At 43.6% G+C, this 51,331-nt stretch overlaps 1 protein-coding gene across 1 annotated transcript; it reads right to left on the bottom strand.

Annotated features, from left to right (window-relative positions):
* Window positions 1-12,443: 12,443 nt before the first annotated feature.
* LRRC55 (leucine rich repeat containing 55) lies at window positions 12,444-17,983 on the bottom strand. The gene is made up of 2 exons (XM_044682311.1): window positions 17,281-17,983; window positions 12,444-12,679 (listed from the first exon to the last, which is right to left on the bottom strand). The coding sequence occupies exons 1-2, from the start codon at window positions 17,981-17,983 to the stop codon at window positions 12,444-12,446; spliced, it is 939 nt and encodes a 312-aa protein (XP_044538246.1).
* Window positions 17,984-51,331: the final 33,348 nt, after the last annotated feature.

Raw genomic sequence — 51,331 nt, 5'->3', positions numbered from 1 at the left:
TTTTTTTTTTAAACCCTTAACTTCTGTGTATTGGCTCCTTGGTGGAAGAGTGGTAAGGGTGGGCAATGGGGGTCAAGTGACTTGCCCAGGGTCACACAGCTGGGAAGTGTCTGAGGCCAGTTTTGAACCTAGGACCTCTTGTCTCTAGGCCTGACTCTCAATCCATTGAGCTACCCAGCTGCCCCTGGATGTACTTTCTAATTGAACTTTTTGTTGGACTGGGGCCAGGACCCAGGAAGGAGACAGCAGCAATCTGCTCAATGGAGTTCCCAAGGGGCTTCCATAAGGGGGATTTGCCCCATACTGGCTGGGTGGTGACACTCACCTTAGATGAAAAGAGAGCCCATTTGTCACAAGAGTATTTTCTTCCTTTTTTTTTTCCAGGGGGGGGTGGGAGGAAGGATGGGAGAGGAAATAAATGGTTGTAATTGAAAAAATAGAAGTTAAGATAAAAAGCCCTAAATAAATCATTTCCTCTTTCCCCCTTGGGACTGGAATTGGTGGGTTGCTCTATGAGCCAGCCCAGAGGCTGGCTGATCCTAAATTTTCCCTCCCGGGTGGACTTGAATGGCCTTGGCTAGAAGCCTCTCTAGAGCATCCTGCTTCTAACTTTCCCCAAGGCTGTTTTCTCACTCTTTTGGACCTGGAGGAGAAAAACAGGAAGTGTCATTAGGAGAGAGAGCCCACAGAGTTAGCAAAAAAGCCTGCTAATTCCTTCTGCAGACACCAAATGTTTTTTGTTTGTGCTTCGTGACAAAGAAGCCAGGTCTTCCTGCTGGTGAAGAGAGAGAAACAGACAGGGGCAGGCCCACTCCTGTGTGAGCAGCCCACAGGCACCTTGGGCTCCTTTCCCCTTACTTTGTCTCTCCATTTACTGGCCCTCCCCACCTCCCCATACAGGACCCGGATAAGCTTCATAAAGAGATTGTTAGAGTTGGAAAAAGACTTAGAGGAGGCTCAGGTTGGAATCTTCATAGATAAGAAACTGAAGTCTAGAAAGGGGACTTGCCCAAGGTCACATAGCCAGTAAATGGAAGGGTTTGGTTTGGTTTTGGGATTCTTTGCTCCGTGCTTCTTTCCATGACCCCAGATACCAGATTGTTCTTCCTAATAAGATGTCTAGCTAGGTAAGATCTGGAAGGCTTGGACACGCTCAGTTGTATGTCTTTGGCCACTAATATCTTTCTCCTGCCCCTTTTGCCTCTTCCAATGCATCCACTCAATGCCATGGGCAGTCTTCCCTCTGGCCAAATTCCCTGTGCACATATCTATGACTATGTCCATAGGAATATTAGATAAGAGCTCCATCTTTATTCAAGCCATGTCATAGGACATTAAGGAAGGAGATGTCTTAGATCAGAGGGAGCACATGGAGAGCATCCTGGGTGGAATAGGTTTATTTTGTTTATGAATAATTTTTAATGAATGCAATATTAATCCTTGCATATAAACAATAATCACTAGATTAGAAAAATACCCCTTGAATAAATATAATTTATATTAAAATATAAATGTTATAAATTATATTATAATATAAGCAATAATAATAATAATAACTAAATAAATAAACGAATGAAAGAATGAATGCCCTGAATATCAGAAGTTTTTTTTTTAAACCCTTACCATCTGTCTTAGAGTCAATACTAAATATGAATTCCAAGGCAATTGGAGTTAGGTGACTTGCCCAGGGTCACACAGCTAGGAAGTCAAATTTGAACTCAGGACCCTTTGTCTGCAGATCTGACTCTCTATCCATTGAGCCACCCAGCTGCTCCATTGTTGGGAGTGCTTAGCCTGGATTCTGTGAACTTGTTGACTATATTTAAACATTACTATTTTCTTTTATTATTTTATCCATTTTGTTTTATGCATTTATTCTGGGAAGGGGAATTCCTTAGATTCCTGTACTTCTCACACTGGAATTGTACTCTATCCTGGAAGTCCTTTTCTCTGATTGGCTTATTCTTTCCAGAATCCCTATTTTAAAGAAATTATTGAGGTGGGCCATGTCTTTGTTCCTCTCCGAGCTCTACCCCTGGGCTCTTTTCCTACTTTTCCTACCATCTTCCTCACATCCTTGGCAAGTCTGTGAAGGGAATTGGGAGAAGAAGAAGAAAGAAGAAGAAAATACTAGTAATTGAGGGAAATGTTAATATTAAAAGCTCCCAATGGATGTCCCAAAATTGTGAAAAAAAAATAATGGTGATGGAATAGTATCGTGCTATAAAGAAGGATGAATTGTGTGATTTCTATAAGAACTGGGAAGACCTCCATGAACTGACGCAGAGTGAAAGGAGCAGAACCAGGAGAACATTGTACACACAGACAGATACATTGTAGCACGATCAACTGTAATTGACTGCTACTAGTAACAATGAAATGATCCAGGACAATCCCGAGAGACTTATGAGAAAGATGCTAACCACATCCAGAGAAAGAACTGTGGGAGCAGAAACATACAAGAAAAATAGGATTTATCACTTGCTTATAAGGGTATAGGATTTGGGTTTTGGTTTTAAAGGATTATTCTATTCCAAAAATGAATCATATGGAAATAGGTATTGAAGGATAATTACACGTATAACCCAATGGAGTTGCTGTCAGCTCCAGGAGGGGGGAGGGAAGAGGAGAGGGAGAGAACATGAATCATGTAACCATGGAAAAAAATATTAAAAGCCCCCCACAAAACAGTTCTTCACTCACTGTTGGAGCTGGAAGGACTTCTTTGTGATCTCCTTTTAGGTAATGTCTTCCCTTATGAAATGTGAGCCTTTGGGGAGTGGGACTCTCTTTCTGTTTATATCTGTGTCCCTGAAGCTGAGCACAGTGCCTGGCACATAGTAGGTGTTTAATATGTGCTTGTCCTCTCATTGTTATTTGTCAGACCCCCCAAAGGCTCCAGGACACAGACTCCTTGTTCTGTGAGTATGGATGGGCTTTCTCTCCCTTCTACGTTCTGAAATCTTGAAATGTCCTTCCCTTTCTTCTTTCTTCCAAATAGAAAGGCAGCTCACTGATAGCAGGGATTCTTTCCCTTTCAATTAGATTTCCTCAATTTTTAGCATGGTGTCAGTCACATTAGATAGGTGTTAATTCCCAAGTTCAAATCCTTCCTCAGACACTTCCTAGCTGTGTGACTCAGGGCTGCCTCAGTTTCTTTAATTGCAAAATGGGGATAATAATAGTGTGTCTAGTTAGTTAAATGCTGATTCCTTTCTCTTCCCCCTACATATGAGCTGGGATGGGAAATGGGCCTATGATTTGGCACAGGAAACTCTTGGATGAGTAGTCTGTTTACCAAAAGTAGGTCAGTACTTCTGCAATTTATAGTCTTAGAGAATTTGTTCAGTCCTGAAAGAGGAAGCGCAGAGGGTCACGCAGTCCATATATGTCACATGTCTGCCTGGTTCCCAGACCCTGGCTCTATCCATTTTCCCACCTTGCCTCTCCATTCTTGGCACATTCTTGGTCAGTCATTTCAGTCATGTCCAACTCTTTGTGACCCTATGTGGGGTCTTCTTGGCAGAGATCCTGGATTGATTTCCTTTTTCCTTCTCCAGATCATTTTACAGATGAGTAAATCGAGGCCAGCAGGGTTAAGTGACTTGGCACACAGCTAATCATGTCTGAGGCTGAATTTGAACTCGAGTCTTTCTGATTCGCATCCCAGGACTCTCTCTGTGGTGCCACTTAGCTTTCTCACATAGAAGGTATTTAATAAAGAAATGCTTGTTGACTTTCCCTGGCAGGGGGCCCAGAACCTAGACCGTCAGAATTTACTTAGCAGCACCTTAGAACATAGATGGTCAGAACTGCAAAGGATCCAAGACTATAGAATGCCAGAGTTGGAAGGAGCCTTAGAACATACAGCATGTGAGTCTCAGAGCTGGAAGGAACCTTTGGGCACAGAAATTAGATTTGGAAGAGTTTGGAGAGTCCCTAGAGATCATCTGTTTCAATCTGTTTCTAACCCCTTCTTCTTTTTTAAAAAAAACTCTTTCCTTCTGCCTTCAAATCAATACTAAGTATAGGTTCTAAGGCGGAAGAACGGTAAGGGCTAGGCAATGGGGGGTTAAATGACTTGCCCAGGGCCATCCATCTGGGAAGTATCTGAGGCCAGATTCGAACCCAGGACTTTCTGTCTCAAGGTCTGGATCTCAATCTAATGAGCCACCTAGCTGCCCCCAGACCATCTCTTTCAACTCCTTCTTAAAAGAAAAAATCCCTGCCTTATATTTTAGAATGAATACTAAGTTTTGGTTTCAAGGCAGAAAAGTGGTAAGGGCTAGGCAATGGGGGGTTAAATGACTTGCCCAGGGTCACCCAGCTGGGAACTATTTGAGGCTAGATTCAAACCCAGGACTTTCTGTCTCTCAATCTAATGAGCCACCTAGCTGCCCCCAGACCATCTCTTTCAACTCCTTCTTAAAAGAAAAAAATCCCTGCCTGATATCTTAGAATGAATACTAAGTTTTGGTTTCCAGGCAGAAGAGTGGTAAGGGCTAAGCAATGGGGGTTAAATGACTTGCCCAGGGTCACACAGCTAGGAAGTGCTTGTCTGAAGCTGGATTTGAACCCAGGATCTCCTGTCTCTGGGGCTGGCTCTGTGTCCACTGAGGCACCCAGCTGCCCTTCCTTGTTTTCATCCATGACAATACGAAGGCTCAGGGAAGGGGAGGGAGTTGTACTTGGTTATTTGGGGGGCAAAACCCCCAGGTCTTCCCAGTGCTAGTCCATGACTCTCTCGGGCAGGCACATGCCTAGGGACGCGAAGCGTAGCCGGCCCACTCTTGCTTGGGGTTTTTGGAAACGCCAATGAGAAAACACAAACACACGCTAGACATATGTTCTCTGTGTAACTTTAGACACCAAAATACACCTACAAAAGGCGTGTGTGTATGCACGCACCCCCACACAAGCCCGTGTAGACACAGACACACCCCCCACACACATGTTCTCCCTCTTCCCAGAAATAGGCTTCCTCGTTCCCACACATGAACTTTTCTGCCTGACGCTGAGCTCTCCTCCAGAGATGTTTACGCTCGTCTACATCCTCCCTGTAGACTTTTTCTATCAAAACCTTTAGTACACGATTCTCTACTCTATCTCTGCATAAAAACAGACCCACACTTCCCTCCTCTCTCTTCCTTTCCTTCTTTCTGTCTCCATCTGTCTCTGTCCCTCCACACACACACACACACACACACNTCAGGGACGTTAACTATTACTATTTGTGGGTTCACACTGGGGTGAGGGAGACAGGAACGACAGATGAGGAAACTGAGGCAAACAAGGTGAAATGACTTGCCCAGGGTCAAATAGCTAGTAAATGTCTGAGGCTAAATTTGAACAAAGGTCTTCCTTACTTCGGGATGGGCACTCTATCCATTAGGCACATAGAAAGTATTTATTCGAATCGGGCCTCAGATTCCTAGCTGTGTGACCCAGGGCAAGTCACTTCACCCTCATTGTCTAGCCCTGCCCATTCTGCTTTGAAACACAGTATTGAGTCTAAGGTTTAAAAAAATGGGGAAAAAAGGGTTTAATAAATTCTTATGGGTTGGTCATTTGATTTGGACTTGCTAATTGGATTTGGGAATTCTGGGAGAGAAAATTCCTCCTACTAATGTAAAGGAGCTGCTCTTTGGCAACTTATACTCTTAGAAAGTTGTACAGGGAGCACTGAAAGGTTCAGTGACTTACCCAACATCACAAAGAATATGTGAGAGGTAGGACTTGAATTCAGATCTACTTGATGCACCAAGCCCAACTATGTTTTCAATAGGCTCAGTGCTTTTCATGTCTTCTTATTTTTTAAACTCTTACCTTCCATCTTAGACTCAAAACTGGGTAGCGGTTCTAAGGCAAAAGAGTGGTAGGTAGGAGTAGTAGCTTGTCTGTTCCTGTGGGAAGCACTGGAGGAATAGGTGAAAATGATCTTAGGGCAGAGAACGGAGTAGCGGGGCAATGGAGGGGGTTTATCATTTCCTTCTCCAGCTCATTTGACAGATGAGGAAACCGAGGCAGACAGGGTGAAGTGACTTGTCCAGGGTCACACAGCCTGAGAGTGTCCAAGGTCAGATTTGAACCTAGGACCGCCTGTCTCTAGGCTTTGCTCTCCTACCCACTGAGCCACCCAGCTGCCCCCGTGTTTCTCGTATCTTAAAGGGCTCTAAACACACGGGCCGTCATTCTGTGTTCACACCCCTGTAGACCCTTTGTTAAACTATTCATTCTTTATTATTAATGTACATTTATGAAAAAATTCTCACAGTTACAAAAATTCACGGTTATAAAATTGTCTCCGTACAAAGATGAGTATCTTCCCTTCCCCCCTCCCACCCGCAGACAGTGCACGCCAGGGGACAGTGGTTAGACAGCGGAAAGCCCTCCTCTCCAAGAGCCAGCTTGATGGCCAAAGGCAGGGGACCAGGGTGGACCTCTCGTCTCGTCTTGCATTGCTCGCCTCCCCTCTGGAAGAGGGCAGTTCCATTCCTCCGGCCTTTGAGGAATGGAAGAAGGTGTTCCTGGGAGAAATTCCAGGCTACCCTCTTGGATTCCATGCTCGGGGGAGGATGCAGGGAAAATGGAAATGGAGGGCTCGGAAGCGAGGGGGTCTAGAGCTGGCCAGAGCGGAGCTGCTGTGAATGTCCCCCCATGATGAAGGGGAAGGGACTGCCTGTGGTTGCCCCCAATTCCTGATCTGCTCACCATGGATCTCTTAGAAGCTTCGGGGCTCCCTGTCCCTTGTGCTTGTCTGTTCCTGTGGGAAGCACTGGAGGAAAAGGTGAAAATGATCTTAGGGCAGAGAATGGAGTAGCAGGGATTGAAGAATTTCCAGACCAGGCTGCCTCAGTTTCCCTCAGGCCATGCAGAGCTTTGACGTCCTCTAGTCTAACCCCGGGGCCAGTTCTTCAGCCTACCTTTGAAGGGTGGGAGAAGAGAGGGAGGGAGAGGTCCTGTCCAAGTCTTCCAGATCACACTTCTCGTTCTTCGTTTCTTTCTTTGCTGAGGGTCCAGTTCCACCTCAGGCCAGTTGGTTGAGGCCTTCGAGCCTGCTTTGGCATATCAGAAGACACAGCAGCAGCAAGGAACGTACCAGGAAACAGTGCAGGAGACCTGAGCTCAGCTCCTCGTGGGAGCTCGGCCCCATCGCAGGTGGAGCCAGATACGTCTTAAACCTCACATAGAGATACACACATACACAGATACAAACGAGTCAACCTGTAGAAAATGAGAATTAAGCCTTGTGGGAAGACCACCAAGGAAGTTTATCACCAGGGCAGTGTGAACACTTGTGACCAGGATTGCTACATTGCCTTTAAGAGATTTTTTTCTCTCCACGTGTTTTTGTGTTTTGGGATGGCCCCAACAAAGAGATTGAAGGCAATTTCTTGGCGAGGAAAGGGGGCTCCAGAGAGTTTCCTGGGTTCACCGTTTCCCTAAGAACCCGTAAATTAGAGCTTGAAGGGGCCTTAGCAATCATCTAATCTAGTTTTACTCTCTCATTTACAGATGGGAAAACTGAGGCCCAGAGAAAGGAAATCATTCCTTCCAGGTGACACGGCTAGTTTACAGCAAAGCCATGAATAGAACCCAGGTCTCCCCATGGCTCTGGGTCCAGTGCCCTTTCCTGCTACATTAAGGTGTGTGTATGTGTGTACTCTTGAGGACATTTCTGGAGCAGGAAAAAATATTTGCTCTTTAAAGGCATCTATCCTGTTCAGAAAGGTTCACCCCTTAGCTTTGCCACTGATGGAGACAGAACAATACAGGTGGAGAAGCGCATCTGGCCTCAAGTGGCATTTGGCATCTTGTTTGGTCCTAGGTCTATGCAAAAAAAAAAAAAAACAAACAACCAACATACATATATTGAAATACATTAGCCATAGAGCAGCAAACAAAGGTCTCTAGGAGATGGTTATAGACTTCTATGGAGCTCTCCCCTACGGGGGGAGGCCTTAACTGTTTGCATTAGTAGTATTGTTTTGAAAAGGTCATCCCATAATTCTGTAGTCTCTCAGCTAGGATATTACAGGCTCGGACAAGAGAACCAAGCAGTCAAAAGAATTGCCTCACCAGTGGTGGCAGGAAGACGGCTGGAGTGGTCGTCGGCTCTGGATGTCAGGAGCCGAGATCTGGGGATCCCAGTGGAGGATGGTCTTTGCTGAGCTCATTTCTTGAAGTTCTAGGAATGTCTCTGCTGATGCTTTTGGTTGGAGAGCTCCCTGGGTAAAGCATCATAATGGAGGGGAGGCTTCTTGCGGGGGGAGCCGGGCCTCTCATTCCATCCCCAAGTCTTCTCGAAGTGCTTGGGGGCCAGCAAGATGGAGGATCTAGAGGTCACTGAGGAATAGGGTTGGCCAAAAAGCCTCTTATGGGGTGATTCCACCTAGGCAGCTCAGCCAAAGCTCTGAATCTTGAGAGGAAGAGTGAGTGATTGGATGTACTGATGTGGAATCTGCCATGTCTCCATGTCTCCTTCTCCCACGTACCTAGCTTCAACTTGATGCCCCCTACCCAGTCTGCAATGCTTCACCCTCGTCCTGATCCCACATATCTTTGTTCTGCCTCAACCCCAAATCTCTGAGATCCTGCCATTGTCTCTCAGGCCATCTTCTTCCATTTCATGGTGGCCTATTCCCACTGAACTTATACAACCTCTCTTGTATTTCTCTAATATACCTGTCAGGTCAGAGGTCAGTGTTGCTGTCAACCTCTCCCCCTCCCCTGCCCCCACTCCATGAGGGCAGGGACCATGTCTTAACTCAGCTTTGTCTCTCCCTCAGTATCTAGCATATTGCTTTGCTTTGCACACAGAGGGCGCTTAATAATGATTTGGTAGGTGTCATTGCTATCTCCCACTAATCACGCTTTTCTTATATATGAAAGGGTGAAGAGAGGTCATGTGATATAGTGAATGGAGTCTAATTAAGCTCAAGAACAGGAAGATCTGGGTCCAAATCCTACCTCTGAAGCTGGCATTGTGACCCTGAACAAGTCACCTAACCTCTCTAAGACTATAGGTAGTAGAAGAATTGGCAATCTGTGTCAGAAGAGAGATGCTTCTCTTTAGGAATTCCCTCTACTGATGAAACTGTAGGTCCAGCTTAAAAAAAATATAGAAGATTAAAAAAAAATAGAGAAAAATCTTCTCCTGAGGCAGATGTTAGGTAGTCAAGATGGTTCCACCTCTTGACTTCGCCTTTGTGGGTGTTCTCAGTTACCAAGCTGTATCAGAACATTATACTGGAGAGCATAATTTCACCTGCAACATCTCTTCTATCTGTTTCTTTTATCCCACTTAGTTCATCTAGACTTTTTTTTAAAACCCTCACCTTCCGTCTTGGAGTCAATACTATGTATTGGTTCCAAGGCAGAAGAGTGGTAAGGGCTAGGCAATGGGGGTTAAGGGTCTTGCCCAGGGTCACACAGTTAGGGAGTGTCTGAGGCCAGATTTGAACCCAGGACTTCCCGTCTCTAGACCTGACTCTCAATTCACTGAACTACCCAACTACCCCCTTCATCTAGAGTTAATCTAGAGGCATTTAGATTCTAGACTATTGCAAGAGCCTCCTCATTGATCTCACCATCTTGAGTCTTGTCCCTCTCAAATCCATGGGCCAGGTGGCTGTTTAACTTATCTTTCTGAAGCACACAACTATATACCTTCCTTCCTACAAGAGACCTTTCCTTATGCTCCAAGTGACTCTTTCCCTTGAGATGACACCATATTTACTTCATGTGGAGTTTAGATGGATAATGCATACTTGGTGTTTCTTCCAGTTGTTATAAGGAAGAGAGGATATGAGCAGGTGAGCATCATCTACGGATCTCTTCCTTGTAGATCATGCTCACCTGCTCAAATCCTCTCTTCCTTATAACACAGTGGAAGGCAAACTCTTGATGACTGGGACTGGTTATTGTGTTTTTTTCCCCTCAGTATCCCCAGCACCTAGAGCAGGGCTTGGCACGTAGCAAGTCCTGATCAAATGTTTATTGAATAAATTAATATTTAGTATATTTGTATCTGTGCTACAACAAATTTCTTCTTTGCTTATGGTCTACTAATTGGCAACGTGCTCATTGCTTTTGGTTAGTATAGACTAGTCATGGGCAAACTATGGCCTGCAGGCCAGATGCAGCCCCCTGAAATGTTCTATGCGGACACGCAACATTTTTCCTAATCTGAAGAATACAATGAGTAGGATACAATACAATGAAACTTTGAAAGAATTGCCTTAGAAACAGACTGACAGATGAACATTTCCTTTCCTTTGGCCCCCTCTTTAAAAAGTTTGCCCATCACTTGTATAGACCATGGGTGTATTGGGGTGAGCATTATATTTGACCTTCTGCCAAGGAGTGGCACCCATGCTCTGGGCCTGCTTATGACCACGTGACCCATTCTCTATGTCCATCTATCCCCATTGTTTTAGTCCCAGAGCCTTGTGACCCAACTGTTCAATCAGGACATCTATCAGGAAATGTTTGTTAAAGGTCTACTGTGTGCAGAACACTGGGGCAAGTGTTGAGGGATGTCGAATGCCTAGTATACTGTATTTCCCAAATACTTTTCTTACTGACCAATGAGGGGCTCTCCAGAACATGATATTCTAGTCCTACCATTCTTAATATATATTATATACATATACATATATGTATGTATGTATGTATGTATGTCTAACATGCTCTTGGTTAGGTCTTGTCACTCTTCTGCTCAAGAACTTTTTTTAACCCTTACCTTCTGTCTCGGGATCAATACTATGTATTGATTCCAAGGCAGAGGAGCGGTAAAGGCTAGGCAATGGGGGTTAAGTGACTTGCCTATGGTCCCATAGCTAGGAAGTATCTGAGGCCAGATTTGAACCCAGAACCTCCCATATCTGGCCCTGTTTTTCTATCCACTGAGCCACCTAGCTGCCTCCTGCTCAAGAAATTTTAAGAGTTCCTTATTGCCTTTAGGATCAAGTACTAATTCCTCATCTTGGCATTTAATGCTTTCCAATCTTTGGAAATCTGGCCCCAGCCTTCTTTTCTAGGATTTTCCCCCACATGACTCCTCCACACACTGTCCCAACCAAAATAGCCTACTTGCTGCTTTCCAGCTCCACATTCTATTTCCTGTCTCAGTGACTTTGCTCAGAGCGACATCATGTCTTCGCAATTCACCTCTTAGAATCCTTTGCTTCCTTCAGTGGTCAGCTCATGTACCACCTCTTGTGGATACCTTTTTGGAAGCCCTTGGTTCTTAGTATTCTCTTTTCTTTTCCTCAAATGATCCTGCTTACATATTGTCTCATCCCAGTAGAATGTAAACTCCTCGAGGACAGGGGGTGTTTTTGTTTTACCTTTGTATCATCACCCCTGCTCTCTTACACAGGGTAGGTTCTTCCTACTTGCTTGTTGGAATTCTACAACAAAGGGGTGAAATTAATCTCTAATCACAGTGAAGGAGGAAATTGGATCAGCTTTGGGGGTTATGACAATATTGGGAAATTGATCCCTCAGAAAGATATGCCTCTTAATGAGTGAGAGTAAAATAGCTAACTTTGTGACCTAGACTATTCTTGGTTTCTCTTTCTTCATCCTTCTCCCCCACTCAGGGGTTTTTACTCCATGTTTCTCTATCTCCATCATCCTTTACCAGAACCAAAATTACCAAGTTTGGGGCCTGGCACAAACCTCACAAAATCTCTCTTGGAAATCTGATGACTAATTTCGTTTTGGTGAGGGAGGACAGAGCGTAATAACAACTGGATAACACTATTTTAACTATTCCTGTTAAACTAGGTTCTAAGTTCAGTTGTGTTTATGCTGTAGAAGTACAAATGCTATCTGCCCCCTCTAAATTTTGGTGCTCTGGGGAAATAGGCTGATCGCCCCACTCTAGTTATGGTTCTTTCCTTCAGTGGCAAAGTTCTTTGCCTTGTACAGTTCACAGGGTCAAGAGTTCCAGGATGGCATGACTCCAACTCCCCTAGGGGTTGGGTCTCCCTATTCCAAGGTGGGGAGGATTGAGTACAGAACAGGAAACGGGGCCTTGAGAATTGCAATTATTCTGGCTGATCACCTTAGCCTTTCAGGCTGACTACAATTAATGGAGAAATGGGAGGAGATTGACAACAGCCAGGAAGGTGTTTTCACTCTTGATGGCAGTAGCCAAGTAGGAGGAGGCCTAATGGACTTGAAGGAAGTTGGTATGGGAAGCTCTCAGGTATCAGGAGTCAGGAGAGCCAATAGCTGGCAGATGGTCATCAAGGTTGGTTGGTATTGGCAGCATCCTCTGATGACTAATCTCATTTTAACAGTGACAATGGTTGGAAGGGCCATGGGGGGAGACGGAGTCATGGAAGGGAGTCTGTGATCCCCTCATCCTTGCTGGCCTAGCATTTTCAATGGTAGCAATACAACGATGTGGAGGGGAACACAGGGAAACTGAGTCAGATCTCTTCTTCTTCACTTGCCTTGTTCCAGCGGTGGCAGCAGTTCGCGGTGATCCCCAGGAGAAAATTGGTGGCTACGGAAGCGATGGAGACCACAAAACCCACGAAGGCAATGAATAGGTAATCATCCAGTGTCAAGGTCAGGTGACAAGCTTTGAAGCTTTCCTCTGTGAGGGAGAACAGAGGGGCCCCCTCCACTTCTGGGGGTCCCCGGCACTCAGCCAACTGGGAGTCTGCAACAGAGGAATCAGAGAAGTCTTTTGATCACAGGGAGAGAGATTCCTGAGTCTCTAGAAGGATGAAGTCTTAATCCTCCAGTTCAGTCTGAATTAGTGGCTCCCTAAGAGGAAGGCCTGGGCATGCCAGTTAGATGTCTCATGGCAAAGTGTCGCTATCTTTAGTCAGGGTGGCTGGCACTTCCTACTGTTAAGGAACACATTTTGAGTTGCCTTTGTGGGAAAGGAGTTTCTGTTGCTGCATCCTAATTCACAGTGGTCCCACCATAACCTTCTGAGGTCACTTTCTCTTTTTTAAAACCATTACCTTTGGTCTTAGTATCAATTCTAAGACAGAAGAGTGGCAAGGGCTGGGCAATCAGGGTTAAGTGACTTGACTAGGGTCACATAGTTAGAAAGTGCCCGAGGTCAGATTTGAGCCCAGGACCTCCCATCTCCAGACCTGGTACTCTATTCACTGAGCCACCTACCTGCCCACTGATGTCATTTTCCCAATGGCCTGGCACATAGCTACCACAGGGCACCATCCTCTAACTGTATCATGTTAACTTAATTCCCTATGTGGGGTTGCTCAGGCCCCAAATACCAGGCCATTTGTCCTATGAAGGCTCTCTGTCTTGACATCAATAACTTTAGATAAAAAATAACTCCTGAGAAGTGGTTTAGCATAACTTTTTTAGGCCCTCATCTTCTATCTTAGAATCAGTAATATGTATTGGTTCCAAGGCAAGAGAGTGGTAAGGGCTAGGCAATAGGGGTTAAATGACTTGCCCAGGGTCACACAGCTAGGAAGCATCAGAGGTCAGATTTGAACCTGGGATCTCCTGTCTGTTGCGCTGACTTTCAATCCACTGAGCCACCCAGCTGCCTCCAAACATCATTGTCCTTAGAAGCAGATTAGCTCATCATTGTGTTGCCTGTATTTGGCAAAGGCTCACCATGGTGTTCAGGTCATGGGATATGACAAGAAGGAGAAATGGCAACTCAGAAAGAAAGGGATACATGAGTTCCAGGTTTAGTGCTTTAAGGGACTGGAGACCAAAGAAAGACCCAACAGTGGCAGTCCTGTGGCCTCACTCTCACTTTATTTCTGGCACTGATTCACTTGCCTAAGTTACTTGGGACCATCTAGTCTTCTTTCCTTACTTCTGGATAACTAGAGAGTTGGCAAAGTTGGCAAAGTCAAGGTTCAAATCCCGCCTCCGACACATACCAGCCACTTAACTCCTTGGACCCTCAGTTTTTTTCCTCTGTAGAGTGAAGGAGGTTCTTCCTAGATGGCCTCTAAGACTCCTTTCTTTAAGATCTCCAAATCTCTGGGTCTTACAAGAGGCGAATAATTTCTAAGGAGCCTCTGAGCTCGCCAATATTATGGGATGAGATTATATTTATACAGCTCTCAGCCCAGTTCCTAAGCCCGTGGTGGGTTCTTAATAAAGCTCGCTCCCTTCTCTTCCCCCTTCTCTTTGGAAGTGGTCAGGAAGGGCAGAAATCGAAAGAAGGGAAGAAGAGATGTGACTTTACCACTGTCTCTAATGAGCACAAAATACCCATTTTCTGGAGCTTCCTCCATGAATTTGGACCATGTAAAGGAAAGCGATAACCTCCTAGAGTTGAGCAGTGTTGGAAATGGCTCCCTCCATCCTTTCCCTCTGGCCCATGATGCCTCCCCACTAGTGCTTGGCCCAAGCACCTGAACCTCACGTGTGGGTTTTCCAGTTATTTTCAGCCCTGGAGGAGCTCCCTCCCACAGTTCTGGTGGAGAGATGTAGTCGTGACCCACGGCCCCCGTGCTATTCTGGTCCTGGGCCCACCCCCACCTCCACTTCAGCCTTCTCTGAGCTCCCTTGGATTCCCGTCTCCCCTCCTCTCTCCCAGTGGGCTTTCTAGCCCACACGGCAGGGAAAGCACATCTGTGCTCGGGAGCTACATCCTGCTGTTTTGGCCACTGGGCAGGGTTTGGAGGAATGCGAGGTCCTGCTGGGTTCAGCCTCTCCTCACAGAATCCTGCTATTTCAGAAATGTTTCGGGAATAGCTGAGCCCATTCAAGGGTACCCTCCGACCGGGCTAGTATTTCAATGGGGTGTTTTATAGACCGTTCAGCCCCCAAATCTGAGAGAATGTGGGAATCAGCTTGGGCTTTGTGGCCACTTTTACATTTTCTGGGTATCCAGATCCTCATACCCCAGAAATCTCTACCCAAGTCCCTTAGCCTTCTCCTGAGACATTTCTGATCATGCCTTCTAGCATTTGTTTTGTACTTTACTATTTGCTGAGAGATTTACAATGATTCTGTGAGGTAGGTCATGGTATTCTCCCAATTACACAGATGAGGAAACTGAGGCAAGGGAAGTTAAATGTCTTGCTCAGGCCAGCTGTGTGAGGCAGGAGCTCATCTTAGCCCTGTCTTTTTTTTTTTTTTTTTAAATTTTTTAAACCCTTACCTTCCGTCTTGGAGTCAATACTGAGTATTGGTTCCAAGGCAGAAGAGTGGTAAGGGTGGGCAGGGGGGGCCACTTACCTGTGTGACCTTGAGGAAGCCACCTTTCCTCTGTGGGCCTCAGTTTCCTTTACTGTAAAAACGAGGGAGTTGGACCAGATGACTTCTAAGTTCCCTTCCAGCTCTTAAGCTAGGATACTAGGAACTCTGCTTGTAGCAGACTTGACCAGGGTCACACAGCTAGGAAGTGGCTGAGGTCAGATTTGAACCCAGGACCTCCTGTCTCTAGGCCTGGCTGGCTCTCAATCCACTGAGCTACCCAGCTGCCCCCAACTTAGGCCTTCTTTAAGTCCAACAATCCACCGACTTCTCTGCCTAGTCACCCACTGGATCCCTAAAGCCTTCGTTAGGCATCGGAGGGTGGGAAGGGCAGTGGTCTTGGATTTGGATCCTCTGGCTTTGATCCCAACTCCAGTTCTCAGTGGGAGACCCTGGGCAAGCGCTTTCCTTTCTCTGAATCTTAAAGATCTCCTCTATAAAGTGGGGCTGCAAATAATGACATTATTCTAAACTCACTGAGTTGTCATGAGAAAAGTACTCTCGAACTATGAGCTAATCTGATTATGATCCAGAATTTAATAATATCTCTTTGATTGGAGCAAAGCTGAGAGCCTAATTAATAATAATGGGAGCGATAATTAAGCTCACATTTCTACAGCATTTAAACTTCAATACTCAAAAGCTGGGGACTGTGTGAGGAGTAGGGAGGGGAGTGCAGTGTGTGTGGGGGGCTCTCCTGGCCTTTTTCTAGTCTGCTCCTCATTTCCTTTTCATTTTGCTTGGTCAACAGATGTGCAAAGGCAAGAATGTTAGATTAGGAGTCAGAAGGGCCAAGTTGAAATCCTGGTTCTGCCACTTACCTGTGTGACCTTGAGGAAGCCACCTTTCCTCTGTGGGCCTCAGTTTCCTTTTCCGTAAAAACGAGGGAGTTGGACCAGATGACTTCTAAGTTCCCTTCCAGCTCTCAGGCTAGGATACTAGGAACTCTGCTTGTGGCAGGTGAATGGATTTTTAGCCCATTATCTGTGAACTTATTTTTTAAAAAATCTCTTGATAACTATATACATATATATATATAAATCATATGTATATACATATACATATAATTTTTTTTAAACCCTCACCTTCTGTCTTAGAATCTGTACTAAGTATTGGCGCCAAGGCAGAAAAGTGGAAAGAGCTAGTCAGTGGGGGTTAAGTGACTTGCCCAGGGTCACACAGCTAGAAAGTTTCCAAGGCCAGATTTGAACCTAGGACCTCTCATCTTCATGTCTGTTGCTCTATTCACTGGGCCACCTAGCTGTCCCTTGTTTATATTTTAATAGAGTTGTTTGGGGGCAGCTGGGTGGCTCAGTGGATAGTCAGATCCAGAGATGGGAGGTCCTAGGTTCAAATCTGGCCTCAGAAACTTCCTAGCTATGTGACCTTGGGCAAGTCACTTAACCTCCATTGTCTAGCCCTTACCACTCTTCTGCCTTAGAACCAATACATAGTATTGATACTAAGATGGAAGGTAAGGAAGGAAGCATTAAAAAAAAATAGAGTTGGTTTCAGGGACAACTAGATAGCTCAGGGGCTAGAAAGCCAGGCCCAGATATGGGAGATCCTGGGTTCAAATCTGACCTCCAACACTTCCTAACTCGGTGACTCTGGACAAGTCACTCAACCCTCATTGCCTAGCCCTGACCTCTCTTCTGCCTTGGAACCCATACATAGTATTGATTCTAAGACAGAAGGAAAGGGTTTAAAAACAAAACAGAGTTGGTTTCCTCCTCCATTTTCTGGGCTAGTCTCAAATATATTATTCTGAGAAGGGGTCAATGGACATCTCCAGACTCCAAGGGGGTCCAGGACACACCACAAAGGCTAAGAACCTCTGCAGTTGGGCCTCTTTTGGAGAGTTCTGGGTTTCAAATCAGAGGATCTGCATTGGCATCCCGGCTCTGTTACTGATCACTCGCGAGACTGTGGATAAATCACTTCCATTCTCTGGCCCTGTTAAAGGAAGGGGCTGACTAGGCGCTCCCTAGGCTCCCTTGTAGGTTTAGGTCTGCCCTTCTCTCGCTTCCTCCCAGCCCCTGCTGGACCATCTCCTACCTGCTGTACAGCGCTGAATCCTGTTCCTCAGCCACTTCAGGAGGGGCTCCATGGTACAGCCACATACCCAGGGGTTCCCCCCAATCTGCAGGGTCACCAGCCCCGGCAGCCCCTCCAGGGCCTCGAGGCTGAGGAAAGCCAGTCCTCCGTAGCTGAGGTCCAGTTCTCGGAGCTGGGAGAGACCCTGGAAGGCCTTTGGGTGGACTTTTCGGAGCCAGGGGTTATGGCTCAGGTCGATGCGGACCAGCCCTTGAGCCTCGCCGAACATGTCGGCGGGGATGTGGCTGAAGTTGTTGTAGCTCAGGTCCAGGTGGGCCAGCCTCTTGGCGTGCAGGAAGAGCCCGGGGGGCAGCTCTACCAAGGAGTTGTTCCGCAGGTCCAGCACCCGCAGTTCCCCATAGCAGGTGAGGTAGCCCGGCGGGACGGTGGCGATGCGATTGTGGGCGAGGCTGAGGTTGCGAGTGTCCAGTGGGAGGTCAGGAGGCACGGAGAAGAGGCGCTGGCTGCTGCAGTCGACCACTTGGCTGCGGCAGGTGCACAGGACCGGGCAGCTGGCAACAGCATCAGCCAGGGCCAGCCCTGCTGCGAAAAGAAGTGAGGCCAGCAGCAGGGCTGGCTTCGGGGAGCAGGGCCGGACCAGCTGGGACCACGCGGGGCCCATCTCAAGCCTCTGCCAGCAGCGGCATGGCCAAGAGGAGCCCATAGCCCTCCCTGGGTCTCCGAGAAGAGTCACTGGGGCAAGAAGGCAGCTACATTGTGGCCGGGGGCTGGGGGAGGTGGGGCTTCTGTCCACTGCCTGTCATTGGCTCTGGCCAGCCCGGGAGCCTGGGCTCCCCAGGTGAGAAGCACCAGCAGGGTTCCTTTGGTGGCACCTGGTGACAACGCAGGGAGTCTCAGTCAAGGCCCCCCGGGCTTCTGGGAAGATGATCAAGACGGTAGAAACCAAGGGAGACATCCAGTGGGACCAGGTGGCAGCAGTCCTTGAAACTATAGCCCAGGATGCTCTGGGCCATCTGAAATCTCCAAAGATCCCAAGGTGTTCTGGGTTAAGTGTCTCACTGAGGGCTGAAGGCTCAATCTGGCACCTGCCCCCACCCCCACGCCACCCAAGGTCCCAGGACTTACTCAAAGCCACTGAAATCTCTTAGGGGGCAAATCCAGTCCTTTGGATCCTAGCACTCAGGGCTGCCGAACCCATCTCCCGGAGGTATTTAATAGTGGAAGAGAGACAAGGGATTAGCCTTCTGGGAAGGATACCCAGGTTGAAGTGGGTCTCCATGGGTCCCACCAGGAGGTGGCAGGGTCCTTAGCAAGGGAGGCTTTTCTTGTCCTGGAGAGAAGAGGACCGGAAAAAACACTTGCCTGGGAAGGTGCCTTCCATCTGTATGTTAGTGGGCAGGTTTGGGGAGATCATGGGTCCAGAAGATCCAGGACCACAGGCAGAAGGCTGAAGGGTCGTCAGAGGGACAGTTCTAGGTTTTCCTTCTAAGGCAGTTCTCTCTGAACTTGCTCCTAGTCCAGTGTTCTTTTCCCAGATTCAGCAGGGAGTGGCAAGAAGTCCCCACTGCAAGATCTGCCAACAAGATTGGGAGAGCAGATGCTTAGCAGGGGACTCGGGGAAGGAGACATTTGCTGCCTGCCATATTCCTCTGGTCTTCCTCTCATGGTCTGCTTTCTCCTCCCTTTCCATTCCATGCTTCCATCTCAAAGGTCCCTCCTTGGTGCTGACCTCATCCCTCTTAGCTCTGGGCTCCTCCACCGGCAGACCCTTTCTGCAAACGGTTGTTGACTGACTGATGGAATTGCAAGAGAACCTCCTTTCCCTTTTAGTGACCCAAACCCAGCTATCCCAGGAAGAATCTTACAGCGCAGCTAGTCCCTAGCTTGTCCTCCAAACCCCTGCCTCCCCCCATTAGTACAAACACACACCTGGCTATTCTATAGCACCCACCCACCAAGGCTGAGCCTCAGCCTTGCCTCCCAGGACCCCCTTCACTCACTCCCCTCTTGATCTGCCCTTCTCCTTCACCCCAAACTGCATTCTCTTCCTGGTACTTACCTTCTCTGACATCTCCTGCCTCTCACACACCCAGCGGGAGCTTCCCCCACCATCTTTCACACACAGTACACACCCCTACTCCCAGCATCCTTTTCCATGCATGTTCCCTACCCCCATCCCTTCAACTTGCTCCCCTCCCTCCCCCAGACAGCAATAACATAGTGCTCGGGTGGCCTTGTACCACCTTTCACATCCCTTCCCCATATTGCCCCTCCATGCCCACTGTCCCTCCTGCTCCTCCATCCTTTACTCATCCTCTACCCCAGCACCCATCCCTCTGCTTCAGATCCTCCCAATCTCAGGTCCTCAGAAAAGGAAATGATCCCAGCCAGCCCCAAGGGCTCCCAGATGCCTCACCTTACCCCTACCCTTCTCCTGCCTCTGCATCCCCTAAAGCAATTACTCACTCTGGCCCAGGAACGCTGCAATCAGTGTGGAGGCAGACAAGGATTTCCCTCTTGGAATCCCAGGTTGTTTCAGGAGAACAGCTTGCCTTCCTTCCCTCCTTTTCTCTTTCCCTCCCCCTCCCTCTCCTCCTCCATGTCTCCGGGCTCCCTGGCCAGCACCTCCTGAGGCTTCCTCCTTCTGTCCCTCTCAAGCCCTCTTCCCTCAGATGGGTTGAGAGAAAGAGATGCTCAGAGGAAAGTTCAGAGGACCCAAATGTCTCTTCTCGAAACTCAGCTGGTGCCAAGGCTGCTGGCAGTGTGTGGCTTCAGCCAGGTCTCCCTCCCCTTCCTCTCCCCCTCCTCCCCCCTCCCTCTCTCCCTTTCTCTCTCTCTTTTTTTCCTCGAGGGCCAGGTACTGACGTTTCACTGTCTCTTAGCAACTGCCTCCACATCTCTGAGCAACAGCAGAGCTGGCTACAGACCCCACCAAGATGAGAGAAAAGGGGAAGGCAAACACAGTTGGGAGACTCTGTAGCCACCCACAAGATCTTAATAACAGGGAGAGAGAGGGTAAGAGAAAGGAGAGGCAGGGGCAGACGGGCGAAGATGGGGAAAGAGAAGGCTGAGGAGCCACTCAGGGACAGCCATCAGGGAAGGAACCAGAAATATGGAAATAGGCAACCAAGGGCAGAGCTAGGGATGGATGGAGAGCTCCATATGAGCTAGCCCAGATAGAAATGGGAATGAGCTAAAACATGTGGCGGAGGCAAAAGGAAAACGGCCGAGAAAAAGATAGAGGAAAAGGAAGAGAAAGACATGCTCGCTGAGATTTCTCTCTACCATTTCTTATCAGGGTACTGAGTTGACTCAATTAAGGCGCCATTTTTGAATAATTAAACAGACAAAGAGAACTCCCAGAACCCCCTGCTTCTTAATGATCGAACAAGTGGTAAACCAGATAGTGGACTTAGAGCATGTCAAATGCCTATGTGAGGAGACAAGTTTCATTTTTCCATTGGATGATTCCCTGGCCTCAGAGGCAGTGTAGCAGAATGAATAGAGGAATGGATTCAAAGTCAAGAAGACATGGGTTCAAATTCTACTTCTGACGCAAACCAACTCTGTAAAACTGGAAAAATCGCTTAGCCTCAATTTTCTTTCTTTTCTTTTTATTTTTTTTAAACCCTTACCTTTTTTCTTGGAGTCAATACTGTGTATTGGCTCCAAGGCAGAAGAGTGGCAAGGGTAGGCAATGGGGGTCAGGTGACTTGCCCAGGGTCACACAGCTGGGAAGTGTCTGAGGCCAGATTTGAACCTAGGACCTCCCGTCTCTAGACCTGGCTCTCAATCCACTAAGCTACCCAGCTGCCTCTTTAGCCTCAGTTTTCTCAGCCATAAGTTGGGAAGGTAGAATTAGATGGCCTCTGAAATCTCTTCCAGCTCCAAATCTATGCTCCTATGATTGAACCAGACCTCTGGGGCTGTGGCCTTAAGCTTGAGTCCAGACTTTCTCCATGTGGCCAGCTAAGGCTTAGAAGCAGTGAGTGACTGACCACCACATTCAGAAATAAGATCAGAAAGGCATAGATGGCTGGGGACCCTGGGATTTCCTACCATCCAATTGTCTACAAGTCCAGGATGGTGCAATCTATGGTCAAGGCACTTCAATCTGTGCCAGCAGTTACATGGCTAGTCCCATCTTCAGAGGCATTAATGGAGGAAGAGTGTCTGTGACTAGGAAGGAGAGAAGGTTGCTGTACTTGTCCTTCATTGAATCTTATCACCAAGTAAAACATCTCTTGCTTCTTCATCTGCTCCTCATCTACCTCGGGTGTCTTCACCGTCTTCGTTGCTTTTCCTTTTGTCAAATGTGCTTCCTAAAATGTGGTACCCGGGAAGGGATGCCCAAGAGAAGACTGAAGGGAAGACAGAGGGTGAACAGGAGAACTGCTTTGGAGTATTTGAAGGGTTATCAAGTGAAAGAGGGCCTTCAGTTGTTCTACTTGGCAGCAGATGGCACAACTAAGACCAGTAGGTTGGAATTACCTAAAGGCAGATCTTAACTTAATGTAAGGACAAGTCTCCCAACAAGGAGAGCTGTCTAAAGGGTAATGAGCTTCCCTAGGACAGTGATGGTGAAACTATGCTAAATGGCATGCAGAGCACTCTCTGTGGGCAGGAGGCCACCCTTCCTCTACCCTCAGAGTTTGTTACTAGAAAGGCAGAAAGACTCAGGCAGAACTGCTTCCTTCCCCCTCTCCACTGTGCCTGATGACATTTTTTCACATCATCCATCCCCTGCTCAGCTGCCCAATGGGAATGCTTCCTCTCTCCCCTGTGTGGGGTAATGGAGGGGCAGGGCAATGAATCCAGTCTCTGGGGGGTGGGCCCTGGTGCTCCATCTCTAAAAGGTTTGCCATCACTGCCCTAGGAGATAGTAATAGTTTTTAAACCCTTGTCTTCCATCTTAGAATCAATACTGTGTATCAGTTCTGAGGCAGAAGAGCAATAAGGGCTAGTAATAGGGGTTAAGTGAGTCACACTGCTAGGAAGTGTCTGAGGTCTGATTTGAAACCGGGACCTCCCATCTCTAGGCCTGGCTGTTAGTCCACTGAGGCACATTGGTGCCTCCCTGGGAGATAGTAAGTTGTACGTTACCAGAGGGCTTTTGGTGAAAGCTGGATATGCTGCTTGATAGGAATGTTGTAGAGAAAATTTATTTTGATGTGCTGGCCTTTGCAGTATAACTGAAATTCTTTGATTCTAAGCAAGGCTGAAACCTTCCTTCCTTCTCCCTTAATGGCTATGAGAAGGGAAAATCAGGCCCCAGGGATGCTTACTTTCCTTTGGGTTAAGTGAAAGGAGTCACTGTCAGACTAATGGACCTCACTTACGCCAGTTTGGATGGAGCAGGGTGGTACAGTTAATCTGATTATGCCATCTGTGATATTAGATATTCCCAGAGTAGTAATGCTAGGTAGATCCCCTATGTTTGGCGATAGGAAGTGGGGGCATTATGCTGGAAGAAGGAAGGAAGGGAGGAAAGAGGAAAGGAAGAAAGGAAGGAAGGAAGGGAGGGAGGGAGGAAGGAAGGAAGGGAGGAAAGAGGAAAGGAAGAAAGGAAGGAAGGAAGGAAGGGAGGGAGGAAGGAAGGAAGGGAGGAAAGAAGAAAGGAAGGAAAGAAGAGAGGGAGGAAGGAAAGAAAGAAGAAAGGAAGGAAAGGAGGAAGGAAGGAAAGAAGGAAGGAAAGAAGGGAGGGAGGAACATTTAATAGGTATCTACTGGGTTGCAGATACTTTGCTAAATGCTTTATAAACATTGTACTTTTTGATCTTCCCAACAAACTTAGGTGGGTGTTATTATTAACCCCATTTTACAGTCTAAGTTAAGATAGAGACAAAGTGACTTATCCAGGGCAACTCAGATACTAATAAGTATCTGAGGCCCTTTTAGAACTCAAGTGCTCCTGGCTGCAGGTCCAGTGCTCTATCCACTGTGCCAAGAGCTGCTTTTAAGTAAATTCACTTGGAGTTGTACGATCACAGGGTGTTAGAATTGGAAAGAGACCTTAGCACAGGGAGTATGAGAACTTAGAACTCATCGAGGACTTTAGAACTCAGAACATGAGAATGGGAATTGAGTTTAGAAGCCAGACACACCTCAGACTGTCGATGCCAGAAGGGAACTTTGAACTTAGGAAGAGACCTCAGAATGTTAGTGCTGGAGGGACTGTGGCACTGAGAGAGTTAGAACTGGGAGGGCCCTTGGAACTCCGAATGTCAGTTTTGAGAGGGACCTTAGAACTCAGATGGACTTTAGAGGTCATCTGGTCTGATTGTCACTTCACAAATAAGAAAATTGAATTCCACAGAGGGGAAGTGACTTACCCTAGGTCTCATGAGCTGGGTTGGGGGCTGAACTCAACTTTTCTGATTCCAAGGTCAGTGTTTTCTTTACTAAACCAGTTTCCTATCAATGAAGTCAAGAAGAGAATCAACCATAAACCAAAGTTTGAGTGTTGCTTGGTTTCTGTTTGCAGTTTCTCTGTCCACATTCTCTTTGCAGACAATAATATGAGACAGGCCATTCAGCTGGCGTCAGAACCTTCTTGGCTCTCCTTTGGCCCTTCCACCTCCCACTCCAGACAGCTACGTGGCATTGAATTATCCCCATCTGTCCATCTCAGCCCAGGCCTGACTTCTCAGGAAGTCCAGAGCAGCTTCTTTCCTGGATGTTTTCTTCAGTTCTTTTGCTCATTCCCTGCTGCCTAGAATCTATTGTCTGCTTTGTCTTGCTCCTTCTTGCTCATCGCTGGCCTCATGCCTGTTGGCCTGGATTCTGGCCTGCCCTTTGGCACCTGTGTATTCCTGGTTATCCTCTGTCTGGCCAATTAGAATACAAGGTCCTTGCAGGCAAAGGAGTAGATTTGTTTTCCTTTTGCTTTTCTCTCTGACAGTGCCTAGCATGCAGTAAGCACTTAGTAGTTGCTCATTGACTTATCCATCTTCCAATTCACTGGGAATCCTGGTTCCTCCTCCCCAAACAGATCCCATATATCCTGACAGTGGCTTATCAGCTGGGGCCTGATCCATCACCTCTTAACTTCCAGTGTCTGCTTGATCCTGACAAATCTCTGTGTTTACCCAGCCTCAGTTCACTGCCTGCCCATTGGCAATCACTTTCCTGTTTCTGAGTCTCAGTTTTTTCATCTATTAAATGGGGATTCTGATCTAGGGGATTCTATTAGGGAAATAAAGGACAGCTATCGTAAGCTGTCAGGAGGATTCCCGTCCCCAGTGTTGGAAAGGAGGCCATTTGAATGATGACAAGGCAGATTAGGAAAGAGATAAACGATCAGCAGTGGCACGTGGTTGCCACAGATGGAGAAGTGTTCTAGCTCTGACATTCTGTGTGGTTCTCTTTTCTTGTGCTGACATTCTAAGCCCACTTCTGCCTCTCATATTCTGTATTCTCTGCTCTGCTGTAGCTCAGATATTCTATGTTTCAATCTCCTTTTTGAGTCTAATATTTTATGTACCAGGCTCCCTGATGGTTTCTGATCCTCATAAGGGTGATACATACTCAGGAGGAGCCTGCAATCAGCTGGCAAATATCGAGATCTCTTTATCATCTCTGATAATCTGATAAGGACTGTTTAGTTGATAAGGAAATAAGGATGGGACAAGGGAGTTGTCTTTTACCTCATGCTTCCGGCTCTGGCTCCAGGAGCATGGAGTTTATTATATATATTTCAAGACTCATTTCACACAAAAGAACCCCACCCCCCCAAAAACTTTGCAGATGCGCAGAAGTTACAAATTATGTCACATCAAAAGACAAAACATTGGCTTCAGAATAGACCAAGGCCAAGGCTGAATTTTGACTGGCTTCTTATCAGGAAGCCAAGTTGGGGAATATTCCTCTCAGGGTCGAATTGCCCCTGCTAAGATTTTGGCCTTGGCTATACCAGGCAGCAGCATTCCTGGTCAAAGGGGAACAGTGTTAACCCTTTAAATTCAGGTTTGCTAGGAACTTAAAGCTTTTCAATAAGGTCACAATACTTTTCAACAAGAAATCACGAAGATGACAAAAAGGGTCAAAAGAGAAGTCTCAGATTTTTATCTATTCTCTTATTGGCTTCCCACAGGCAAGTGCTTGGTCATATCTTAACAGGGCCTTTCCTTGTGTATTGAAACCAGTTTATTCTCACTGACCTTTTTGCTTTTCATAGGAGGTTCATAGGAATGTGGATTCAGAGATGAAGAAGATCTTGGAGGCCCTCAAATACCAATAAAGAAATGGAGGCCAGGAAGTTAAGTGACCTATCCAAAAGCATATATACACATCAGAATCAGAACTTTGAATCCAGATCCTTTAACTAGAGAGTCATTTATTTTTCCCTTTTGTGTCCAATTGCCTTCTTTCTCTTTTACCATTCAAGCATAGTCTCTTCTCGTCCAACACATTCTGCACCCATTTTGGTTAAGGGGAAGCACTGGCTATATTATTACATAAGATTAAAAACCCCCAAACTGTCCCTTACTTCCAGTAGAAGTAAAATCATTCTAATTTCATATTTAAGGAAATTGAGGTTCAAATTTAGACAATGTCAGGGAAAAATACTTCCTAAAAATCATTTTTCAGTTGTTTTCAATAGTGTCTGGCTCTTTGAAATCAGGTCCTCCTGACCAACACCAAAATTCTATCTCCTGTTTCCACTGACTGCTAAAAAACCAGAGCTGTCCAAAAATAGAATGGATTGCCACAAGAAGAGATGGATTCTCTTTTCTTGGAGGTCTTTAAGCAGAGACTGAATGACAACTTGTTGATATAGTATAGTGAGGATTAATTTCATAAATGAGTTGGACTAGGTGTTAGCTGAGGTTCCTGCCAACTCACATTTTCAGAGGCTCAAGAGCTGATGTAACTTAGTACCCAAGACAAAACAGGTAGTAAGTGTCTGGTCTGGAACTCACATCCACATTCTCGGATTTGAGTTATGGGCTTTTTCTCTCATAAGCCAGGTCACAAGAGAAATGTCAGACATGGCTTCTACTTCCAAAGAGTTTACAATCTATGCTGGAATATAGGACCATCCCACACGGATTCTTGAATAAATTGAAGCCAAAAAAATTAACTGCTAAACTGCGCAGTAAAATGAAGAAGCAGACATGTGCCCTGTAATATTTCACCTGTGATCTCTTGGCCTTGTGGATCTCTCTCTCTCTCTCTCTCTCTCTCTCTCTCTCTCTCTCTCTCTCTCTCTCTCTCTCTCTCTCTCTCTGTCACTGTCTCTGTTTCAGTTTCTGTCTCTGTCTCTCAGCCTCTCCCTCTGCCTCTCTGTCTCTCTTTCTCTCTGCCTCTGTCTCTCTCTGTCTCTGCCTGTCTGTCTGTCTGTCTGTCTGTCTGTCTGTCTCCCTCTGCCTCTCTGTCTCTTTCTCTGTCTCTGTCTGTCTCTGTCTCTCTGTCTCTCACTATCTCTGTCTCTCTGTCTGTCTCTGTCTCTCTCCTTCTCCCTCCACCTCTCCCTCTGTCTCTCTGTCTCTGTTTCTGTCTGTCTCTGTCTCTGCCTCTCTGTCTGTCTGTCTCCCTCTCTTTGTTATAGGGCTTAGAAAAGTGAGCAATCAATGTGGTGCAATGGGAAGAGTTCTGACTTTGGAATAAGAGGAACAGGGTTTGAATACCAGCTCCATAACTTACTAGTGGCATGCCCTTAAACTCCTAGTTTGGGAAGAATGGATTGAACTAAGTCATCTCCAAAGCCTCTTTGAGCTCTAAATATTTAAACTTATGATGAAGGATGGTGTTGGTGGGAAAGATATCATGAAACAATGTCAGTGGCCGTCTCATGAGGTGTAAGTTTCTGGGCACTTAAAGGTATTCAAGCAGAGACCAGACAAGCACTTTTTGGGGGTCTTGTAGATAGGGTTGATATATCCTTAAGGTTGAGGTCAGACTAGATGCAGCTAGGTGGCTCAGTGGATAGAGAGCCAGGGCCAGAGACAGGAGGTCCTGGGTTCAAATATGATCTCAGATACTTCCTAGCTGAGTGGTTCTGGGCAATTCACTTAACGCCCATTGCCTATTTTTATTACTCTTCTGTCTTAGAACCAGTATATAATAGTATATTACAATACATCATAGTACATAATAACCAATAGATAATAGTATTGGCTCTAAGATGGAAAGAAATAATAGTAGTATTTAAAAAAAATTAATTCATTTTATTTAGAATATTTTCCCATGGTTACATGATTCATGTTCTTTCCCTCTCCTCAAACCCCTCCCCTCCTGGCCCCCCTGTAGCTGACATGCAATTCCACTAGGTTTTACATGTATCATTGATCGAGACCCATTTTCATATTATTGATAGTTGCACTAGGATAATTGTTTAGTCTACATCCCCTATAATATCCCTCTCAACCCATGTGTTCATGCAGTTGTTTTTCTTCTTTGTTTCTATACCTACAGTTCTCCTTCTGAATGTGGATAGCTTTCTTTCTCACAAGTCCCTCAGAATTGTTCTGGATCATTGAATTGCTGCCAGTACAGAAGTCCATTACATTCGATTTTACCACAGTGTATCCGTCTCTGTGTACAATGTTCTCCTAGTTCTGCTCCTTTCACTCTGCATCAATTCCTGGAGGTCATTCCAGTAATAGTATATATTTTATATCTATGTCTCTAACTATATATCAGTTATATACATATAAAACATAAATAAATATGAGTTTTTTATTATTCCCTTCTGCTATTCAATGGAGTTCAGATCGATATAATCCAGGGAGAAGTTGCTATCTTACTATTGTTCCTATACTGTGTCTATGTTTAATGTTTGCTCAGCAGACTATTGGATAGACAGATAAAATGATGACTTTTTCCCTAAATAAAACTATTGGGATACCAGCTCATTTTCTTTAGGCTCACTGAAAGCATCTTTGGGGCAACCACAGAAGCAGACAAGATGATAGGGATGTCCAAAGACTTCCTCCATAGTTTTGATTGCTAGTTCTAGTTCCTCATATTTGGAGAACTTTTCATGCCACTTACATCAGAGGTGGGGAGTATTCAATACTGTCATATATATTAAAGATAGTCTCTTTAAATTTTTTTTTAAACCCTTACCTTCCGTCTTGGAGTCAGTATTGTACATTGGCTCCAAGGCAGAAGAGTGGTAAGGGTAGGCAATGGGGGTCAAGTGACTTGCCCAGGGTCACACAGCTAGGAAGTGTCTGAGGCCAAATTTGAACCTAGGACCTCCCGTCTTTAGGCCTAGCTCTCAATCCACTGAGCTACCCAACTGCCCCCAGTCTCTTTAAATTTTTATGGGTCAATGTCAAGTCCAGGAGATTGTGGACAGTTGTTGTTGCTGTTGTTACTGTCAAGAGAATCAAGGGATCTCAGAGGCCATCGATTCCTACTCATTGTTGATCAAGAAAGTCTCTATAGCTTGAAACCTGGGGCTGGGGAGGCTGTCCCATAGCCACCTGAGACAGCTCTTGGAGCAGCTTTCATTGTAGGGACCTTTCCCTGTATATCAAAGCTGAATTCTGCTTCCCAGTAGCTTTCTTCCATTGGTCCAAGTTCTAACCCTTGGGGTAAAGCAGAACAAGTCTGATTACTCTTCCACATGATAGCCCTTCAAATACCTGAGGAGAGTTATCCTAAGAGCTTGGGTTCTGGCTGCTCTTCATTGTAACTTGGTTGCTCACAGTTGAGTCCATTGAGTTTAGCATTGGTGAAAGGAAAAGAAGGAAATGATTATCATCTACAGGGTGAGGTTCTGGTCATTCTCAGCCCTGGAATGAGGAATAACCAATAAGAATAAATACATACATTTAGACAAGGAAAGATAATTACACAATAACTAGTTCTGGGAACCTGACTGAGTCACTTCCCATTCTGGATCTCAGTTTCCTTTTTTATAAAATGAGAGAATTGGACTAGATGGTCTCTAAGGTCATTTCACAATGATCACCTCATGTTCCAAGGTTCCTTCCTTCTATTTTCTGTGTTCTAAGGTCTTTTCCAGCCTAAATGTTCTATGTTCTATGCTCTTCTACCTCTCAGTTCTGGCATTCTGTGTTCTATATTCTAAGATCCCTTTAAATCCTTTCCAGTGCTAATATTCTATGGTCCAAAGTAGCTCTCAATTCTGATATTCTATGTTACATTTTCTAAGTTCCCTTTAAACCCTGACATTCTATATTCTTTGTTCTAAGTTTCTTTTCAGCCCAAAGAGTCTGTCTGCTTTATGCTCTAAGTCAAATGCCAACTCTGTTATGGATATATATATATATATATATATATGTGTGTGTGTGTGTGTGTGTGTGTGTGTGTGTGTGTGTGTGTGTCTTTATGTCTCTCTCTATATGTCTATATATCAATAACATATCTATATACCTATGTCTACATATATCTTTATATATATGAAATACCCAAACCTTCTGTCTTAGAATAGATACTAAGTATTGGTTTTTCCAAGGCTAGGGCAATTGGGTTGAATTACCTTGCCCTTAGTCATACATAGAGGAAGGATCTGAGGTCAGATTTGAACCCAGGACCTCCTGTCTCCCATCCTGGCTCTCTATCCACTGAGCCACCCAGTTGCCCTCAGCTCTAATATTTGTGTTCTGTGTCCTAATGTTCTATGTTCTATGCCCTAGAGAACCTTCTCTGTTCTAGAGTCCTTTCCTAAACTGATAGTCTATGTTCTAATTCTTGAAGACCCATTTTAGCCCTAACATAATGCATTCTATATTCTAAGGTCCCTTCCTACTCTGATATTCTGTGCCCTCTAGGAGCACTGGAATTCTGCGGTCTAATGTTCCTTCCAGGCCTAAAGATCCCATTAGAGAAAACTCCTCCTTTTGGGAGGCAGTTTTTCAGGTTGACAAGTTCTGCTGACTAGAAATTCTCCCTGACCCGCATACAGTATCACTTTGGCATATTTCAGTGTGTGCCTCTTGGTTCTGACCCTCGCATTGTGCAGACTAAATGCTTCCCCCTCATCAGGTGTTTGCACCTTTCAAATACTTCCCCACTGATATCATCTTCCAATTTAGTCACCGCTTAGGAAAGCTGCACACATTTAGCTCCTTTCATCTCTTGCAAAGCCTTCGCTCTGCTCCCTGACAGTATTTTCGTCACTTATCTCTGAGCTCCCTAAGTTCTGCTTCATCCTTCCTCTTGGACTGTCCAAAGCCAGCACAGGACCCAGCATCCTCACTGCCCTGGCCCAGCTAGCTGCTTTGGCACTGAAATAGCAGGCTGGTTAGACACTGCTGTGCAAAGGCCTGAATGACTCCGGGAGAAGTGGGCTCATCTTCTGGGAGCTCTGGAGCGAGGGGGCAGCAGCCTCCGCTTCCTCCTTCTTCTGACACAGCCGCCTCTGCCCACAGCCCGGAATAGCAGCAGCTTTTGTGTTTGCCATCAAGAACTGCAAACACAGCCAACTTGCCTCCCATTCCTACTCCAGGTCTGTAAGCATTAATGCTTTCCAGGTTTCTGTGTCCACTGAAGAATGGGAGCTCATTGGCAGCCAACAAAAGGCAGGCAGACTCCTCTGAAATTGTGGGAGACTGTCTCTAAGGCCCCTGACCTTTTGCTTTAGGGATGAAGGGCAAATATGGATGCAGAGTGGCCACTAGGCTGCCATCAGTAGTGGTGGCGATGGCTCTCTCTTAGGTTTACGGGGACACAGGACCACCAAGATATCACTGGACTGGCCACATGGAACATTTGTCCCTTATTTATTCTTTGCATCGGTTTCCTCATCTCTAAAATGGGGGAATTGTACCTATTGGTCTCCAAGGTCCCTGCCAGGTCTTAAACTATAATCCATTACATTCCCTTCCCCCAATCCTATTGAGTCTTGAGATTCAGAAGTACTAAAGGATTCACAGGTTTTCAAGCTTGGAGATGATTTAATCCAACACTTCTTAAACTTTTTTGTGTGTCATTGATGGATGGACCCCTTTAGCAGTCTGTGGAAATCTGTGGACCCCTTTTAAGAATAATATTCATCAAATAAAATATATCAGATTACAAAGGAAACCAATTGTATTGAAACAGAGTTATAAACACACACATATGTATCTATATATGTGTATCTCTGTCTCTGTTTCTGTCTCTCTCTCTCTATTTATCTATCTATCTCTATCTCTATTTATGTATTTCCTAGACTCTTGCTCCAGGACTTTCATTTAGTCCTACTTCCAATCTTATAGATGAAGAGACTGAGAGGGAGAACTGCTGTGCAAAGGCCTGAATGACTCCAGGAGAAGTGGGCTCATCTTCTGGGAGCTCTGGAGCAAGGGGGCTGTGTTAGTTAAAATCACCTGGGGTTCTATTTGGAAGGATTGAACCTCAATATAGTGTTTGACAAACTTCTGTGGGCCTGTAGGGGTCCTTAAAACTACATTTCCCATGGTCCAATGGGTTTCATGGGTTTCCTGTTTTGGATGACGTATTAAAGGTGAGGGACTGTTTTAAGTAGGGGGTAGTGACTTGGAACTTCCTCTTTAGTTACCTGAGCTCGAGGAGAGAGGAAGGTAAATGGCTGAGGTGAGGTTGGAATAGGGTTTTCTTACAGGCGCGTGGTCAATTTATCTCTATCAGCATGGCTTTTATTAAAATACTATTCTCCCTTTTGATCTCGGCCCTCATCATTTTTAATCATAACAGGGCAGCAGTGGGAGGGTATGGCTGGCCTGGAAGTCAGGAGACTTGCATATGAGGCAAGACTCTGAGATGAACTTTCTATAATATCTTGGGCAAGTTATTTGCCCTCTCTAGATCTCATTTATAAATGAAGGATGAAATAGAATATCTTTTAAGATTGCTTTTTTCCAACTCTGGTATTCTAAGTTTTAAATTTAACTTCATCTCTGACATTTTGGTTGCTAAGTTCCCTATAAGCATTGACAATTTTATGGCCATGTGGAGAAGGCAGCAGGGTTTTAGTGCACTTATAGGTTTGGATAAGTCACTGGAGTGTCCTAGCTGAGAAAAAGAGCATGCAGTGATAAAGACAAATTGTCCCAAATTAGAGAATGTCCAATAGTACTGCTGTTGCTTGCCCTGGTCATACCACACCTGAATTGTTATGCTCCATTTGGAGTATCTTGTTTTAGGTGAAGCATTTACAAGGTGGGACATATCAAATTCCCCACAGTCAACATATCTATAGCGACCAGGTTGGTAAGAAGACTGGAGACCATGCCATAAAACAACTGATTGAAGGTGGTGGAGAAGAGAAGGTGTGTGGGGGGATCATGACAGTATTCTTCAGATGTTTGAAGGACATATTATTCTACTTGACTCCACAAGGTGGAACTACGAGCAATGGGAAGAAATTGCAGATGCATCCATTTAGGATTGAGGCCAGGAAAAACTTTCTAACAGAACAAATCAATAGTAGACTGTGTTGCCTCAGGAGGAAAGGAATTACCTATCACTAAAGGCTAGATGACTATTCTGGGAATGCTTGGTCAAGAATATATTGAATTAAATGGCTCCTAAGGTTCTAATTCTGTGATTCTGTTTCTGTGATCTGATCTTTATTCTAAGGTCTTTCCCAGCCTCAACATCATCTATTCTATGTCCTACATTGCTTCTCAGTTCTGATATTCTCTGTTTCACATTCTAAGGACCCTTTCAGATCTCACATTCTGTAGTCTGAGGTCATCTTCTAATTTTGAAATTCTCTGCTCTATGTCTAAGGCCCCTCCCAACTTTGATGTTCTCTGTTCTCTATTCAAATATCTCTCTCGGCTCTGACACTCTCTGTTCTATGTTCCAAGATCCTTTCTGGCTCTGTCATTCTCTTCTATATTCCAAAGCACTTCCTACTTCTGACGTACCTTGTTCTATGTTCTAAGGTCCCTCTCACATCTGATATTTTGCAGTATATTCTGAAGTCCTTTACCTCATGGCATTTTATGCATCTACTCTGTAAGGTCAATTATGAGGGCATTTGATTCACTGTTGATCTATTTTCTTAATTATCTTTTCTCTGCATAATCAGTCAGCTGGCAGTCTCCCAAGTTTAAACTCATTTTGGTTCTTTTCCAGTCCCATGTTCTACTACTCTTGGTAATCTGGTGTAATTCCTCTCTCTTTGCCAGTGTGGCTAATACCTCTCATTTTAGTGTTTTCTGTTGAATTGTAGCAAATGCCCTAGAGTAGTTTTTCCAAGGAGGAAGTCTGAGTCCTATTCTCACTCTTTCCCTTCTGATACTCACAAGGTATTTCTTTCCTGTCCTCTTCCCTTTCTCTCCCCTTTCTTTCTTTATGCTTTTACTTCCTGCTTCTCCTCTCTCTTCCCTTTCCCTCCTCTCCTTTCCTTCCTGGGCACAGGGAAGTTCCCAAGCCCTTCTTTTTCAATCAGTTTGCAGTACACTGATTTGAGTTTTCATATGACTATGTCAAAGAAAATTTGAGGATGCTCATAGGAGCAGAAATGTCTGGTAACTGTGACAGAGAGGCCCCCAGGGGGAGAGAGACAAGTCAGAGTCACTGTCTGTCATGAAAAGGGGAATACTATGAGATTCCTGGGGGTTGGTAGAGCTGAGTCATCCATACTCAAGATGCTGTCCATTCAGCCCCTGGCATTCATCAACAACAGTGATTCTCTGGCTGGCAAAACATGATGCCTGAAAGATGTGACAAGTTGGTTATTGTGATCAGTGTACCTGACACTGCCACCATGCTTGTCCTTCAGAGAGATGCCAATAGGTGAAAGGTATTTCTCATTTAGGGTAGGTAAAACCCAGGGTGGTTCCAAATATCCTTTTTCAAGATAAAAGTCTCTACCTCCATTTCTTAATTTGAACTTACTTTTAAAAAACAAATTTTATTAAATATCTCTTACTTTTATATGTCTATCATGTCTGGTGGCATAGTGAGAAAAAACTTGCCCCTGGGATTAGAGAACTGGGTTAAAATATTGTCCCTGACTCTTACCTACAGTAGCCTTGGACAAGTCACTTAATCTTGCTAGTCTTCAGTTTCTTCATCCATAAAATGATGGCGTTTGACAAACTAGTTTCTGAGATCCCTTCCAGCTTTAGATCTGTGATCCAGTGATGCCCTCTACTCTTCCCCTTCTTTGAAACTGAACCCTCCCTTGTAATAAAGAAAAACAGTAAAGGAAGAAAAAACAGATTTAGTGATGATGCTTGACAATGTATACAATATTCTGCCCTGGTTGTTCCTCGATTCCCTTAAAACTTATTTTTTCTCTCTTATAGATCTAAGCCCTGGTGAATGATTTTTTCCTTTTATAATCTAATTATAGAGGTCCCAAATTCCATTTTCCTTTTGAATATTTACAAATCATTAACAAAAAGAACATGTTTTAAAAAGATTTTATCTTGTTATTCATTACCACCAGTAAGAGATCTGTAATTTTTGTTTCTATTTGACTGTTGTGGCTTAGTTGAGTACTTGGCATCACTGGAGAACTGGCTACCCTCCTGGGTTATAGTTGGTCTTTATCAGGGAATTATGACCAAGGAAACACACTAGGAGGCAGAAAGAATGACTGGAAAGGAAAGGAATGATTAATAAGAGCTAGGAATATCAGTGACCACTCTATCCCTAAAAGTGAGTATAATAGTAAGGGATACTTTTCTTTCATGGAGTGGGTTTGTCACAGTTTCAGGCCTTACTTTCCTCATCTCTAAAATGGGAGATAATTTCTGAGATCTGTTCCAGCTATTCTATATTCTAAGGTACCTCCCACCTCTGACATTCTATATCTTGAGCTCTCTTCCAGCTCTGACATTCTGTGTTCTAATATCATTTTTAGATCAAACATTCTATACTCTATGTCTTTCAGCTTTGATATTCTCTGAGTTCAACTGATTGGTTTAGGGTGACAATCTGACATCCTCTGGGAGTAGAGAAAGATATATTCCAAATATTGCCACTATCTGAGTAAGGAATAAAATAACATAAAATTCTTGTTTCTGTCCCCACTGGCTGCTTATGGGGCTGCCATTTTAGGTTCTGCCTATTTCCCCCCTTGATTGATGGCCTTTTCCTATTGGAGATACTCCTATTGGAGACAGATAGATAGCAGATCCATGAGAGGTATGCATCCAGACAATATTAATACAAGTCCTTTCATTGATTTGTTGAACACAGGCAAGCAATTTAGCAACCTTCTGTCTCAGCTTCCTTAGCTGCAGAGTAATTTTAAAGTCTGTCTAGGATCCCTGGAAAAAAGCTGCTGATAAAGGCAACTGGAACACCCTTTACAGAATCAAAGCACATTTGCTGTGCCTTGCACTGCTATTATTAACGACAGCAGAGTGGGAAATGGTCTGGATGCAACTGAAGAAAAGAGCAGCAATGGCTTGAGGGCCCCTGGGATGGTATGATGCTCACCAAAAAAGGGGAAAAAATGCAAAATGTCAGCAAGAGGGAGACCAGCATGTCCTTAATGGCTGAACTTTATACTATGACAAAACTTTATCCCATGACAAAAGTTTTTTTTTTAATAGAGTTGATGGGAGCCAGGAGAGACTGGTTAACTAATTGTGTGTCACTGACTGTGCCACTTCCTCTCTCTAGTCCTCAGTTTCTTCAGCAAATCAACTCATTGTTATTAAGCTCTTAGTCTTTGCAGAACACTGTCCAAGGTACTGGACTGGGGCTAGAGAGTTTAGGTAAGACATGGTTGGTCTCTCTGCTTCCAGAATACAGAGCTTCCATTTCAGTAGGGTGTTAAGATATCAATGAATTAATCAATAAAAATGTATCAAGTGTCTACTATGTGCCGGGCACTGTGCTATATCAGTACAGATAACAAAAAAACAACCCACTACATTTTATGTACTTAGTGTACTTTATGTATTTAAAGTACTTATGTACATTATACTTACCAAAGTTAGTGCTATGTGAGAAGAGGGAAAAGGTATTACCAAGTGGTGTTGACAGAATTGTGCTTTTTAGGAGGAGAGTTCAATAGTTGGGGAGAGGAAGAAAATCATTTTAGGGATCGCCATTCTAGTAGGTTATTCTATGGTCATTCTAGCTGGGCATAAGCTAAGGGCTAGGAAGAGAAGACAGTGTATATTTGAGAAGCAGGGGGTTTTCAATTTTGTCTAACTCAGATTTTCATCATCTTTTGCCTATTTCAGTAACTTTTTCTTCTTCCAGACCTTCTTCTATCTAATCTATCTTTATCATAGCAGCTGTAGTGATTTTTCTAAACAGAGATCTGGCCATGTCTCTCCCCTGATTGATCAACTCCAATGGCTCCCTATTACCGTAGGACAAAAGAAACAAAACAACCATAGAAATAAACAAATACCTCCTCTTCTTGGCATTTAATCTGACTCTAATCTTCTTTTCTAGGGATCTGACTCATTATTCTCTTCATATATTATCTACACTTCAGCAAAATTACCCTTCTTGGAGCAATTCTATTGCCCATGTTCAAGGCTTTACAAAGCTGTCCTCCATGCTTAGAATGTTCTTCCTTCTCACCTATTATCTCAAGCTTTCTTCAGAGTTCAGTTTCCATCATCTTCCATAATATTTCCAGATTCAAGCTGCTAGGGGTCTCTGAAATTATCTTGCACTTATTTTAAAAATATTTGTATGTATGCACATAGATCAATGTGGCATGAACAGCTAGGTGTAACATAGTGGACGGAGTACTGAGTTTGGAATCAGGAAGACTCATCTTCATAGGTTCAAATCTAGCTTTATTAACTGTGTGATCCTGGGCAAGTCACTTAACCCTATTGGCCTCAGTTTCTCATCTGTAAAATGAGCTGGAGAAGGAAATTGCAAACCATTCCGATATCACTACCAAGAAAAATCCAAATGGGGTCACAGAGAGTCATAAATGATTGAACAACAATAAATCTCCAACAATAAAAATCTCCAGTAGAATGTCATGTTCTAGAGGGCAGGAGCTGTTTCATTTTTGCCTTCATTCTCTATCACTTTGCACAGTACGTGGCACATTGTAGATGCTTAATAAATACTTGCTGATTAAATAGACTGCTGTATCGTGTATGTATGTGGCCATCAGCAAGCTATTTAACCTTGCAGATTCTCAGCTTTCTCATCAGTAAAATGAGAATAATAATTTTTGATCACTCTATCTTATATTAGAATTGTGTCCAGTCTGCAGTTCCTATCTCACGAATCATTTCCATTCCTAAGTTCAGCACTTTTCTCAGAAACCATTGGGTTAAACTTTTTTTTCACTGTTTCTGTCTTTTTAAAAGTTTGTCTGCTAAAATCACTAATCTTATCTCTCTGCTTATCAGCCTTTTTTAGTTCAGCCAGGAGGGCTCTTATCTTATAGTTTCAGATCACATAGCAAGATGTCAGATCTTTGGAATAGAAGCTTAAGCTTTTCAGCCAGGATATAAGATAGTGGGTTAGAAAATATTCTGGTCTATGGAGTTAAGAAATCTCTTTGGTGTGGACCACAAGCTAGAATATAGTTTGGGTAACAACCAATTTGAGAGTCTGGCTAACTACCCTAAAAAATGGGATAGACCAGCTTTAGAACAGGGGTCATTATCTTGAGAGCCATGAACAGATTTTGAATCTGTGAACTTAATTAACTAAAGATAAAATACTATATCTTTATTTTTCTAAACTTGAATTGAACTGTTTCTTTCAATTATGAAAGTAAGCGAAGCATCATTATCCTGAGAAGGAATCCATAGTCCTCTTCAGATTATCAAAGATGTCTATGAAGCAAAAAAAAGGGTAAGAACCTCTACTTTAGAATAAGCTGCTATGTTTCCAAATCTGTGGTACCAGAAGCCCAATTAGATTCCTAGGTTGTTCTTTTGAGGAAAGAATGAACTCATAGTGAGATATAGAGGCTGGGCAGAAAATAGGCTGTTAGGAAAGATTATGGATTATAATAAGAACATTATAGGACAAGGAAAAAGAATCTCTGGGTTCTAGGATAACTTTGCCCCTTTATGGCCTTGGGCAAATCCCTTAGCCTCTTCGACCCTCAGTTTCCCAGTCTGTAAATTGAATGACTTAGATAATTTCTAAAGTCTCTTCTAGTTCTGCCATCTTGTGTTCTATATTCCAGGGATATTTCTAGAAAATCACAGAATTTGAAGGGCCACTGAGATCAGTTCATACCAGAAGGATTCTCCACTATCACACACTCACAAGTGGTCACCCACTCTTTGCTTGAAGACTTCCAAGTATGGGCACATAGCAAATGACATCCATTTTAGATTTGATATTAAATGTTTTAAGGCCCCTCTCAGGTATGATTTTTTATTTTCTAAAGTCCCTCTCAGCTCTGAGTTCTCTCTTCTGAGGACCTTCCCAGTCGTGAAGTTCTATGATCTGGAGTTCCTCCCAGGTCTAAAGGGTTCTTTGCGTTCTGAAATATTCCATATTAGAGGTATAATACCTTATGATTCTGTGAGGGAGAGATAGAAATTAGAGAGAGAGGCCTGAGGCTCAGTAAGATGTTTTGATAATGTTCCCACAAATATAATTTCAATCTTAAAGTAGAATAATGAGGGCAAAGCCCAAAGAACTTAATAGATGAACTCAGCTGGAGAGAGGCAGAGAGAGACAGAGAGACAGAGAGAGGCATAGAGATGGAGACAGAGAGAGAGATACACAGAGAGAGACAAAGACAGAGACAGAGACAGGCAGAGATGGAGAGAGGGCATGACTAAGAAACAGGAAGGGAGGAACTCCAAGATTTTTGAGGAGGAACAGAAGTATGCCTTAGTGATAGAAAGACAATCTGGGCAACTCAAGACTTTTCTACCAAATCTGTGAAAATTCCCAGAGGATGCTGGCGAGGCATCACTTTCAGGAAAGACCCTGAGTCACAGCAGATGGCCAGATGGTAAGTACAGAAGAAACCCAAGATATCCTCTGTGTGGAGGAAGGGCCACAATGAGGAAGAGCCATGGTTTCAGAGGCCCCTCAGAGAGATGTAGTCTGGGTGAGTGGATGTGGGGGTGGGGTGTAATCAAGCTACAGCTAGATGAAAGGAGCCTCATGGACTTTTGGTGAGAACATTGGTGGAAGGTCACACAGGTGATAGTATCCAGTGCAACCACTTCCTCCTGATAATTGTCTCTCTGTCTATCTGACAAACTATGCCTACTCTCTATCCTCATATAACTCCTGAAAGTCAATTTCTTTTACAAAGTTCTCTTGGCCTTGACATCTTCCCGGTGGGTTACAAAGTTGTCAAGGATCCCAGGTCCCCTGGTTTCTGCTCCAGGGTAATGCTGATGATAGCAATAACAATAAGCACATATCATGCTTTAACATTTACATTAAATGTTAAATTGAGTCTTTAACGTTATCATTTTATTTAGGACCATAAGATGTACTCTATCACCTCACTGAAATGAATGAAGTCTTTTTTAATTGTATCTTCTGAACTCCAGCCTCCCATTCTTCATCTCTCTTTCTTTCTGGTAGCCTCCTAAGCTGCCCAGGATCTCTCATGGTGGTAACCATTTTAGACTGGTTGGATTTCTATGGGCAGTCCCTCTTGTACGGGTCCCACTAGCCTTTCATTCAAAATGTCCATTTGTTACATATATCAACCCAAAGATAGTAACCCCTCAAAGAATAATTCACCAAGTGTGAATTATGGTGAACCCTTGATAACATAATGGCTACTTCTTCCAGGAGTATGGTGATCTGGAGAGGTCAGTCAGTTATTGAGTCAATAGATATTTATTAAGTGTCTACTATAAGTACTGGAGGCACAAAGAAAGCCAAAACATATTCTCTGCTCTCAAGGAATTCATAGTTTCAAGAGGAGACGATGTACAAATTACTATGTACAGAGATTATGTGTGTGTGTGCACGTGCATGTGTGTAAAAGCTGAAATTATTCAACAGATGGAAGGTACTAGAATTAAGGGAGATCAGGAAAAGCTTTCTATAGAAAGTGGGATTTTATCTGGTACTCAAAAGAAGCCAGAGAAGTCAGGAAGGGGAGGGAGAACATTCCAGATCTCGTAAGGGGATGGCTTTAATGGTGTGAATTTGGACGTGTGACAAAGGAACTTGACTTTTTTTCTGGGTCTTGGAGTGCAGAAGTAGATGCAGTAGATGAAAGTGTGCTACGAAGGAAAGCTCACTTACTTTGGAGTCAGAAGACAATAGTACAAATAATACTTCTGATACTTATTATCCACGTGACTTTGGGCAAGTCACATCTAATTTCTCTGTGCTCCTTCCCTTCATTGGTGAAATGAGAGGGTTGGACAAAAGAGTCTGAAGGACCCTTAAAATTTTATTTGTGTTCTTATGATCCTAAATTTTGGAATGAAGCAGATTTGTTATTGTTTGACCTTCATTTTCAAAGAGGACCAATGATATCATGACAGATGACAGAGTGATGTCTTGGCTTGCATGTGAATTGGATTTTTAGAGTTTCACAAAGCATCCTCACTCTCTCTTTCACAGCCATCAAAGTCCAATGTCAGGTAAAAGCCATAATAATGGTGATGATAATGATGGGACAGATTTAAAGAATCAAGGAAAAATTTCCTAACAATTAGAGCTGCCCCAAAGTGGAATGGACTGCTTTAGGTAGTAATGAGTTCCTCATCATCAGAGGTTTCCAAATAGAGGCTGGAAGACCACAATGGAATACATGTTTGCATAAGGATCGAACTACAAGGTAAGAGAATTGTGATGAATTGAATGTAATGGACTTCTCTACTAGCAGCAATGCAATGATCTAGGGCAATTATGAGGGACTTATGAGAAAGAAGTCTATCCACATCCAGAGAAAGAACTGTGGGAGCAGAAACATAGAAGAAAAACAACTGCTTGATCACATGGTTTGATGGGGACATGATTGGGGATGTAGACTCTATGTGATCACCCTAATGCAAATATTAATAATATGGAAATAGGTCCTGATCAATGACACATGTAAAACCCAGTGGAATTGTGAGTTGGCTATGGGAGGGGGTTGGGAGGAGGGGAGGGAAAGAACATGAATCATGTAACCATGGAAAAATATTCTAAATTAATTAATTAAATACAATAAAAAAAAGAATTGTAATGAAGTGGAATGGGTACTAGATCTTGAGTCAGAGGGATAATAATTGTAAAGCACTTAGCATAGCGCCTGGCACTTAGTAAGAGTTTTATAAATGCTAATGTTATTACCAACTTCATGACCTTGGGCAAATCATATCACCTTAATGTTTTTTTAAACCCTTACCTCCCATCTTAGAACTAATACTTATTATTGGTTCCAAGGCAGAAGAGCGGCAAGAGCTAGGCAATGGGGGTTAAGTGACTTGCCCAGAATCATATAGCTAGGAAGTATTTAAGACTAGATTTGAACCTAGAACTTCCCATCTCTAGGTCTGGTTCTCAGTCCACTGAGTTACCTAGTGGCTCCCTACCATAATTTCCTCATTTGTAAAATGAGAGTGTTGATCTAGAAGGCCTCTAAGGTCCCTCCAAACTCCAAATCGATGTCCCTATGATAAATCAATGATCCTATTGTGCCTAAAGTCCTTTCTTTTTTAAAAATAATTTAAATTTTTTCCTGATTACATTTTGCAATTATCTTTAATAAGTTTCCTGGCATCTGAGGTCCTTTTTAAGAGATTCTGTGAACAATTTGAAGAGACATGTTGGGGAAAGGGACCTTCTCAGTGCTCTTCAATCATCCCCTCTAAATCTCCATCCACTTTGCCTATTTGGCATCCTTGATTCCCAACATTGTCCTCTATAATTAAGACATTGATCAGATGGAGGGAACAAAGCACCCAGGATGGACTTCTAAGATGATCCTGGCTACAGCCAGGCCACTGAACAAATGTCTCTTCTCTTTTGTGACCCCAGATCTCACTCCAAGCTTCTCTGAGTCCTGTGTTGTGCCTTAGGCTGGGAACAGGAATGATTCTCTCTATGTTCTAAGCCCCAAGAAGACTCCTTAGTCATATATATCAGTTGAAAGATGTTTTTTTCCTTATCTCCTTTGCCATGGGTTACTCTCACTATCATAAGGAAGAACTGGACCTGCTCTTTCAGAGTTTTTTCCTAGCAGACTGCCTTAATTAATTTAATTTTCCATGGCGTTCTTGGTTCTAGGGCCTCTTGACCTTCATAAGCTAAAGTTACTTTCAGGTTGGAACTTACATAAAAAAATAGGTCAGCAATCCTACTTCTTCCCTCGTGCTCTTATCATCTTGTTCCTGCTTCCCTACCTTCCTTTTCTCTTTTCCCTGTATCCTTTCTTTCTACTCTTCTCTCTGCTTTGTCTTCTGCCAACTTTTCTCATTTCTTTCTGTCTCTCTTGTTGTCTTCAGAGTTAATGTGGTCCAGTGGAAAGCCCACTGGTTTTGGAGATATATGGCCTGCCTTTAAATGCCATTTACTAGCTAAAAGTCTCTGGGCCTCAGTTTCCTCTTATTTAAAAGAATAGATTTTTTTGACTTGGTGCTCTCTCTCAGTATTCCAAATCTTGGATCCTATGATTCCCTTTTTCCTCCTGATTGCTCCTCTGTGTATTCTATCTTTTCCTCAGCTCTCCCCATTATGTAATGGAATAAGTTCTGAACCCAGAGTGAGGAAACCAGAATTTGGGTATATCCCAGGCCACTTATTATGGACAATAACACCAAGTACTGGTGCTGTCTTGGGTAGGGTGGGCATAGCCCTCAGCAGGCAGAGATCAAGGGATGCTCTTTCTGCCTCTTCATATACACAGTCCCAGATTTCTGGATTCCAGTTCACCACTTATCATTTATACAACATTATGCAAGTCACTAAACTTCTTCGGTCTTGGTTTCTTTTATATAAAATGAGGGAGTTGGACTAGAAGACCTCTAAGCTAGCTTCACCTCTAAATCTATGGTCCTATACTGTCTAGAGGTAGCTTTGGGCTCCACCAAATCTTCCTCCCTCAGTAGAGAGCAAAGACCTTTCAGGGTTTCTGACCTCTGGACAAGACAAATTAGCTTTGTAGTACTAGAAACTGGCTTTATTGTTAGAAAAGTCCTCAATCGTCCTTGATCTTGGGGGAGTTTTCAGGGATGGAGGTAATGTCCCATAGCCCTAGCTTGGAGGTGTAGGAGAAGGGGTGGGCGTCATACCCAAACCTTTAATCATTTTTTGAGAGCCTAGCCATGTTTTAGATAACATGGGGAAGCCAGAGATGAATAAGTCCCAGTTCCTATCTTCAGAGAGTATAGAGACTAGTATATCAATTAACCTAAAATGCTCACAGGAGGACCCAAGTATAGATCTTTTCCCAAGTCCTCCACAGTGGCATTAACCAAATCACTGGAGGCTTTCTTGATCTTTTAACAATCTACAATATGTATTGTGTTGTTCATTTTTCATGTCTCTATTTATCCCTCCAGACACATAGTTGGGCCAACTCATTTTCCACTCATAACATTTCCTTAAGTAAAATCCTTTATACCCATTCTTGAATGAACATCATGGTTGACAGAATCATCCATCCTGCTTACATCCACCATTCCGCTCTCCATTGCCCTTTGGGGTCATTGACATTTACCATGTTTTGAAGATTGTTGTGTTCTATTACTGGCAATCATATAACATCTCTGGTAGAATACTGATGACTAAAAGGTAAATTTTTTTTTCATCAGGGAGCAGGTTGGGAATCACTGAAAGTGATAGAATTTCCCAAATGCCATCCAGTTTGCTTTCCTTCTCTTGGTCGATGCTGGTTCTAATTCACTGCCAGTCTCCAATACCTCTCCAAGGTCTTTAGGTTCATTGCTCATGATGAGGCATTAGATTAAGATTTATGTGGAACCCTGAAGATTATAGACTTGGATGCAATAGATCTTTGATCCCATCTATATAGCTACTTCCTTTTATGTTGTAGATTGCAGCCCATCTCCATTTGCCAATCTTGTATAGCTTGTTTTTGTCACAGAATAAGCCTTTACCCAGTGACAGAGACTTATTTTGAGGATTTTTACTAGAGTATGTCATCAGGGTAACTAAGAGATTCACTGGATAGAATGCCAAGTCTAGAGTTGGGAGGAACTAGGTTCAAATTTGGACTCAGATACTTTCTAGCTGTGTGACCTTGGGCAAGTCACTTAACCCCAATTCCTTAGCCCTTATGGCTCTTTTGCCATAGAGCTAATGCTTGTATTGATTCTAAGAAAGAAGTGAAGGGTTAAAAAATAGTTTATGTTATCAAGGCAGAATTTGGCCTGTCCATTTTTCATTTGTCCATCTCCAACTAATGGCCCACCTTTCCCCCCTTTCTTATATCTCTGATAATATCTTTTATGTCATTTTCCCTATATAATTCATCAGTTATAATATGTTATAGCATATCAGAAGCCTACTACGTGCTTTTCTGTTGACCCCTGACTGTTTTCTTTCACTTATTCATTTAATAAAAATTTATTAAATCTTTGTTATGTGCCAGTCACTAGCAAGGATGCCAGGAATACAAAAATGAAACATTTTTCTGTTTTTGAGAAAGTTATATTCTACTGGGGGTTAGGAGGGAACACATACATAGAAAATTAAATATAAAATTGGTACAAAGTCATTTCTGAGGGGAACGCATTAACAACCAGGATATTCAGGATAGACTTCCTGTAGGAGGTAGCACTTGATATTTTCCATTTTATTTTTAAATTCTGAATTAAACATCAAATAAAATTAGAATTTCTCTATACACAGTAGAATAGAAAAAAGGATTGTCAATGAAACTGAGAATCTCAGTTATGTAGAGCTTGCTTTTATTTTTAAGTATATAATGAAATCAATGTGTTTCTTTCAAAAGCATCCCAATTGAATTTCCTTCTAAATTTCCTGACATTCTCTTCTGTGCATTAAAACATGCATCAATGACCTTTTCTTTTCTTTTTTTCTTTTTTGTTGACATATTACTAGTCCTAGTTGTGTGACCCTGGGCAAGTCATTTAGACCCAACTGCCTAGCCCTTCTGTTTTGGAATCAATACTCTCCCTTTCAGTGGAAAAAATCATTTAAATAAATATACACGGTCAAATAAAACAAAATGGTGCAAAAATATCATATCTTAATCTTTGATTCTGAGTCTGTCATTGTCCAGCTCTGTCAGGAGTGGAATTAGGTTCGAGTTAGAATCAGGGTTAGCATCAGAATCAGAGTTTGAGGCTCAAAGGTAGCTTTCTTCATCTTTGGTTCTCTGGAATTATGGTTGGGTATTCCATTGTCTGTAGTTCTCAAGTCTTTCAAAGCTGTTTTTGACAATATTATTTTCTAAAACCCTTAACTTCAGTCTTAGAATTGATACTATCAGTTTCAAGGCAGAAGAGATGTAAGGTCTAGGCAATTTGGGGTTAAGTGACTTGGCCAGGATCACACAACTGGGGAATACCTGAGGCCAGACTTGAATCCAGAACCTCCCATCTCCAGGCTTGGATTTCTATCCACTGAGACACCTAGATTCTTCTTGACAATATTATTGTACAAATTGTTCTCCTGGTTCTGCTCACTTTATTCTATATCAGTTCGTACAAATTTTCCAGTCTCCCTTTGATAATTTATTGTGGCATAATAATATTCTATTACATCCATATACTACAATCTGACTGTTTCCTAAATGATAGTTTCCTCTTAGTTTCCAGTTTAAAAAGAGCTTCTCTCTATATTTTATACATGCATAATCCTTTCCTCATTCTTTTATCTCCTTGAGGTATGGACTTAGAGGTAGGACTGAGGGGTGAAAGAGCATGCACAGTTTAGTGATTTTGGGGGCACAGTTCCAAATTGCTGTCTAGAACATCTGGACCAATTCACAGCCACATCAGTCAGTTAACAAACATTTATTAAGTACTTAACATGTTCAAGGCACGGTGCCTAGAACAGACAATGTAACTGTCATTATTTTCCTTTTTTTGTTGTCACTGCCCTTTTTGAGGAGGAGGTGAAACTTTAAAGTTGCTTCAATTTTTATTTCTCTCATTACTAGTGGTTTAGAGCATTTTTGTTTGTTTGTTGATTGTTTGGATTTTGTCCTTTTAGAACTGCCTGAGTGTGTATCAGTTCAGGAATAATTCTTGTTCTTATAGTTAGTTCCTACAAATTTTGTATAAGAGATCTTTTGTGGAGAAAGTTGCTGCAAAGATCCTACCTCCCCTCCATCTCTGGTTATCTGTTTCCCTTCTAATTTGAATTATATTTTGTTTATGGGAAAACTCCCTCAACAACTTTAATTTTATGGAACCAAACTTTGTCATCTCATCTCTTATGATCTCTCATTTGACCATACACTCTTCTCTTGCCTTTGCTCCCCTATGCCCAGAGCTTTGAGAAGTATTTTCTATTCTTTGTCCTTTAATTTATGATATAACCTTTTATATATGAGGTGGCACCTGAATTAAGCTTGAAGGAAGCTAGGGATTCTGGGAGGTGGAGGCGAGAAAAGAATAAGTTCCAAGCATAGAAAAGAGCCTGGGCCTTAAAGGTATGGTGATGACAGATGGATTATGGAGTGTGCTCATAGGAAGTAGGCTAGTTTACCTGCAATGCAGAATCCCCAAAGGAGAATTGTTGTGGTTCAGCTGTGTCTGACTCTTCATGACTCCATCTGGCAGAATACTAGAGTAGTTTATCATTTCTGTCTCCAGTTCATTTTACAGATGACTAAACTGAGACAAACAGAATTAAGGGATTTATCCAGGCTTACAAAGCTAGTAAGTATCTGAGGTCAGATTTGAACTCAAGTCTTCTGATTCCAAGGTTAGCATTCTAACCACTATACCACAGAGCTGGTCCAACCTGAAGGAGATTGATGTATTCTGATCTTGAAAAGGTAGCTTGGCTCCAGATTATGAAGAGTTTTTAAAAGATAGAGGAATTTGTATTTTATCCTAGAGGTAAAAGGGAGCCACAGACATTTCTTGTGTAAGGAAATGTTATGATCTGTGCTTTAGAAATCTCATTTTGACAGCTATGTCCTATAACTTCATTCTTCAAAACTATGATGACCTAGAACGATACAGTTAGTAAATGCAGAGGCAGGATTCAAACCCAGATCTGAGTCCAAGGCTAGAATCAAGCTACCTTATTGGTAGAGGAAAGTTGTATTATGAAATATTATGCTCCTGGGTGTTATTCTGTTCACTGTCCTATTGAACTGTCCTTGAATATCTTTATGATCAGAGAATACTTTCTGGTCAGGGAAGACAGAAGTGAGTTTCGAACATGAATGCCAACTTCTTCCACCAGGTTGGTTATTATTATCATCATCATCATCATCATCATCATCATCATCATCATCATCATCATCATCATTACCTCTGTGTTCATTTTATCCTTCCTGGTTAGATTGTAAGTTTAATGAGGACAGGGAATGTGTCTTGTCTAAGCATAACAGATACTCAATGAAGTGATCAGTTAATCCACAAAATTCATTGCACTCTTGCTATGTACCTAAAATAATGATCAATTCTAGGGATCCAAAGTCAGAAGGATCAGTATCTCCCCTCCAGGAGTTTTCATTGGAATGGGGCAGATAATAGCTTTACAGATACATAGATATGTATGTTTAGGTGGTGTGTGTGTGTATAAAATACGTATGAAACCATTAACCACCATGAAGGGGTGGAGGGATGGTATGGGAGAAGACCTGAGAAGAACAGAGGAGGGACCCAGGGAAGGTGGCATGATGTTATGCAGAAGGGGCACAAACTCTGAATCCTTAATGCAACTAAGGATTCCGAGAGGTGGAGATGAGGAGGAAACGAATCCTCTCATGAGGGCCAGTGGGTTCAAAGACATAGAGATGGAGTGCTGTGTTTGAGAAACAGCAAGGAGGCTCATTTGGCTGGATCACTGAGTGCAGAAAGGGAGTCATATGTAAGAAGGTTGTCGAGGTAGTTTGGGAGATGGGAAGTGATGAACTTTCAATGTCAAACTGAGAAGGATTAAGTTGAATTTCCAGACAGTGGGTGGAAGAGAGTCCTATGACATAGATTTAGAGATGGGAGGAAACGCAGATATCATTTAGTTCAGGCTTCTCATTTTACAGTTAAAGAAACTGAGACCCAGAGAAATTAAACGATTTGTCCAAGGTCACACAGGTAGTGATTTGATTCCAAAGTCAATAACCATTGTGCAACACTCTTTATAGGAGCCTGAAGATTGAGAGCCAGGTCTAACTCTTACCTTGGTCTAACTCTTACCTTGTTGTGTTCCTCTGGGCAAATCTCTCCTCCATCTCTCTCTAGTTCTAGGTATCAGTTTCTCCAAAAGGTAAAAGAAGAAGTAGGTAGGTTACCTCTAAAATACCTTTGGCGGGGGGCAGCTGGGTAGCTTAGTGGATTGAGAGCCAGGTCTAGAGACGGGAGGTCCTAGGTTCAAATCTGGCCTCAGACACTTCCTAGCTGTGTGACTCTGGGCAAATCACTTGACCCCCATTGCCTACCCTTACCACTCTTTTGCCTTGGAGCCAATATACAGTATTGACTCCAAGATGGAAGGTGAGGGTTTAAAAAAATAAAAATAAATACCTTTGGGCTCTGAGTCCCCCCTTTTCTGAACTATAGCCACAAAGCTGGGATCAGAACCCTCTTTTCCTCCACTTCCCCAGTCATCCATCTCCTTCCCCCACTCCCCTGAGGTCCCTTAGCTGTGGCTGGCTGGTTCATCCATAATTCAGGGATATCACACTTCCATCCTTATCCCAGCCAGCTTTTCCTCGTGTTGTCAGCTGGGCAGCAGCTGGGACTGTGTTGAGCAGGGTCTGGGCTGGTCCCTGCCTCCCAGAGCAGGTGTGTGAAATGCTCTTGGTGTGACTTTCCATAGCAACACCCAGTCAGCACCCCTGGTAAATGTAGCAAAAGGAGAGAAGGGGAGGGGAGATTTCCAAAGGTGTGAACAAATGATTAACACCTGGAAGTCATCCATGAGGGGCTGCAGAACTCACATCCTGGTCTCCTGGAGGCAAGGTCGTGGTCCCTCCCTCTTCCCCTTTTAACAGGATATTTTCTTCTCACCCCTTGTCTTTGTCTGAGATCCTAGAACTGGAGTGGCAGGGACCCCAGAAGCCTTGCAGTCCACATCCTCCAATTTTACAGATGAGAATACTGAGGTCTCAGGAGGCTAGATAACTTGCTCTACCTCACACAGGTAATAATTCCAAATGGAAGATTTGAACCTGAGTCCTCTATCCCACATATAGGATGGGATGACTAAGGGGCAATATTGTCTCCTTCCTGGAGGAGCAGAGAGTGAGTTCTTGGCTCAATGGAGCATTGATTTCTGGTCATTAATTCTGCTACTCCTTTGGCAAACTACAAAATGAAGGCCTGAAGAAATGTGATGTCCTGGAGATCACACGCTAAAGAATAAGACAGAAGCAGAAGTCTGAGCCCTTCCTAGTCTCCTGGGTCCAAATCTAATGTTTCCTCTACTAGTTTTTCTTCCTTGAGGTAACCAGGTGGTGCAGTGGCTAGAGTGCTGGAGTCAGAAAGACACAAGTTCAAATCCCATCTCAGATACCTGCTGTGTGACTTTGGGAAAATAATACAGACCCCTCTCTGCCTCAGTTTCTTCATCTGCAAACATTATTAGATTACTAAGAGCATCGTTTACTCCCAGGGTTATGGCTTGCAATCTACACTCCCTACTTTTACAGATGAGATAATGTCCCTCAAGGTGAAAGTGAGACAATACAGGTGACATCCTTTGTAAACTCTAAAGCTCTCTCTAAATGCCAGCTATTATTGAAGGTGTAGATGGCATGCTTATCACACTGGTGGATGATGCAAAGCCGGGAGGGGCAGCTAACGTGTTTGATGACAGCATCAGCATGTGCAAAGATCAGCACTGCCTAATATGATGAAATGTGGTAGAGAGAAACAGAGAGCCTTACTGTTGGGTTAAAGAAAAGGAGCTGCACAAATCAGGGTGGGGGAGGCATGGCTAGACAGCAGTTGGCATGAAAAAAGCCCTTGGGGTTTGAGTGACCTGCAAGCTTACTCAGCATGAGTCAACATGTGAGGTGGCACTTGAAAATGCTAATGTGGTTTTCAGTTAGATTAATGGCACTATACTATACAGTCTTAGGGGGATGAGAACCCATTGGGCTTCTTCTGGAGGACCCTATTCAGTTCTGGGTGTCCCAGATTAGGAAGGACATTGACAAGCTTGGGGACTGGCTGGAGAAGGCTGAACAGGAAGGTGAGAGGCCTGGGCACTGGACCATCCCATGACTGGTTGGAAGAATTTGGGATACTGAACCTTGAAAAGAGGATTAAGAGGATCACGGAAGCACCAAATTAACCATCTAGTCTAAGCTGTAATTATCCAAAATCTCTTGTAGGAAATCTCCAATGAGTGGTCATCCATTATTCTCTTGGAAGATCTCAAATGAGGTTGAGAACCCATTACCTCTGGGAGGACCCATTCTATTTTTTTAGGTAGGTCTTGGATTTGGAAATGTTTTCCCAACTGAGTGGTGACATCTGACTTCTTACCACTTCTGGCTTTCTCTCCTCATTTATCTCTCAGGGTTCAATAGATCTAATCCAATCAGTCCACATGACAGCCCTTGAAATATGTGAACACAGCTGTCATTTCCTTCGCCCTCAACCCTGAGTCTTCTTCTGATGAAATATGCTCAGGACCTTCAGCTGATCCTTGAATGGTATAGTCCTTTCACTAGCCTAATTTCCTTTCTCTTCATTATTCCTAGCATGCTAATTTCCCTCTTAAAATGTGGCCCTATGCTGAACACAGTACTCCAGGTATAATTTGATCAAGGCAAAATGTGTCAGAACTATCACCTTCCTTCATCTGGTTGCTCTAGAATTCTTTTAATATACTTCAGAAGAGCTAGCATTAATTTTTTGGCAGCTTTATCACACTGTTGACACACACACAGTGAACTTGAGATCTATCAAGACTCCCCCATCTTTTCACCCAAGTTATTGTCCAAACATGGCTCCACCACTTGTAAAATGTATCTGTTGAATGTGAATATAGAACTCTGGACTTATTCCCATGAATTTCTCTCTCTCTCTCTTTCTCTCTCTCTCTTTTCCTCTCTCCCCCCCCCTCTCTCTCTCTCTCTTCTCTCTCTCTCTCTCCCCTCCTCTCTCTCTTCTCT

This window comes from Gracilinanus agilis, chromosome 6, assembly GCF_016433145.1.
Source record: "Gracilinanus agilis isolate LMUSP501 chromosome 6, AgileGrace, whole genome shotgun sequence".
In the NCBI taxonomy this organism is placed as follows: domain Eukaryota; kingdom Metazoa; phylum Chordata; class Mammalia; order Didelphimorphia; family Didelphidae; genus Gracilinanus; species Gracilinanus agilis.
This window is presented reverse-complemented; position numbering and strand designations above follow the sequence as displayed.

What these genes read in the sequence shown, in the direction of transcription:
- LRRC55 (XM_044682311.1), bottom strand. Translation starts at nt 17,983, where the DNA reads ATGGGCTCCTCTTGGCCATGCCGCTGCTGGCAGAGGCTTGAGATGGGC. An exon ending in GATTCAGCGCTGTACAGCAG is followed by an intron (nt 12,680 to 17,280) that starts GTAGGAGATGGT and finishes CCTCTGTTGCAG; the next exon opens with ACTCCCAGTTGGCTGAGTGC.